Source organism: Callospermophilus lateralis, chromosome 3 (genome assembly GCF_048772815.1).
Source record: "Callospermophilus lateralis isolate mCalLat2 chromosome 3, mCalLat2.hap1, whole genome shotgun sequence".
NCBI classification, from domain to species: Eukaryota; Metazoa; Chordata; class Mammalia; order Rodentia; family Sciuridae; genus Callospermophilus; species Callospermophilus lateralis.
The window spans coordinates 172,899,083-172,954,184 of NC_135307.1; the positions used below are offsets into that span (position 1 = coordinate 172,899,083).

Genomic DNA, 55,102 nt, shown 5'->3' on the forward strand with positions numbered 1-55,102 from the left:
GCCCACCAGGAGCCCCCTCCCGCCTTCCGGGCCAGTTCACGCCCCGTTTGACGTCCCCAGCTCTGCGCTGGCCTGGGAGGGGGCGAGCGGAGGAATTTTAAACAGCCTGGGGGTCAGGAGCCCAGAGCAGGGGGAGAAAGCGAAAGTGGAGGGGGCTGGGAGCCCCCGTGAGGAGGCGCAGACAGGGAAGGAAATCTCCCCATAATAACTCATCGGCTCAGGAAGCAGCCGCGGGCCCGGCTGCGTGTGGGGCTGGCCCCGAGGGACGGGGGCGTGCAGACTCCTCCTCCCCAGCTCAGCCTGGCTGGGGTCACGGTCAGGCGGTGCGGGAGGTGGGAAGCCAGGTGTGGGAACAGTCTCGCAGACCTTGGGTTCTGGGAGTTCAGGGACTCCTCTCCCAGCAACCAGGGAAACCCCCCTTCCCCGCCCTCTGGCCTGGGGCTGGGAGGCGGGGAAGCTCAGCACGACCCAGGGGGAGGCAGCTCCAGGAAGGAGGCTCAGGGGAGACCAAAGCACCTCAAAGCCCCTCCGCGCCCGTCCGCATCCTCTCTCTGCCACACTGGCAGCCACTGCAGCTGAACAGAAAGTTGTTTTCCAAGGCTCAGTACTTGGCTAGTCCCGGGATGGAGCTGGGAGACAGTCTGAGTGACCTAGGGATCCCAGTGGCCATCATCAGCCCAGTTACGCTTCCCAGGAGGGAGTGGGACCGACGGGGCGACCAATCAGAAGTTTCTCCAAGACAGGCACCAGCCTGTGTGTGAGGGGGCGCGGAGGCGGACTCCGAGAGGTGGTGATGCCAGACGGGTTGAGGCTGCCGTCCCGCTCAGCTGCCTGTAGCTAAAGGCCAGCTGCCTTACCTGTGAGTCTGGGTCATGCGACAGCTTCAGCTGGGCACGGTAAAGTACTCAGCGCTGACCCCTGCGTCTTCCCGAAGGCAGAGAGTTTATTTCGTTCAGATCGGAATCCTCTGATCTAAAACCGCGCCTGACACATAGTAGGGCCAACTAATATTTGTTGAACTCATCAATGAAAGAATGAAACTACTGGGATTTGTGTTGTTGATGTTGTTTTCACAAGAGAGTTTTTAAATGCACATCCTTTCATAGTGCAGAGAGACTGATTTGTGTGTTTTGATGTATTTTCTTGTGTGTGTGTGTGTGTGTGTGTGTGTTTAAAAACTGTCGTAGGGGAGGTGATACGGTTGAGTCCTTTTTTGGAAAGGTTGTAGTTTTCCCCAATGTTCCCCGTGGACATCAACACCATTACCAAGGGCTGGTACAAAGTGATATTCCTGCGACGTTCCAGGAATATCCTTGTGACCTGCCGGGTCACAATGCGGGCGATCTGAGAAGTTCGAGTGTCAAAAGTCCCTTCCCCAAATCACACGCACAAGAAAGTTGCCAAACCACTGATTGGAATGTGAGGGCGGGAAGTCGGCGACAATCGCTTTCCGAATGAGGAAACAGGGCAAGAGCGAAGGGACTCGCCCGTGGACTCCCAGCCGCCGAGGCTGAGGACGAGGAGGCCAGAGCTGAGTTCCACTCGGGCCACCCAGAGCCCCAGCATCTGTCCGGTCGCCAGGGGAGACCCAGAGCCTTCGGGGCGGGCCTCTAGCTCCCGGGGAGCTTTCAACCTGGGGAACTGGGGAGACCGGCGCGTCGCCATTGGCCGGGGCACGTCGGGCGCCTCCCCATTGGCCCGGGCGGAGCTCCCCGCCCCCGCCCGGGGCCGCCCCGCGATTGGCCCCTCCCCCGGCTATAAGGCGGCGGCCGGCGAGGCTGTGGGAGCGCGCGGGAGCGCACGGCGGGCGCGGCCGAGGCAGGGACACCGCGCACAGAGGGACGCGGCCGGGCGCCCATGGCGTTCGCGCTGCTGCGCCCCGTCGGCGCGCACGTGCTGTACCCGGACGTGCGGCTGCTGAGCGAGGACGAGGAGAACCGCAGCGAGAGCGACGCGTCCGATCAGTCTTTCGGCTGCTGCGAAGGCCTGGAGGCGGCTCGGCGCGGCCCGGGCCCCGGGGGCGGGCGGCGGGCGGGCGGCAGCGCGGGTCCCGTTGTGGTGGTGCGACAGCGACAGGCGGCCAACGCGAGGGAGCGGGACCGCACGCAGAGCGTGAACACGGCCTTCACCGCGCTGCGCACGCTCATCCCCACCGAGCCCGTGGACCGCAAGCTGTCCAAGATCGAGACGCTGCGCCTGGCGTCCAGCTACATCGCGCACCTGGCCAACGTGCTGCTTCTGGGGGACGCGGCCGACGACGGGCAGCCGTGCTTCCGTGCGGCGGGCAGTACCAAGGGCACTGTCCCCGCAGCCACCGACGGCGGCCGCCAGCCGCGCTCCATCTGCACCTTCTGCCTCAGCAACCAGCGCAAGGGGGTGAGTGCACCGCGCTCCTGAACCGGGCGGCGAGAAGGAGCAGAATTAGTCGGGGATCCAGTCTCTCGGGGAGCGAAAGAGGGGCAGAGTCCCCCTAAGGCGAGGGAGAAGCGATGTGGTGGGCGCGACATGGTGGGCCAGCATCCCAAACCCAGGGCTGGGTGTGGAACTGAGCCACTCAGGGTACCCCCCGCAGAGAAAGCGTTCAGGAGCCCAGAGCCCGGGTCTGGTTTAACTTTGAGACATCCCCACTGCAGCTAAAGGTGTTCTGGGACATCCTCCCTTCCGGGAAGAGGGCAGGAGCAAAGAATAACTAAGACCCTCATTTATTGAGCTTTTGCTCGATGCCAGCATCCGGTGGTGCGCTTTTTTACTTGGACCAGAATCCAGTCTGGCTCGCCCGTTTCCCCTGCTTCATCACTAAGAGGAACCTAAGGCCCAGAATGAGGAAATCGCTTGCCCATATTCACGGGATGCAACCCTGGGTCGATTGGGTATGTGTTGCCCTGAGCTACCGCTTCCTATTAATTGTCCCCCATCCTAAGATCTGACCCAAGAGCAGGAGACTGAAAAGAAATGGAGACACACACCTCCCGCTTGAAGTACCCAGCGGATGAGCAGTTGGAGGAAGAAGGGTGTCCCCTGAGAGCATCCAACCCCCAAAAGAGGATGTAGTGTTGGGAGAAGGGGCCTTCGGGCCAGCTGGACAGAGCTGGGGTTAAGAGGCTTCCCCCAGGGTGTCCAAAGTAAGGCTGGGAACTGGGCTGCAAGGCCTGGGTAGCAGCAGCGGTGGCTGCCAGGGGGCCTCCTGGCTGAAAAGGTGCCCAGGCTCCGAGGAACCCGCTTCATCCCCAGTCCCTCTGTCTTCCTGGCCTTGGCTCCTCCGGCAGTAAGGAGGCTTGTCTGGTGTGACAGTGTGGGGTTTCAGTAGCTGCTGTTTGCATTTAGGGAATCTGAGACTCAGAGAGTCCTGCCTGGCCTTCTATGGCCAATGAAAGGGTCCTCTGACTCTGCCGGAATTTGGTCTTGTAGCTGACATAGGTCCCTTGCTCCATGCTGTGCTGGTGATGAGGCCTCTCTGTTCAGGTCTCAAACCACCAGCTTCTGGTTCATCAGACTCTCAGGCTGGCTATTCACCCCTGGGTGCCTCAGTTTCTCTGAGTCAGTCTTCTTGGCCTCCAAATTGTGCCCCCTCAAGGGTCCCTGCTGCTCCTTGCTGTGGGTTAGGGCCACGGACTGGGCTGGGAACCCAGGGACAGGTCTTCAGGCCCATGCGCCGAGGGGCCGACTGGGCCCTCTGCTATCCCCCTGACCACCGGTCATCTTCATTCAGTCCTGCAACCCTCAAGTACCCAGCAGCTGGCGTGTGTGGGCTCTGAGGGTGTACCCCGAGAAGCAGGCGTGGGTCCCCATCCGGCGGTCAGGGCCAGAGTGGGGAGATGAAGGCGAGGGTGCTGTGGACTGATGGCAGGAGAGGGGGAGCACAAAGGGACTGTCAGAGGAAGCCATCCCTGTGACCAGAGGTGAGGGGCCTCTGTGCTAAATCCTAAAGGGTGCCTGGGGACAGAGACAGGCAAGGAAGGGCAGCACTGGGAAGGGTGTTCTAGAAGCTGGGCTCTGAGAAGCTAGGTCCAAAATCGTGGGCTAGAGAAAGGAGTGGGAAGAAGTGAAAGGTAGTGGGAGGTGGAAGGCACTCAGAGATCGGCCAGTGACGTGACAGCTGTCTTCTGCTAAGCACTGAGTCACCATTTAGGCACCCCACACTGTCCCTGCCCGCCTGCTTAGAGATGCTGCCACCACTTCAGAGACCCACAGCTAGTGAGGGAGTCAGGATTCGAACTCAGGCCTGACTGACTGGGAAGTAGGAGAGGTTCCACTGGAGGGCCCCGCACCTGCAGGCCCTGGGGAAGGTGCGTGTCCTACGCCTACCCCCTGGCAGGCAGGCGGGGGGCTCCTGCCTAGGTCTCTTTGGCCTGTCCTGCAGCTCACAGGACCTTGCCTGGGCCTGGCTGCTTCCCTGGAGTCAGTCTGTGCGACCAAGAACCCAGCCAAATTTGGCTGCAGAAGCCACACTCGACTCCAGAGGCCCCTCTGGGAGTAAGCGAGGAGGGTGATCGTCGCCAGTTCTGGTCCCTCCAAGATGCAGCTGGAAGAAAACTGGTTGTCGTAGGGGTCCCCCATCCTTTCCAAGGTTCCGGACCCTATCCCTTCACCCGGGGTGGCTGGGCTGGGGCTGGGGTGGCTATGGAGACAGTTCCCTGGAGCACCTGTCTAGTTAGGGGCGAGGCGTGTCCCTCTGTAGAAGGGAGGGGTTGTTGGGTATGACCCAGTTACCCTTTTGTTACCTGGGGTGGGAGCTGGACAGGGTGCTCTTGTGAGGCTGCTAATGTGCCCAACTCAGGACGAGGTGGTGGGGAGGCACAGGGGCCAGGAAGTGTCATGGCCAGGTGATGCTGATGATGGCACTTGTGGACATTTACTGAACACTGGCCATGTTCCTGGGCTCTCCCTGTTGGCCTGAGGAGCCTTTGTCAACCTGTACCATCTTACAGAGCAACTCCCCCTCCAGGTGAGGAAACCCGGGCTCGCTGAGCTGAACCACTTAGCCAGGGCCCAACAGGCAGCCCACGGTAGGAATTAAAGACCTGGAGTGTCCCTCTTGAGCCCAGGAGTGTCCCTCTTGGTCACAGCGCTTCCCCTAGACCCTTGGTGCTAAGTTCTCATGGGACACACAGGGCCCAGGAAGGACATCTCACACGGCTCTCTTCACATTTGACTGCGCCCGGGGCAGCAAGGAGAATGATCTGTCCCCCATTTCATAGATAAAGAAACTGAGGTTCAGAGAGGTCCCAATATTCTAAGGGGACCAAGTCTTCGGAAGAGCTTCAGACTTGGGGTGGGAGGTGGCACTCCCCGTCCCTGAGGCTCAAAGGATGTTCCCAACCTCAACACCCTACCTCCCCCCCGCCGCCACTGCCCCTGTCCCTAGCCACCCTTCGCAGCCACTCCTGCCAGACTTTGTCTGAGAAGCCCAAGCCCCAGGCTCTGCTGGGACTATGGCCTCAGCCCTCAAAATAGCCCTGCCTGTGAATGAACATGCTGTCCCTGGGCCAGAGAGCCTCCAGGGAGGCTGGGCTCACATCTGGATGGATCTGCCCCAACCTGGGCCCAGTGAGGGGGGCAGGCGGCAGAGCTCCCAGATGGTCGGTCACTAGTCCTCTAGATGGGCTGAGAGGCGGCCAGGTCCGTCCTCTGGGCGATGAGCATTTACAGGGAGATTTTGTGCAGCCTCGCATCCTGGAGACAGAACCGCTTGTTGGCCACATGGATTTCTAGGCCTGCTCTTACCAACTGACTGGGTGGCTCTGGGCCAGTCGCTCAACGTGGAGGCCTCAAAAGAGGGAGGCCGTGACCTTTCTGGCTATGTGTGTCCACCTGAGAATATGGATGGTCGGGCGGGTAGAGACTGCCCCGGTCAGGCGAGGGACTGGTGGCTTCAGGGGCTCCACCATAGCTCATCTTCCAATGGCGACCACTGCTTCCAAGTCACCCGCTGCTGCTTGCTCTGCGCCAGCCCCTGAGCTAGAAATGGAGCCTCAGAAGGAGGCCTTCTCCTGCCACTCCCAGCACCTCCAGCCAGATGGGGGGGCAAGGGAGACCTGTCTTCCCTTTCTGTGTTTTGCCCTAGTGAATGTCCCCCGCCCCCCCAAAAAAAGGCAGGAAGTACTAAGTGATTCCAAGAGTTAAAAAAAAAAAAAAAATCCCAGGGAGATAAGACCTGAGAGCATATTCCCAGCCAAGGGAGACCAAGAATGGAGGTCATGTTTCAATTTCTTTAAGGCAATAGATCCTGTGGGGAAGGATGGGAAAGGTAAAACACACACACACACACACACACACATACACACACAAAGTGAACAGGCCTCTCCCCTCTCCTGTCTCCTCATCATGAAATCCCCGTCTTCTAAAAACTCCCACTGGCCATTCCCACATGCACTTCTCTCTGGAAACCACAACTTACAGAAATATTTACTCAAGCCGGGCACAGTGGTGCACGCCTGTAATCCCAGCAGCTTGGGAGGCTGAGGCAGGAGGATCACGAGTTCAAAGTCAGCCTCAGCAACAGCAAGGTACTAAACAACTCAGGGAGACTCTGTCTCTAAATACAATACAAAACAGGGCTGGGGATGTGGCTCAGTGGTCGAGTGCCCCTGAGTTCAATCCTGTACCCCCCACAAAAAGAAACTATTCACTCAGTTCCGCCCTTGATTTACCCTTGAACAGTGTCCCTCCACAGCCTTCCCTGACTGTGCATAGGGTTTCTTCTGCTTTTTGCAACAGAGAACTTTCTTTAGTGAGTGGCTGAACTGTGATTTACTGATCCAATCCTCAACTGCTGGACATAGAGGTGAGTTCCAGTGTTCACAGTGGGCCAGCTTGTCTCCTAAGCCTCTCTGTTCCCTCCTACAGGGTGGCCGTCGTGACCTGGGAGGCAGCTGCTTGAAGGTGAGGGGAGTGGCCCCCCTTCGAGGGCCACGGAGATGAGCCAGGGCCCCTGCGGAATTTGCTCCAAACAGGACACCAAAGGAGGCCGGGGGTCAGCCACTGGCTGCACAGGGGAGAAGACCCCAGAAGCCGAACCCACCCCTTTGTGTAGGGACCAGGGACAACGGAAGGGCAGGGCCTTTGGGACGTCTCCACTCCACCCTGGAGAGCTGTGAGGACCCATTCAGCCCACTGAGGCCTGGCGGGTCAGAGACAAGGTGGAACTTTGGGGAAAAGACTGTTGGTGACAGGTGTCTGTGTGTCTGTGTGTGAGTGTGGCATGTGTGAGCGAGAATGGGTAGCTTAAGATAAAAGTATTTTTAAATAAAAGATGTCGTTCCCAGCCGAGGAATGAAGGGCCTGTGGACAGTGGACTCAAGGCGGACCCTCCCTGGGACCCTGGGGGCCGGGCGGGGGCTGGGTTGGGCCGGCGGCCCCTCTCCGGAAGTAGAGATGGCCAGTCCGTCCTCACGACTCCCGTCTCCCAGTGTTGGTGAACAGCCTTCAGGTGTCTGGTGTGCTGCCTACAGAAACCCAAACTTTATTTATTTCTGAATAAGGACTAGATCCATGGTTGAAAATTCAAAAGGTACAAGAGGACATAAAGGTGGAAATTCTCCCTCTCCTGTCCCCGCAGAGGGTGCCCCCGACACCAGTTTTTTGTGACCTCCCCATTCCCTACGAATAATCAAGCAAGTATACAGATCATAGCTACTGTACGACTTTCTGCTTCCTATTTTAAAAGAATTTTCCTTTGACCCATATTGTCCCACTGCCTGGAAGTGGAACACCTGTGAAAACTTAAAATTGAGCCACAATAGCTTAAGGGTAACTTTGAAATAATATTGAAATATTTATTCTGTTTGCAGAATTGAAAACTCGGGACTTATTGGGTTAATGAGGCCTGCTCTCGGCCCACGGGGGGACAGGAAGGGTGTCCTTGTTCCGTTGTTGTTACCTGCTTCACATTCCCTCGTGTCCTTCACCGACTGGGAGGCCAGCAGGTGTGCCATCTTCCACGTGTGCAAATGGGTGTGTTACAGGTGGACATTCTTACCTTGTTTTAGCGGAGATGATTGAGGACCAATGACACCCAAAGGCACATGGTGGGGTGACACGCCACTTTCAAAGCTCAGAGCAGCTCTTGCCCCTGTCTGGATGGAGTGCCAGCCCCCAGGGCCCCGAGCATACACCCAGAAGCCCTGGGAGGTGGGGACCAGGTTTACCATTTTAGAGTCCGTTGAGCCCAGAACTCTTCGCGAGGCCTGTGTCCCTGGGAGACCAAGGTCAAAGGAGGTCAGGAGGCCAGAGGGAGGAGGAGGCAGGGAGAGGCCCGAGCTGCCTTAACCTAGCAAGGTGCATCCACATACCTGGTTTTTATTTTTTATTTTATTTTTTCTTTTCACAAACACCTGTGTGGTTCACGCGAGGCAGTCCTGCTCCACCGTCCACGCCCCTGTTCCCTGCGCCTGGCCACCCCCCTCCTGTGCATCATCTGACCGAGCCTGAATCGGGGCTGCCCATTTTGCAGATCAACAATTTCCCAGCATCCTGTGCACCATTGCTGTACCAATTCGCCACAAGACAGAGCCTGACCCACCTGGTCTTTGTCACTAATGGACTAAAACCCAAGCAGAGCAGAGGAGCGGTCAGAAGTGCCAGTTCTGGTTGCAGCCAGTCCTGAAACCAGCACACCTAACCCCTTTTGCATGTGATGTGGAGGAGGAGGATCCCAGGGGCCTGTCCACCAGAGAGCTTTCTAGCAGCCCTCTACCTCACTTCCCTGGTGTGGCAGGGACCCTGGTCTTGCCCATCCTGTGTCCCCATGGGCTGCACTTTCCCTTGGTAGCATACTGCTCTCACTGCGCCTCCCCTGATCCAGGTACAGACAGCCTCTGGCAAGGCCACAGGAAAAGGACTGTGACCTTGTCAATGGCAGGAAACCTGGGAATGGGGGCAGGGCAGACACTTGGGTGCTCCGGACTGAAGGCCCACTTCTGCCACCAGATTTGCTGGGTGACCCTGGGGTTGTTGCTTGACCCCTCTGAGCCTCCTTGGCCCAATCTCTAGCCAGCAAGAGCAATTACAACAGAAAGAAGAGTGTTTGCTTTGCTTTGTTAAATAGTTTTTAATAGATCATTTATGCACTGAGTAAATAGTTCAAGTTCAAATTGTATCCGATACTAGGCAGTGAAAAGTCCATGACCTCCCTGAGGCCCTTCCCTAAAGGCCGCTGCTGTCAGCAGTTTCCTGTGGGTCCTTCCAGAAAGCTCTACACTGATTACTATTGAAAAGATATTTGTAGGTTTCTCTGCTTAGGTCTTCATTATAAAAAGTTCAGACACGGGGCTGGGAAGGTAGCTCAGTGGCCAAGCACTTGTCTATCATGTGCTAAGGCCCTGGGTTCCACCCCAGCACCACAAGATGGGGAGGGGAGTTCATAGGTTCATATGTTCCAAATCCTAGAAATCACCACAGTGTGGAGCCCATGGGGTTTTCATTATGTGTACACTCTACATCTACAGCATGCTAAGTTAAAACTTTTTATCAGTCAGGGGTGCTGGCACATACCTATACTCCCAGCAGCTCAGGAGGCTGAGGCAGGAGGATCTCGAGTTCAAAGCCAGCCTCAGCAAAAGCGAGGCGCTAAACAACTCAGTGAGACCCTGTCTCTAAATAAAATATTAAAACGGCTGGGGATGCGGCTCAGTGGTCGAGCACCCCTGAGTTCAATCCCTGGTACCCCCTCCCCCCCAAAAAAAACCCCACAACTTTTTATCAAATCATAACCTACATTTGGGAAAGTACACAAATTGCCAAAGCACCGCTCAGTGAATTTCCGCCAACTCAGCGCACCTGTGCGCCCAGCCAGCAGGTCAAGAAATGCAGTTAGCAGCTTCCTGGGGTCCTGGGCCAGCACTCCTGCTTACGCTGGGTTCTTTCAATTCCCTCTCCTTTGACATGGAGGACACACTTGCAGAGCTCAAAATCCAAAAGCCACAAAAGAGAATAAACTGACAAGAAGTCTCCTCTGCTCTCAGCCACTCAGTTTGGGTTCTCAGAGGCAATTACTGTGACACAGGGTCTTAGGAGCTCCTGCAGGGGGATCATCAGTTAGGGAAATCATGTACGTTATATACATTATTCAGATTTTTCACCCAAGGGAAAGCATGTTAGATTCTTTGCTTTATAGTTGGATTTTTTTCTCCTTTACTAATACTTCTTAGAGACCCTTGGTGTTCAAGGAACTGGTCCATACTTTTTCACAGCTGCATAGTGCTCCACGAGGCACTGGAACTGTCTTCCTGGGCAGGGGACAGTTAATGTCCATGAGTGAGCTGAAGGTCAGTTCCATCCATGTGACTTGGGAGAAGCACAGCTGTGGACCAATACCTCTGGGGGTGATTTTCCTAACACTGCCTCTCCCCCACCATCCACACTTTCCCCCTCCAGGATGGACCAGTCCAGTTAAGGTTCTCCAGGCCAACTTGGGGCCAGAGGAGCAACGTTGTCCAGAGAGAAGAAAACCAGGGCGAGGGGACATGGAATAACCAACCCCAGCCAGACCACCTCACACGCACTGCCCCCAAGCACAACGCACTGTTGGGAGGGCTTTCTATAATTAGAGGGTTCACAGAAGCATCAGTTCTGGGAGTTTCATGTTGATACCTTCCTCATCCCACCTTCTCCTCCTGCTGTCTGTCTGACCTCAAGTGGTTCTGATATCCAAAGTCCAGACCTGACAGCTACATGCAACGCATGCCCTTGAACTGGATCCTGTGCTATGGGGTGGGGGATGCTCCAGGGGACATTATTGGTTGACAAAATTAGAATGTGAGCAATAAAATGTTGTATCAAAGGTGAATTTTCTGAATTTGCTAATAGGACCATGGTTATGTAAGAGGATATCCTTGTGCTTAAGAACTAAGGATCCTTCCAGGACACAGGAGCTGAGGTAGGCCACATACTCTCAAAAAAGTCAGGAAAAAGTAAACTGTGGGCAATTAAGAGAAAAGGGATACAGCAACTGTGACCACTGGTAAATGCTGGTGGCCCTGGGGGAGGGCATAAGGGACTTCTCCACGCTGCTTTTGTCTCCTCTGCAGGTTTGTAAATGCACAATGAGGAGTTAGAGAGATGCCAGGGCCTTGGCCCACTCAAGGCGAGGTCTCCCAAGAGGTCCCCTGGCCCTGCTGACCCACCCTTCAGCTAGTCTACCGAGGACAGATAATACTCCCAGGGGACCCAGGCTTCCCTGCTCCTGACTCTCAGGCCTCTGTGGCCCTCAGGAGGCTAAGGTGGTCCCAACCCCCGAGCCTCCTGCCACCATGATTTATGTCCCTGTGAGCCTCAGCAGCTGTGAGCTCAGTCCCACCAGGCGGCCAGCTCGGGTGGGGGCGGGGGGGCAGCCTTTACTTCTCAGCGTGTCTAATCCAGACCAGACTTTCAGACCCCACAGGCCTGGGACTGGGCTCCCAGGGGGCCCAGGGTCACAGGTCAGGCCAGTAGGGCCTGGAAACCCAGGAGGCACTGAGGGTGAACCAGCTGGAAGGCAGGTCTAGCCTGGTCTAGTTTGGCCACTGCTCCTGTGTGTCCCAGAGTGGGTTCTGCCTCTCTCTGGGCCTTGCTTTTCCTTAGCTCAGGCTGCACACGGTGAACCAGAAGGACTTTGTCAACAGGACAGACCCACCTTGAGGGACGGCTGGTAAAATAGGAGTTGGCTTTTTCTGAACACCAGATCCCCCAGGCTTGGGGAAATGCTTGACTTTTTGAGAACCTACTAAGTTTCAGGCCTCAATCTACATATTTGACACAAAAGAATTAATATAGCTTTCAAGTTTGCCAGATTATATACTATTGTTGTTGCATTTTATAGATAAGGAAGTTGAGGGACAAGATTGTTAAAGAACTTGCCCAAGGTCCCGCAGTGGTTGGTAAATAGATTGATTTGAATCAGGTTCTCTGGCTGCTCATCTACACCCTCACCTGGCCAAACAGGTAGGTGCCTCCTCCTGCCATTGACAGGGCTAACTAAGTAGAGGTACTGCCCTGAGTGACTCACACTTATAGCTTCACTTAATCTTGCAGCAATGCACAGAGGTAGGTCCTGTTGTCACCCCCATTTCACAGACTAGAAAACCAAGCCCAAGCTCACTGGGCTAAGCAATGATTGGCAGAGTCAGGAATCAAACCCTAGGGACCAGGCTGAGTCACTGCAAGAGATAAGACTCCCCAGGAGGCACCGGATTGAGTTTAACATCAGGAACAATTTAAGGCAGGCTAAAGCCTGTCATCAGTCAACACACATGCGTGGAACTTCAGGGACCAGCTAGGCTCAGGGGGAGATGCGAGAATGGGACAGATGTGGTGCCCTATCCTGAGGTGGTCACAGCTTATGGAAAAAGCAGACTCTGAGCAAATAATAAAAATGTGGAGGCTGGGGATGTAAATCATGCATAAGGCCCCAGATGGGATCCCCAGCAAAACACCCCACACATACACGCACAAAGTGGGGGGCAGGTTCCAAGGCATAGGGAATATGTGACTGGGAGACCAGAGGTGTCATTTGGGATGGTGCTGCCAAGGCCGAGAAGGCTTGGCAAGTGTGGAAGATTCTGCTGGGTGATCTGGCCACTTGTGCACCTGCATCAATAATGGTGCGTCTGCGGGTCCTTGAGTGTCCCCTGAACAGAACCCAATAATCCCCAACACATCTCCTTGAGCGTCCAGAGCATTGGCCCAGAGCAGCCGGTGGCCATCAAAGTCACCCAAGTCCTCGACAGAGTATAGGACGCTAGCACTCCCAGCACTTCCTCTGTGCCAGGCACTTCTGAGCCCTGGAACTCATTCTGTCACTATTCTTCTGGATCGGCAAAGTCACTGAATGACAGAAGCAGAATCAGGAGGCAGGCTCGCTGGGTCCAGAGCCCTTGCTCTGAGCTCCTTGCTCGCTGCCTCTGTGCTGAACGCAGAGGTTTCCAGGCAGGAGCGAGTCTCTGCAGGCCACAGAGCTGGACCTGGAGCCCACCTTCCGGATGCCACCTCCTGCGGAACCTGCCACCTCCCTCAGTGCCCGCTGGCGGCGGGTGCTTGTGGAGGGTCTGGGTCTCGCTCCGCCTGCACCGCCTGCTGCGAGATGGGCTTGACCCACTTCCCAGAGGTCACAGCCAGGAGTGCGGAGGAAGACCCCGCTTGTCCCATCCGCAGAAGGGCCAGTTTGGAAGATACTGGCAAGGCGCCTCTTGCCAGAGGGGAAGGCAGGGTGGGCCCGCGGTTTGGAGAAGGAGAGGCGCTGCGAGGTCCGTGGGAACGTCTCTGGCCCCCCACCCACCCCGCCCCGGGGCCTCCCCAGGCAGCGGTCAGGGCAGGGGAAGGGTGGGGGCAGGGGCAGGGGGCGGACCCCGGACCCGGGAGCGCGCCGGGCGCGCCCCCGCGGGCAGCGGGCGGAGCCACTCCCGCGCGCCCGGCGGGGCTTCTGCGCCTCTCCCGCCCCCTCCCCGTCGCCCTCCCCGCGGCGCTGGCCCTCCGCCGCCCAGCAAGCCCTGGAAAGGCCGCTTTCCCTGAGACAGGAAGGTGTCCTCAAGTCTCAGGAAGGAAAAACAGTCAAGCTGAACCCAAGACCGTCTCCAAGGGGCCGGGGCTGGCGCCGCGCCAGGACTGACATCACCTGGGAACCGCCACGACCGCAGCTGCAACCCGCCTCCTGGGGGGACGCGCTTTTGCTATTTAAAAAAATAATAATAATACTAAAAAAACTGTTCCAGTCTGGTGTTTTGAAATGTGCTTTTTATAGTGGGCCCTGGGGTGTGGGCGTTGGGCGGCCTCCCTCCTCCCTTCCCTCGCCCTCCTGGATTCTGGCAGCACACGGTGCCGCCTTTGACCAACCACGGCCAGTTAATTCCCGGGCAGTGCGGGTGGGGGCTCCTTCCAGGCCCCTCACCCTCCGACTATCTTTTCTCTATTTGGATATACTCAATTTCAACTTTAAAATATGGTAATAGCGGGGCGCGCTGACGCACACCTGAAATCCCAACCACTCAGGAGGCTGAGGCAGGAGGATCACGAGTTCAAGGACAGTCTAAGCAATTTGGAGAAAAGCAATTTATCGAGAACTTGTCTCAAAATAAAAAATAAAAAGGACTAGGGTAGGGCGGGTGGCTCAGTGGTAGAGCGCACTGGGTTCAATCCCCAACAGAAAAAAAATTAAATAATATTCACCCAAGGTACAAATTCAAAAGGTACATAAGGGTATCAGGTGCAAAGTCTCTCCCTCTACCCCCTAGTCATCTGGTTCCTTCCTTTTATTTTATTCAACAAAATCTTCTTGCTGTGCTTACTGTGTGCCAGGCTTTCTCCTGAGCAATTAGGTAATATGAACTCATTTAACCCTCATAAAAACTCTATGAGGTGGAGTTTCCATTGGTTCTTATCTTGTGAATATTGCCAAAGGTGTTTTACCCATACAGAAGCACATCCAGATCCACAATCTCACCCCTCCCTTTAATTAATCTACTTATTTATTTTTGTGGTACTGGGGATTGAGCCCTGGAAATGTTTTACCACTCAGGTTTTTGTTTTGTTTGGGGAATTGAACCCAGATGTGCATAACCACTGGGCCACATCCCCACCCCTTTTATGTTTTATTTTGAGACAAGGTCTCCCTAAATTGCTGAGTCTGGCCTCCAACTTGTGATCCTCCTGCTGGTATTACAGGCATGCTCCACCACCACAGGTCCTAGCTGTGTAGCAGACCCTTCTGTGGAAGATTATACCATAACATATATACTGCATACACTCTTGGTGGACATTATGGATGTTTTCAAGTTTTTTTTTTCTCTTGTTCATTACACTACAATGAATAACAGGTTGAAACCCAACAGTTCAATACTCAAAAACACTCCCTTCATGCAAAGGGGCAAAAAATTAAAGGTTAGCAAGAACGCCTCTAAGACTGACAAAAAAACAATGGACTTGCTGGGCAGTGACATGCCTGTGTCCCACTGGGACATCCACATTAGAAATGATGAACTTGGGCCGGGGTGTAGCTCTGGGGAAGAGCGCTCACCTAACGTGGAGTTCCTGGGTTCAATCCCTGGTACCTAACAGCAATAGCAAAAGATGATCTTGTCGCACACACATCCATGGGCTGTGTGTGTGAGCTATGGGTATTTGAGCATCTGAGGGGACTGGTCTGGCCTTGCATGCTGATTGGGCTGTGTGACGCAGATGTGCCTTTCCTCTCGCTCTGCCTATGATCCCACACAGCACCTGAGATGGGTGTGACTTGCCAAGATGTCCATCACATGACCTCACCAAGCAAGACTCCACTCTTCAAAACCCTACCCCTTGCCTTATTGGGGTGGAATATCCCATCAAATGTCTTCTCCCCAATAAATAGGGGGATTCTGGGTGAGCCTGCTCTCTCTTGCTCTTTCCAGTGCTGTCCAGCGTGGAGCTGACTCTTGGGGGTCATCGAGCTGTCCTGCTCTCTTCCTTAGAAACTCATGTTTGTGTGCTCCAAGTTCTTCGCTGTTTTCTTAGTTATTGATACAGGCAGCTCCTTTGAACCCAGCTAATCTAGCCAGCCCGGCCAGCTGGCGACCTGATCTCATTTGGGTAGTGGTCATGAAGGTGCAGAAGACAGCAGCAGCCAGGAGAGCTCTCCAGAACCAGAGGTGAGATAACCGCCCCAGTTAAGAGACCCATCAAGTGCACAAGAGGGAAGAGTTGACGAGAAAAGGCCAATTCAAGTCCCTCCTCTGCCCAACACACCAATGACTTTCGGTCACCTTCATAACCCAAGTCCAGAGTCCTGTCCTGGCTTGATAGCCCACCCCCCACCCCTGCCCCCGCCTGTCCTTGGACCACAGTAGGCCCACTCCACCCCCACAGCCTTTGCCCTAGCAGCTCTCTCTGCCTGGAATGTTCTGCTCCCAGGCATCAGCAGGGCTTGCTAAGTCCCTTCATTCAGAAATCTGCTCAAAGTCACCTCTGCAGAGAAGCATCCCTACCACCTTAGCTAAGATAACAACTTTTTTTTTTCTGGAGGGAGGCAATAGTGGAGATGGAAACCAGGAATATTCTCCCACTATCCCTTTTCATTTTCTGAGATGACCTTGAACTTGCAATTCCCCTGTCTCGGGCTTCTGAGCAGCTAGGGATGACAGGAGTGTGCCACTGAGACTGGCTCTCTCTCCACCAAGCCTTATGCCCTTAATGTTCCTTTGTAACAGTTACTGACACTTTGTTACTGTCTTTGTCATGTTTACTGCCTGTGTTCTTCCACTACACTGGAAGCTACCCCAGGACAGGGACTTTGCCTACGTGTTCTTACCAGTCCTAGGACAGTGTCCAGCCCATGGTGCGTGCTTAGTAAATGACTACGGATAAAGTAATCAATGAAGGGCCACCTTCCAGAGAAGGAGGAACACACTGGCTCTCTGCGCTGCTGGGCACCTCCCTCCCCTCCAGTCCCTCCCACCACCCATCCCTCTCTCCCCTTCTCTCCCACCACATTGGATTCTCCACCTCCCTGGAACTTCTACCACCAAGGCTTTGCCCAACCTGTGCCCCCGATTGGAAATACTGTCCCATCACCTTCTCCAGGTATCACAATTTCTCCATTTTTCAAAATCCTACTCAAAATTCACTTCTACCAGGCAGGATTCCCAGAAAACTCCTCACACACTCCCAACCCCTCTCCCTTTCCAACATTTCCCTGACACTGTTTCTGCCTGGAATTAGCCAGGACTTCCTTTGGCTGTGACAGAAATCCTTCTTAAGGTGTCTAATAAAAGATAAGCTGTTGGCTTCTAGAACTAAGTTCAGGGACAGCAATTTCATTGCTGAATCCAGAAGGCAGCCATGCGGTAGCATGAGGACGCCATCGCTGTCTCCGCCTCTCCTGCTTTCCTCTCCCCTTCATTTTCAGAGATCCTCGCCCCTTTAGATGGCAAAGATGGCTGCCAACAAGCGCAGGTGCAATGACCTGCTTAGAGACCCTGGGCAGTGGGTCCTGCAGTAGTTGGAGCAAAAGTCCCAGGGAAGGCCCTCATTGGCCTGCCTCAGGTCACATGCTCAACCCTGGGCCAATCACTGCCACAAGATGGATGACGTGCTCTAATTGGCTGGGGCTGGTCACGTGTCCACCTCTGAAGTGGGTGTGGGGTTTGCGCAGCCAGAACTACAGGAACTAAGAAGGGATCATTTCCCAAACGAAAATGGGAAAATCGCCCCTCAGCTGCCCAAACCGCAGATGTCATTAGAGATGCCTCTGTTGTACCACACTCCCACCAGGAACCTGAGCTATTTTTCAGAAGGTGCCTTCCCTCTCAATCTGTGAATTCCCTAGGGACAAAGTCCAGGACCCCGCCAGGGTCTAGCACGGTCAGTGTCATGTGGCCAGTGCTTGATAAACACCAGATCCTTCCCTCCTCTCCCTTAGGCCCCCAGATCCCTCTGTACTCAGTCCATGACTTGGCCTGCTCTGGGGGACCCTGGCCAGTGGATGGGTGCAGTGGACTGTCCAGAGGGGGTGCACTCCAGTCCTAACTTCTCTTCTATGCCCCTGGCACAGGACATCCCACAAGGGGACCAAGGGGTCAAGTTCTTAGCCTACAACATCAGTGTGACCTTGGAACAGTCTCTTCCCCTCTGAGTCTCACTGGTTCGCTCTGTAAACAGGGGCCGGGCATCCACCCCAGAAGCATCTCCTTCTTTTCAGCCCTTGGCACACATTTTTAATATTTGTTCTCTCCCTGGTACCACCTGTGCTGCCAGTTACATAATATTTTCAAACGCAAATATAGTATTTCAAAAGCAAACTTTAGATCCCTCCATAAATGGAAAACCAGTACCTCATGCCATAAATAGAAGGTAACCATAAAAATAAGCACAATGAAAACAAAACAATGTCATTCAATTCTAACCAAATCCGGTTGCCTGCTCAGGGCTCTGGAGGCCTATTCTCTGTTAAAAAGGGAAGTAAGTATTAAGAGAGGTGTTAAAACACACCGGTGCTCAACAGGGACTTTCTCTTTAAAACAAGTTGAAGGAAAAGTGGAAAGGGAGGAAGGTTCTGCCTCTGGCTTTGATGACCCGTGGTTAGTGTGGCTACTGCCCAGGAACACCGAATTCTATCCAGCCTGTCCCGGGAAGCCCTGGGCCTGGCCATCCCTGCCCATGGAGGGGCTGCCCTCGGCCCTCACAGGCCAGGGGAGGCCAAGCCCCATCCAGGTTGAGCCCGGCCAGCAGATCCAGTTCATGTTTGTGTTCCAGGGTCAGGTGGACAGTCTGCTCCCCTGAGGACCACTGGCTCTCTGTCGTTTGGACTTGAATGTTCCCCAAGGCCCAGGTGTCCAGGGCTCTATGGGCAGCCAGTCCACTGGGAGGTGGGCCTAGGAGAGGGAAGCGAGCTGCCCCCAAAGGACATATTGGGAACAAGTCCCTTTCTGTCTTTTCTTTTCTTCCCAGACAGCCCAAGGAGAGCAGCATTGCTCCCCACAGGCTTCCGGCCATGCTGGCCATGCTGCCCTGACTCACAAGTGATGTGGACTGAAACCCCCAACACCTCCTTGAACCTTCTCTTCTTTTGAAGTTGATTGTCTCGGTGTCGGTGTCAGTTACAGGAATGGACAGCTGATTCACTCAGCTGGGTGGCACAGGCAGCCAGATGAACAACCCAGGGGTGGACACGGCCCCCACAAGGCGCTGCATGTGTGCTCCCAGCTCCCGCCAAGCCCAGGCTGGGGGGTGACAGTGGTTTCTCTCTCTCTCTCTCTCTCTCTCTCTCTCTCTCTCTCTGGTTCCAGGGATTGAACTCAGGGGAGCTTAACCACTGAGCTCCATCCCCAGCCCTTGATAAATATCAAATTTATCTCTAAGTTGCTCAGGGACTTGCTAAATTGCCCAGGCTGGCTTTGAACTCAAGGTCCTCCTACCTCAGCCTCCCAACTCGCTGAGATTACAGCTGTGTGCCACTGTGCCTGGTGTGTCATTTGCATAAATTTATATAAATTTGCATGAAGAACTTCTGGAAAGAAAAAAAAAAAAAGTGGTGATACCAACAGCTCAGCTTGGGAGGCTGAGGAAGGAGGATTGCAAGTTCAAAACCAGCCTCAGCAACTTAGCAAGGCCCTAAGCAACTCAAGGAGACCCTGTCTCTAAATTTAAAAATGCAAAAAAGGACTGGGGATGTGGCTCAGTGATTAAGTGCCCCTCAGTTTAATCCTCAGTACCAAAAAAAAAAAGTGGAAACCAGATAGATGAAAAATGGAATAGGAAATGAGACTCTTCACAGTTACCTCTTTTTTTGTGTGTGTGGGGGGTTTACTGGGGATTGAACTCAGGGGCACTCAACCAGGGAGCCACATCCCCAGCCCTATTTTGTATTTTATTTAGAGACAGGGTCTCACTGAGTTGCTTAGCACCTTGCCATTGCTGAGATTGGCTTTGAACTTGCCATCCTCCTGCCTCAGCCTCCAAAGCCGCTAGGATTACAGGCGTGTGCCACCATATCCAGCCCCTTTTATATTTTTTTGAACCGTATAAATACCTTGCTCGATTTTTATTTATTTGTTCATTTATTTAAGCACTGGGGACCCCATGGACACTCTACCACTTTTTATTTTTGATGTTGAGACAGCATCTCACTAAGTTACCAAGACTGTCGCTTAAAGTTGCGATCCTCCTGCCTCAGTCCCCCAGTCACTGGGATTACAGGTGTGCGCCACGGCTCCCAGTTTCAAGTTTCAAATAATAAAAATAAATATCGGCCTCTGTCAGTAAGCAGACCTGGTTTAGGCGCCGAGGCCGCCGTTCATTTGTTCTCTCCCAACTGATGGCTGAACCAGCATCAGCGCAAGCCAGGCGGGGAGCCCGGGGAAGGCGCGGGGCTCTCTCATTCCATGAGCGCCTTCCGGGGTTCCGTGACCGAGTCCACTTGCGTGGGGTTGGAGCCACGAGAACTCTGGTCTCTCAGGGGTCGCAGTCTAGAAGGGGGGCGGTGCCCTGGCAGGCGAGAGAAATGCCAGACGGTAGGCACAGCCTGGGCGCAGGTGGGGACATCAGAGGAGGTTGACCCTTCCGCATGGGGTGGGGTGGGGTCTTGGATGCTAAGATGAATCCCACACAAATCCTGACCCTGCAGGACCTTGGTTCCCATCGCCCCCAGAGCTCTTAAAGTCACATAGGACCTTCAAGTGCCAACTCCCCGGGTTGTGTCTCCATTGCATCCGTGCTCCACCCCTCGGCAGCATTTGACAGAAGTGGGGCCAAAACTTCTGATCGTCCTCTCCCTCCTCCCTTTTTACTTTAGACAGAATCTAGCCACGTTGCCCAGTCTGGCCTCAAACTTGCGATCCTCCTGCAAAGTAAAAAATCGAGCAATACGTTTATATGGTTCAGAAATATAAATCTTGGTTTCCAGAGTAGCCGGGATTAACACCACCAAGCTGGCATTCCCCAAGAAGTCGGCAGCAGTGCCCCTTCACTTCTTCCTTCTCCCTGCTTACTGGAAAGCAGCTACAAAAACTGCAGCACCAACCGCTATTTTGTATCAAGAGATGACCTTGGTAATAAAAGCCACTCACAGTGGAGCCAGAGCCCAGGTTTCTAAAACCACAGGGTGCCTGACCAGCTGTAAACTGTCTACCTCAGGGATTAATGCATGTGAGAGGGAAATAAACTACTTTTATTAAAAAGGCAATTCTCAAGTTCTAATGTCATTTTTAAAAGGCTTATGCTAATATGTTAAGCAGCTGAATCCAAGACGAAGTCATACAGTTGCCACCCAACAACATTTTCCTCTTTTTCTAAGCTGGCAGATCTTCACTTTGTTCTTGTGTCTACCCCTCTTATCTTCTCTTTCCTTGGAAAAATTCTGATTGTTCTAAATAAACATGGTGATTTAGAGATGGATATATGACCTATTTCTGGCCAATGAGACATGAAAGGGAAGGACTTCTCAGAAGATTTCTTTAAAAAACAAGAAAGATATATGGAAGAAACAGCCCTTCTCTGCATCTGTACATGGCTGGGTGAGGATGTGATGTCTGGATCTGTGGCAGCTACCTTGCAACTATAGGGAGATAGCTGAAAACAGTGGAAAGATGGGGGGAGAAACCTGAGTTGCTGATGATGTTGTTCAATTAACCAAGCCCTGAATGCCCTACATCTGGGTTTCTTCTTATATGATAACAAATTCCCTTTATGTTAAAGTTATTCAGGTTTGTATTAGTACTTGCATGTGGAGATATTTTAACTGATATATTTCCTTTTCAAAACATTCTCTTCTTCTTTCATTAAGAAAAAAAAAAAAAAGCATTTAGAACTGAAAAGCAAATTCAGCAAAGTTGATCTATCTTCAGCCAGGAGGCAGAGAGGGAAGAAGGGAGGAAGGGCTAGGCTTGCACCTTTTACAACAATCCTCAGGAGGATACCTTAAAGCATTTGCAGGGCAAGGACCCAAAGATCCAAGGACCTCCCACTAAGTCCCATCTCCCACTAAGTCCTGCCTCTTAAAGGTCTCACAACCTCTCCCAATCTCCCTGTTCTGGGGACCAAGCCACCAATCATTTGAATCCTTGTAATAACCTGAGCCATATCAAAACCATAGCGATGGTCATGCCTGTTCATTTATATTGCCTATGGCTGCTTTCCCACCATGGGGGCCGAGCTAAGAGTTGTGACAGAGACAGGATGTTTTGCAAAGCCTAAAATATTTACTATCTGACCCTTTACAGGAAATGCTTGCTGACCCCTCATCTAAAGAACTCCTTCCCACTTCTCAAGTTCATTCCCATTGCCAGTCCCCAATCTCATTTCTTACATGGCACTTAAAACAATCTGAAATGTGTGTGTGTGTGTGTGTGTGTGTGTGTGCACACACACGTGTGTGTCTGTCTCTAATTCAGACACAAAAGCATTTGGAAAATGTAATGGTTTAGATATGAATGTCCCCCAAAAGCTCATGGGTGAGATAATGAAAATCCTCTTAGAGATTAAATGATTGGGTGGTAAAAGGTTCAACCTAATCAGTGCATTAGTTCTCCTCATAGGGATTCAGCTGGTGGTAACTGTAGGCAGGTCAGGTGTGGCTGGAGGAGGTGGTTCCCTGAGGGCCAGGCTTTGGATTATATTTTGTCTGTTTTGAGCAGATCCATATCCCCCCCGCCCCGCACTTTGCTTCCTGATCATCATGGGAGCCACTTCCCTCCACCACACTCTTCTGCCGTGATTCAGCCTCACCTCAAGCCCTGAGGAATGGAGCTGGCTGTCCATGGACTGAGACCTCTGAAACCATGAGCCCCCAATAAACTTTTCCTCCTCTAAAATTACTCTTGTCAGGTCTTTTGGTCACAGCAGGAAAGAAAAGCCGACTAAAACAGAAATCTAACATACAAAAGTGTACCTGGAATGCAGTTCCACAAGAGGGTTCAGGTTTCAGAACAGTAAATCACCAAATTAAAAAGTGCATCAGATATTTCAAGGATGAAATAAAAAGTTACCCAGGGGTTCGTCTGTCCAAGACAGAAAAAAGCAGCAATTCTCTCATATGATCGTTCCATCCACAAAGGTAGTCACATATTTTCAGACACAGTATTGCAGAGGTCAGGAATAAAGTTCTTTTTGTTAGGGAGTCAGTAACTTACAGGAAAGGCTCAAAACTTTATTTATTTGGGGATTTAAAACTGGACAGGGTAGCCTTGTTTCCTCCCCACCCCCCACTCAGGGTACAAAGTGCTTTTATAATCTGACTATGAGGCAAAAATGGGAAGGACTTAGTTTGATTCCCCAAAATCATCTGCCCCCAACTCTGCCCACTATTGAATATTAAAATATTCTCCTTGAGGGAGAAATTTTGTCTGATGGTTATAGTCTATTGGCATCCCAATGGAGAGATGCCTCTGTTACCAGTACCTAGCACAGGTCTGACTTGGATCAGGAAAAAACATAAAAGACTTTGGAATGGGCCAGGCTCAGTGATGCATGCCTATAATCCCAGCAGATTGGGAGGCTCATACAGGAGGATCGCAAGTTCAAAGCCAGCCTCAGCAACAGTAAGATGCTAAGCACTCAGTGAAACCCTGTCTCTAAATAAAATACAAAATAGAGCTGCAGATGTGGCTCAGTGGTTGAGTGCCCCTGAGTTCAATCCCCAGTACCAAAAGGAAAAAAAAAAAAAAAAGACCTTGGAATGGAAAAAGAAAAGAACTCAGCTTCCCAAAGATCACTGGATATGCAGATGTCCTGTAGAAGGCCTCCCACCATCTCCACATCATTTCCAGTTAGATGATTCTTTGGTGGTTAATGTCAGGCTGACTAATACAGCTGTGTTCAAATAAAACTTTAATGTCAAAAACAGGTGGGGGGCCAGATGTGGAACATGGGCCATTGTTATTTTTGAGCTGTTGTTTGCATCTGTAAATTGTAACAAGACTGATAACAATATAAATAATTATTGTCATAGAGATGTAAATAAAATCTATCTGCTCACCATGCAATTAGTTCCCCGCAGTCCTTCTGCAAGAAAAGTTTTGCATCTTCAGCAAGTTAATTTCAACATTCCTCATTACTTATCTGTCTTCTCTTTGGATTCTCCTTTGAACTAGTTTTGGACACCTTACTGGCTTCCTCATAAATTAAGTTAAATAAAGTCTTTTCATAAATTTTTTTAGTTGCAGATGGACACAATATTTATTTATTTTTATGTGGTGCTGAGGATCAAACCCAGTGTCTCATGCATGTGAGGCAAGGGCTCTGCCATTGAGCCACAACCCCAGCCCTAGATAAAATCTTTGACATGCCTTCATTTTATATTGAAAAAGAGACAAGACTTTATGCTTCTGTAAAAATTATCTTCTAGCACACATAATCCTTTTTGTTAAATATTTGTTTAATGAATGCTGGAACAAATAATGGCTATTTTCTCATAGCCCCCTGTGTTTCTTTGTGTGTGTGTGTGTCTGTTGTTGGGGATTAAACCCAGGGCCTTGTGCATGTGAGGCAAGCATTCTACCAACTGCGCTGTGTCCCCAACTCCCATCCCATATTTCTATAGTACTAATCGTTGATCACATTGAATCATATAGCTATTTGTCATTTGTGTAATAGCTGTTTTTCTCTCTTTTAAAAAAAAATGTTCTTTTTAGATATATATGACAATTTAGTATATTTTGACATATTTATACAAACATGGAGTGATAGCTGTCTCTCTTGACCATAGCTTCACAAAGGCAAGAATCTTGTCTGCCTTGCTCACGACTGTGGTCCCTGTGACTGGCTGAGCCTCTCCTGTCACACAGCAGGTAATCATATATATGCAGATATATAAGGGTGTGTACATGCTTTTACTGTTATACATACCCTTGGATGTACATGTTTCTATGTGTGTATGTGTGCATACATATATCCTGGTTTAGGATAGCCCCAGACACCTCTTTGAAGCTCACGGTGCAAGACGGAATCTTTTGCCGATGCAGTGGCACACGCCAGTTTACTTGAGAAGTTGAGGCAGAAAGTTCAAGGTCAGCCTGGGCAACTTAGTGAGATCCTGCACCAAAATTTTTCAAAAATTACAATGTCTGGGGGTGGAGCTCAGTGGTAAAGTGCCCAGTTGGTGGGGATGGAATCTTTTAGGGAAGATGGGAGAACAAATGGAATAGAGGAGGGGAGGGGAGGGGAGAGAGAGAGAGAGAGAGAGAGAGAGAGAGAGAGAGAGGGAGGGAGGGAGAGGGAGGAGTCAGAACACCAAGAAGGAAAGAAGGGAAAAAAGAAAAAACAACCCCCTGCCCATTGGCAGGGCTGGCACTGCAGGGACACCCTCCCAATCCCCACTCTGCCCCAGGTGTCATCTGTCCTCACGGCGAAGTCACAGGCCAAGAAGCTCTGTGAGCTGCTGAGCATTCTGTTGGCTGTGGGGAAAACCGAGACTGTGAGCCGAACTGCGTCCTCCTTTCCTGATGCTTCTCTGCCCCTTCACCCAACCCAGTCCTCCTGGTGCAGGTCACCTTCCTGTGTCCCTCCACCGTTGCTGGCTGCCACCCAGACGCCCAGCCTGACCTCTAGCCCTCTCCAGTTTGGTCATTTCCAGGCAAAAAGCCTCTGACCCAATTGTATCTGGTTCTGTCAAATCATCCAGTCTCTATCCAGGGCTCAGGACGTCTTCTTCCTTGAGTCCCAGCTAGAAGCTTCCAGGGACAACAGGGTGATAGGCCGCCCCCCGCCTTCAGGGGGTCTGCAGTCTATGGCAGAGCTGATTTATGTCCCCACGGCACCTCCACACAGTGTAGAATATGGGTGCCCACGCATCTTCTCATCTGTGCCAGAGACCCCCTTTTTATCCACTGTCCCCATCTCCTATAGAAATGAAACCTCTGACCTTTAGCTGGACACTTGGCAACGCAGAATAAAGACTGCACTCCCCGGTCTCCCTTTGCAACAAGTTAGAGCCACGTGAACCTCCAACGCATGGCTGCGCCTTGATGCTCCCTTGCCCAGTGGCTCAGCCACCTGAGATCATGGGGACCAGGGCAACATCCAAGAGATAGCAAAGCTGCCAGACGAAGGCATTCGAGCCCCAGCACCATCAAATCAGTCCCGGGTTATTCACACCCAGTAAATTCTTTCTTCTTTATGCTCTTACTGTGGATGTGTGTTAGGACACGGTCCTACCTGCCCTGTGTTCTCACAGACCATCCATTTGTCTTTGTGACAAAATCTAAGCGAAACCCAATATTTATTTCTTATTATGTGCCAGGTGCTGTCTCAGCATCTGGGGACACAGAGGGACTCTCCATCCAGTATGATGGAACACATGCTTTAGTAAATGCACAATTGTGTCTGAGTCGTCTGCGGCTCTCCTCTTCCTGCTTCCCCTCCTCCTTCCTCATTTGTCCCCCTTAAACAAGTGAGGACATTCAGTAATTAGCATAACCACACACCCTGCCCAAAGAAGGATCCATCAGATCACAGAAGGCAGCAGAGAGGAGCAGGAAGGACGTGTAATGTTTAGTCACATGGACGATGCTTAAATCCTAGCTTAACCTCCAAGACTCGGTTTTCTCATCCATAAAATGGGCACACGAGTAATAATGTTCTCAAGGTTGCTGAAGGTGAAGGATGAGATGATATCATGCATAGAAAACTTAGAGTGTTAAACTAAGTGTTAAACTTCCGCCCAGTAAAACGTGGCTGGCTGCTGAAGTAGCAACGGTCTGAGTGAAGGTAACAGGGAAACACTCTCTTCTGAGCCAACTTAGATTCTAAGAATACAGCACTTCAGAGTCCCTCACCTCAGCTGCTCCCGGCCTCACATCCTCCTTCCCAAGGCCATTATTTTCTACTCTTTGTCAAATCTGCACCGGTTCCTTGGGCTTCTGCTGTCAGCTCTCCTTGAATGGGAAGCTGAGGTCTAAGGAAATCCCCTTCTCCGCCCACCTTCAGCCAGATCCTGCAGCAGCTGCCCTCTTCCCCCACCTTGAGGGGGCGTCCCCTGCATAACTTCACTGTTCCCAGAAGGAAGTGGCCACGGGGCTAGTCAGGAGGCTACTGACCCTGCTGCAAGTCTCTGCCCAGTAAGAGCCCTCAGAACCCACGCTCACTCCCTCCCCTACCAAACACCAGCCCGCTGCTCCTCATCCTCCAAGACCCAGTTCGCCTGCCCCGGTCTTGGTGGCCCCTTCTTTCTTCCCTCTGATGTGGAATTTGTGGCTTTCTCTTCTGTGATCCCCCTGGGCGTGGGAATGGCCTCTTCTCTGGTCCAGCAGCCTTCGTGTTATGGAGACCTGCTTCCTGTCTGTGCATCTTTCTCTGCTGGACTCTGAGCCACTTGAGGACAGCTGGGAGCTTTTTCATCTGTGTTCCTAGTGCACATTACCTGGCGGGTGGGATGGAAAATGGACTAAGAGAATGGATGACTGGACGGGAGGACGTAAAAAGATGACAAGATGATTAGATGAAGTGTAGGCAGTTACACAGATGGCAGGTACAGGGACAATGACATACGTGGATAACAGATGACAGATATTTAATGAAAAAGCAAATGAGGGATGGGTGGTGTATGGAAGAGAAATGGTTGAAGAATAAATTTATGAGTTGATGATTGGCTTGTGGGTGACAGATGCGAAGAATAGATGTTGAATGAATGCACGAGAAATGTATGCAAAAGTGACCAATGGATGGGTGGATGGGTGGGTAGATGGGTAGGGGGATGGATGGGTTAGTGGATGGATAGATGGATGGTTGGGTAGATGGATGGGTGGATGGGTGGGTGAATGGATGGGTTAGTGGATGGGTAGATGGATGGGTTAGTGGATGGGTAGATGGATGGATAGGTAGATGAATGGGTGGATGGGTGAGTGGATGGATGGATGGATGGATGGATGAATGGATGGATGGATGGATGAATGGATGTTGGGAGGATGGGAGGATGGATAGGTGGATGGATGGATGGATGAATGGATGTTGGGAGGATGGGAGGATGGATGGGTGGATGGATGGATGGATGGATGGATGATGGGAGGATGAATGGATGGGTGGGTAGATGGATGTGTGGGTAGATGGTAGGTGGATGGGTAGATGGATGGAAGGATGAATGGAGGATGGGAGAATGGGAAGATGGATGGATGGGTGGATGAATGGATGAGTGGGTAGATGGGTGGGTAGATGGAGGGTGGGTGGATGGGTGGGTGAATGGATGGGTAGATGGGTGGATAATTGAGAAAGAAATGGATAGGCACATGCAGAATGGTTGGATGAGGAACTAATGAATGCATGAGAATGATGAATAGGAAGTGAATGGCCGGTGACTGGTGGATAGATGGCTGATGAATGGAAGGTAAGTGGATTGACAGATGGAAGAATGATGGCTGGCTGGAGATCTGGCTGAGTGGGTGTATGGATGAGAAATAGATTGACGAGGGACGGTGGGTTGATGGATGGTGGGGAAGCCACAATAATGGATCAGGATAGACGGTGAGCGAAGGGTGAATGGGCTGAGTGGGTGATGAATGGGTGGTGAATGGATTGCTATTTGAATGGGGGTATAAAAAATGGATAAATAACAGCTGCACAGATTGATGGATGGTGTGTGAACAGTGCGTGAACAGACGTGAGTGTTAAGGCAGGAAGTCTTCGAGGGTCCTTCTCACCCTGAGATTTTGTGAGCACCCCCCTCTTTGGGGAAAAAAACATGATATTTGATGCGGTGCCAGGAGCCAGGCGCCCTACTGAATGTTTGGCTTTTGTCATCTCCAATAATCATCCACCGACACAGCAAGGGCCACTTCACCCATCAGGAAAGCAAGGCTCAGGAAGAGGAAGTGATTTTCTCTGCCTGGCTCCACCTTGACCGAGGTTTGCTTCCTCACATCCTCCGCCAACCCCTGTACACACCCTGCTCCTTCCATGGCTTGTGTCTCCAAAGCCTCCCCATCCCCTGCTCCTCGGGATGGCTCCTTCCACACCAGAGACCTCCTGGCCCTGACCTTCCCCACCTTTCGTTTGGGGCTCAGCCTGACTCACAATCCGCACCTGAACCATCAGCATGTATTGAGTGACCTACTGTGTACTTGGCACTGAGTTTGTGCTCTGCGTATGTGACCTCATATTATTTCCACGAGAACCTTAGACATAGCTGTTGTGACCCTCCTTTTAAATATGAGGAAACCGAGACCCAGAGAAACAAAGGGACTTGTCCAAGGTCGCTGGCTAGGTGGTAATGAAGACGGGGTTGTCACTATGTTCTGTTCAACTCCAAAGTCTGTGTCCTAGACCTCTGCACTGCACTTCCTCTTGGCTCCTTTGATGTCTGATGAACCACGTTTGTCTGTGTAGGTGCGTGTGTCTGCCCACGGGGTTGTGGTCGGTCCCCCCACAGCATGGACTAGAGACACTTTTAGGGCACTCTCCCTGGCCCTCCACTGCCTCAGTGCGAGAACCAAGGACATGCAAAAGAGCAGCCTTGAACCTGCTGCAGTTCCACCCCTCCACGTAAGGTCCCCAGGGCTCTGAGAAGGGCTGTAAGGACTCAAGGCCACCCAGCAAGTTGGGGGCGGGGCTGGGACCTGAGCCTGGGTTTTTATGCTCAGCAAAAATTTATGATAAAACTCAGCCCCTACTTAGGCTCCTGGGCCGGGCTCCAGGAATAATAATATAATCCTAATAAAAAGTGAAGCAGGTACGATGCTCAGCCTGTCCCCAAGATAAAAAGCCTCCCTCCCAACAGGTATCAGAAGCTCAGTCTTGGTCAATTCTGGGTGTCTTCTTTCACTTCTTCCCCTTTGGGTCACTTCCTGCCCCACCTCTTCAGGGTACAGAAAGGATCCCGCACACCCACGCAGGCCTCAGGCTGGAATGAGGCCCCGGGTCCTGCACTTGGATCCCGCCAGACCACACAGGTTTCCATTGTTTTTTCAAGGTCACACCAATGTCTCCACGCTCCTGTTTCCTGTACCTGACCTCTGTATCACTTGGGATGTGAACTCAGCCACTGCTTTCCCTCTCACTAGCCAGCAGAGGGTAAGGAGTGCAGGCCGGGATGGGTCCTGCGTGGGCTCTCTCTCGTCCAGCGAGATGGTCCACGGAACAGGGTAGAGGAGAGTCGCTAATCAGGACCTCTGGAGACCAAGCAGGAAGCAGGTCTGATTTTATTGTGCAGTTACTATGTGCATATACTCAGGCAGTAGCTAAGCAGATCACAGGCAGCCACCAGTGCAATGTCTGCTAACTGTCCTTGCAGCGACCAATCGAGGAGTGGGCCATGGAGCAAGCACAGGGACTGCAATATAGCCTCACGCCCAGGGCTGTGCCTGCGGGGTTTGCCGCTCACACGCCTAGCACGAGGGAGTGGTTTGCCACTCAGACGCCCATGTATGCAGTACTCCCTGCACTTGTCCCCACAGGGTCCCGGGTGTTCAAGAGCCTAACCCCTTCCACGCTGCTGTCTGGCATTCTTAACGTTCATATCCTCCCATCTTGTGGCCCAGGGTGGCTGCTCCAGCTCCTGACACCATGTCAAATGCCACCTGGCAGAAAGGGAGTTGGGTAGATGCCCCTTCGTTTCCTTCAATGCATGACCCAGAAGTTGCATACACCATTTGGTAACCATCTCCTTTGTGGAAACCTGGATGTGTGGCCACACCTAACTGCCAGGGAGTCTACAAAATGGACAATAATAATTTCTGTGTGTTCATATGAGACAGGGTCTCGCTAAGTTGCAGTGGTTAGCCTCCAACTTGTGATCCTCCTGTCTCAGCCTCCCAAGTCGCTGGGATCATAAGCGTGCACCAGCACACCCAGCAAAACGTGCAGTCTTCTGCTACGTGGCCCTCTGCAGGGTTAGAAGGGAAGTCGGAGAGATTGCATGTCAGACAAGCATCTTTGCTATTCTCCCCTTCTCCCACCACGCAGAGGATCTTGTTTCCTACAGACAGAAACCAATTTTGACTCATCTATTTCTCTCAATCTATGTATGGCATAAGTTGTATGCCCTCAAATTACTCAGGGTTGTGACTAAACATCCCTTGCTCTGATAAGCCAAAAGCCGTGGCCTTTGGGAGTCAAAAGGAATTTCTTCCATTTCTGCCTTATTGTCTCCTTCCCAAGGTGACAGAGGGTAGGCCATTAACAAACAGGTGAAAGAAGAAGGTTATAAAGACATGCAGGAGATGCTTCCAAGGCTACAAAATGCTTTATAGCTGTAAGCATCACCTGCTAAAAATTTTAGAGGTTTCCCCTGACCTTGAACTTGAGTTGAATGATAACGACTGAAACTTTCTGTGCCCACTCGATTTGCTTCCTTCATAGCAGGCATCGCAATATGTTTGTTATAAATATATTCGCATCATTTGGCTCATACATGACATGAGCAATTAGACCACATCTGCTTTTTTAATCTGTGTGTTTGGCACAATGCCAGTACACAGTAGCTGCTCAGCAAAAATATATATGATGGAATCACAATTTTGTATACCAGAGTCCCAAGAGATACCAAAAATGATGAAATATTTTACCAGATGACTGAAAATTAAGGGACTGTGATTTCTTATGGTTAGTGCCCCAAGAGGAACAAGGTCAAAATATCAGCAGGGGCAGGGCTTTCCCCAATGAATGCCAACAGGGCAGAGGCATGTTGGAGACCAGAGGTGCTGGAATATCTTGAGAAATTTGAGTCACGGATGACCCTCTTCTCAATAATGACAAGCTACCTCTATCCATCTAGGACTTAAGTCAACCCAGAAATACAAGGAAGGAGAGGACTGAGTACTCGATCTAGTTCAAATTAGAAATAACTGGTTTTGTCTAGATTTTATTGCATTTTGCACTTTCTGGCATCAGGTTAAAAAAATATAGAAGCTCTAGAAAATAAAAATTCAGTTATAGCCAGGCACAATGGCACACGCCTGTAATCCCAGTGATTTGGGAGGCTGAGGCAGGAGGATCTAGAGTTCAAAGCCAGCCTTAGCAATTTAGTGAGGTCCTAAGCAATTCAGTGCAATCCTGTCTCTAAATAAAATATAAAATGGGTGGGGATGTGGCTCTATGGTTAAATGCTCCTGGGTTCAATCCCTGGTACAAAAAAAAAAAATCAGTTATAGAGAACAGAGTGTTACATTGCCTGTGTGTGTGGTCAGTGGGTGTATTTTGACCACCTTTAGAGCAACATCCATCTAGAATTAGAGATGAGTTAACTTATGAAAATTTGTAATCATACAGTTAAAGTCTCTAAATCTTAGAATCACATAAAGTTAGATTCAAAAACTGTACTCAGAACAGTGGGGCCTGACTCTGTTCTGGGTTCTTCTGAAAGCAGAGCCTGAGACTAGGATTTGGAGCCTGTAGCCCAAGAAGCCAGAGAGATCTGGGAGAGCAAGACAGGGAGAGGAAGCCAATTAACAAAAGGGGAGTTGCTGAGCCAGTTTCCAAAACGGGCAGCACCGACCAGCGAAGGGGACTGAAGCTCAGAAGTTTAAGGAGGAGGGCTCAGACCCAGCAACTCCCATCTGCCAGTGATCAAGGGTCCTCCTGGGACCTTGCTCGTCCCAAGTCCTGGCTGAGAGAGTTCCCAAGGCTCCAGAGAAGCAGAATGACAGCTGAGCACTTGAACTGAAATGCAGTGTGACCTGGGAACCGCGGACGTGGGTACAGCTAATCAGAGGTGGACGGATCCGATTTCCCTCCAGAAAAGCTCTGGATGGGGGCGTCTATAGGCTGCATCAGTCTGGCGGATCCAGGATGTTTGCATAGCACCATGTTGAGCTGTCTGGGTGGGCAGGAGGATCCCAAGTTCAAGGCCAGCCTCAGCAACTCAGTGATGAGCAACTTAGTGACACCTTGTCCCAAAACTTTAAAATAATAATAATAACAATAAGGGCTGATGGTGTCGCTCAGTGGTAGAACACCCCTGGGTTTAATCTCCAGTAATTAATTAAAGAAAATTAAAAGGGCTGCGGGGGGGGGGGGGGGTACAGCTCCGTGGTAGAGTGCTTACCTAGCATAGACAAGGCCCTGGGCTCAGTCCCCAATACTGGGGAGAAAAAAGAAAAAAACAAGAATAACACCATATCGAAGTAAAACCTGAATCTAAAAGCCTTTGGAAGATACATGTAGTCACACTTTGCCATATGCCCCACCACTCCCAGTTGCTTGCCCGCCTTCAGATTTCTGTCACCTGCCTGGCCCTGAGGCATTTGACTGGGAATCTCCTGCTCAGGATCCCCAAGGACAAGATCCCTGTCCCCCTCCCATGGAATCTCCAGTTGAGGAGATTCACGCAGGCCAGGCCCTCGGCGCAGGCAGCCTCCCTGGCCGTGCCCCTGCCCGGTGGCAGCCGCCCCCCGCCCCGCCCCCAGGCGTTCCCAGCGGGGACTGGGGGTGAAACTCACTGCTGGGGTGAGCAGCAGGTTAATTTCCTCCTGGAGCTTCCCTCGGCAAACAATGAGACAATGGCGAGCCGGAGGTGGCCTGCGTAAGACAGCCAGGAGGGGAAGTTGTAATCTGTGCGTGAAGCCAGCGGGTGGGCAAAGGGGCGAGGAAGGCAGCCCCGCCAGACCGGGCCCTCCGCCCAGCAGGCCCTAGGGACCCAGCGGGCCCCAACTTGAAGGTCACCTGAGTCGCCCTTGAGGAAAACAGCCACAAATCGCCATCCGCGCGTGGAGAAAACAAGGATGGGTGGGGCTCCGTCCAGATGGTCCTAGCTCCTCCCCAGATAACCCCAACTGCCCACCCTCTGGGCCCAGTTTACAGGGAGACACCCCCAGCAGAGACCTTCTGATTCTGACTGTGACTGTGTGACCTGGAGACAGGTCACCTGCCTTCTCTGTGCCTTTGGTTCCTCATCTGTAAAGGAGGATCACAAAAGCATTTATTGAGCATGTACTAGGTGCAGGCACTGCGCTGGATGTTGGGATACAGCTGTGAGGGAGAAAACATCTCTGCCCTCATGGGACACACAGTCCTGACATGGAGGGAGTCAGCAACCTGGTCGTGGCAGTGAGACACCACGTGAAATCACAAGTGACACGTGTCACCAGGAGAGGAGGTGGCAGCAGAGAGGGGATGTGTAGCATGAGACCCAACCCAGCCTGCAGGTCAGGGTGGGCATCCACTGGCAAAAGGACTTTGATGGAGCTGAGCAGAGAGATTCCTTGGCCAAGGGGAAAGTGTCCCAGGAGCCACTCAAATGCCCTGAGTCCGGAACAAAGTTGGGGGTACTGAGGTGGGTCCAGGAGGCCGTTCTTAAGGACACAGAGAGCAGGGACGCTGGGAGGCTTATGAGGTGGGCGGAGCCAGACCTCACGGCCACCTCCACTCACCCCCGCAGGAGTCTGTTCTTTAACTGGAGAGCAAAGGGAAGCCACCACGGTTCAGTCCAGTGGAGTGGCCGGATGGCACCTGCTGTCAGCTAATACTTGGAGGCCCTTAGCCCAGTGCCTGGGCAGGCGGGGCCCTCCTTCGGGAAGACAGGGTTCTGTCCGAGCATATCCTGCATGACAAACCTCCACAAACCTCCCTGTCCAGCAGGGTGAGGGCCTGCTTGCCCACCTGACAGATGAGGAAACTGAGGCTTTGTACAGGGGAAAGAGAAAAGGAGAACCAGCTCCAAACTGGGTGGTCCCCAGCCACCTCTGGGGAAGGCAGGGTGATTGGCAGGGCATTTTGAGACCTCAGAGAAACTCAACACCCTGGTCTCCTTCTACCCTGTCCCTTGTCTCGCCCAAGGGGTTCCCTAAAATCGATCTATGAGCCCAGAAAGGAAAGAGGGCTGCAGACAATTCAGGGATAGCTCCACTGCAGGTCATGGCCTCTGATGTCATGCAAATCTTCGCAGCCACTGGCCTAATGTGGGCTGAAGACTAGCTTTTGACTGCCCCAGAAAGTGGCTCCACTCCTAGGAGGGTCTAGAGAGAGTGGCTCCCAGCTGGGCTCAGTGCAGTGCACGCCTGTCACCCCAGCAGGGTAGGAAGCTGAGGCAGGAAGATCTAGGGTTCAAAGCCAGCCTCAGCAACTTGGCGCGGCCCTAAACATCTTAACGAGACCCTGTCTCAAAAATAAATAAATAAAAAGGGCTGGGCATGTGGCTCAGTGGTTAAGTGTCTCTAGGTTCAATCCCCAGTACCAAAAAGAAAAGCAAGAGCGACTCCCACTCATGGAGGGCTGTGGCGCGCCCTTTCTATCAATCACCAAAGTGCCATGAGCACACTTATTATTTATTTATCTGGTTCTAGAGATTGGCTGAGGAGCACTCGACCACTCAGCTACATCCCCCACAATTTCATTTTTTGAGACAGAGTCTGGCCAAGTTGCTTGCGATCCTCCTGCCTCAGCCTTCAGAGTCCCTGGAACATCAGGTGTGATTCACCAAGTTCCAGCTATGAGCTCACTTGACCAAGAGGGAAACTGAGGCTCAAGGACACAAGGCCTCACATCCCATCTATAGACCTGAGGAGGAGCAGCATCCAGGTGCCAAGCTGACCTCAAAGCCCTGCTCCACAGGTCCACCACCCATGGGTCTCCCCGCCCCCCACAGCAGGTTATGCTATAGCTGTATCAGAGCTGGCTCAAGAGCCCTTGGGCCTCCCATCAATGGAGCCAGAGCCCCTGTGTAGCCCCAGAGTCCCCAGCCCTTTCCTTCCCCGCCTTTCTTTATTTGGGGGGCCACTGGGAATTAAACTCAGGAGCACTGAACCACTGAGCCACATCCACAGCCTTATTTTGTACTTTTCTTAGAGACAGGGTCTCACTGAGTTGCTTAAGGTCTTGCTAAGTTGCTGAGGCTGGCTTTGAACTCTCAATCCTCCTGCCTCAGCCTCCTGAGCTGCTGAGATTACAGGCCTGCACCACTGCACCCAGCCCTTTCCCCACCTTGGACTGCTCCCTCTGTCACCGCCCAGAGGCCTCCCCAGCACCTCAGGTCCACTACCCTGCCCCTGGTTTCTCTTTCCTTGGAGTACTGCCCACAGAAGGGCTTTGTGTGTTTGCATCTGTGAACTCCTGGGGGCACAATATAGTGATCCAACAAATATTTGTCGCATGAATGAAGGAAGGAAGAAAGTTTTTAGTCCTGTCCCCAAGGCGTCCCAAAACAGGCATCCCCAGCTGCCCCCGGTCTGGGAAGGGCCATGCACCCTCATGGCCTCGCTGGACCGTCCCACCAGCCTTAGCAAACCCTGTCCATGGTTCTCAGCTCTTGGGAGCTTAGAGGGCCCCGGAGCTGAGATTCTCCAGGGGCGCAATCACTGGTCTGCAAGCAGAGGGCCCGGTGGAATGGAAACGTGGGGACTTGTCCCCTTCTCCAGCGAGGCCCAGCGATGTTGGGAGGGGGTCGCCCGGCTGCCAGTGGCTTCCCTCCTCCCGTCACGGGACTCCAGCTCCATGTGTTCCAGGAAATCCAGGCCACATTTCCCTCCCCGGAGCCGCCGCCCAGAGGGATCCTCTGGGGAAAGACACAGCATTTTTGAGGAAAAGGGGTGGGAGGGGTGTGGGAGAAAAAGTCATCAAAAAAAAAAAAAAAAAAAAAAAACAGTGGCTGGGCCAGGAATGTGCCGGGGTGAACCGGAGCCAAAGGTCCTGTCACATCCACAGCTGTGCAACCAGGGCGGGGCCGGGTCACTCCTGGGACAGGACACCAGCTGCCAACCTGCTCCTGGCTGGCCAGTGAGCTCAGCTCCCTGCCACTGGGCTGGTCGGGAGAGCCGGGGAATAACCCAGCCGGGAGTGGGCATGAGTCTCAGCCACCCGCAGGGCAGGATGATCCAAGTCCACTGTCAGGCTTCCCCAGCTGCACCAAGACTTGGGGAAATGCTGACATTGGGTGACTTCTCCATGACAGACTGGTTGAATTCAGAGAGGGACAGTGCACGCCTGTCATCCCAGCGGCTCACCAAGGCTGAGGCAGGAGGATTGCAAGTTCAGAGCCAGCCTCAGCAACTTAGTGAGGCCCTAAGCAACTCAGCAAGACCCTGTCTCTAAATAAAATATGGAAAAAAGGACTGGGGATGTGACTCAGTGGTTAAGCCCCCCTGGGTTCAATCCCAGTATCCCCCCCCCAATAAATACATCAATAAAAGAGGGAGGGACTGACACATTTTTCAGCATGGGTTCTTGAACTCAGGGACTCTATGAAGTTGGAAGGGGGGAAAAATAATAACTTTGTTTTTATTTAATTTTATTTTCTTGGTCACTGGGGTTTGAGCCCAGGGGTGCTTAACCACAGAGCCACATCCCCAGTCTTTTAAAAATTTTTTTATTTTGAGACAGGGTCTCACTAAGTTGTTGAGGCTGGCCTCAAACTTGTGATCCTCCTGCCTCAGCCTCCTTACTTGTTGGGATTACAGATGTGTGCCACACACCTGGAAAAAACATTATATTCACTAGCTTCTCACTGAAATCTAGCACTTCCTTCAATATGAATGTGAACCACGTGAGTCACAACAAGGTTAGCAGTGCCTCTGTCAGAAGCCAAGATACTTCAGTTCCACAACACAGGGGTGGGAGACCCTCCACATCCTACTGCTGAGGGCCTCTTCCTTTCCATATGCTGATTAAGAAGCTCCTGTAGCCAAAGGCTCTCCTGTAATCCCAGAGAGGAGGGAGGCTGAGGCAGGTGGATTGCAACTTCAAGGGCAGCCTGAGCAACTTAGCAAGACCCTGTCTTAAAGTGGAACATAAAAAGGGCTGGGGATGTGACTCCGTGGGAAAGCACCTGCAGGTTCAACCCTCAATACTGGAGGAAAAAAAAAATGAAGACGCTCACGTAACCCGGCGTAGCGCACCTCAGTTAATATTACAGCAATCAGGGCTGCGGATGTAGCTCAGTGGAGAGCACATGCTTAACAGGTGGAGGGCCTTGGATTCCCTCCCTAGCACCAAAAAGTAAAGTAAAATAAAAACAATATTGTAGTAATAGCATTTCAGCACTGTTGGCTTCCTTCAGAACGGTATGCACTGTATTCTATGCGTTTAAAATACTGTGATAATAGGAAGTCCATGCTTTCACCCGGGGGCACAGAAGTTCCCAGGACAAAAAGCAAAACATCCCACTGTACGAACAGCCATTTTTATTTTTAAATGGGAAAGTACTAGGTACATTGATCTGGAAAATAGTCGCGCACTCTGTTAAAGCAATACAAAAAGCAAGACGCAAAGCAGTGCGTACAGCCAACTGTTCTTTGTGTAAGAACGGGGCTGGGTCCTGAGTTTGCTAGATACACATGAAATGCATCAAGGAGCCCAAACTGCACCGAGGTCATCTCTGGGCTCCAAGGGGAACCATCACTGGACTCCTGAGTGCTGACGTTTTTCATGTGCATATATTTTGGGAAAGGGACGAGGTTCTGGGGAGTATGGCAGGGGCTGTGGTATAAAACAGGTTTTGTATCTTTCCAAGTCCCCACGTAAGAACTTGCAAAGCAACAAGGTGGCAAAACCGAAGTCCCAAGAACAAGATTGACAACAAACCTAGGTGACAAGTATCCCCATAAGCCCCCCAAAAAATATGAGCGGTAGAGACAAACTTGCAAGTTCTTAAGATTTGTGTGGGAAAATACATTTGTTAGTCCTTGTTTGGGGGAGACAGAAATTAATAATAGGGCTGGGGATGTGGCTCAAGCGGTAGCGCGCTCGCCTGGCATGCATGCGGCCCGGGTTCGATCCTCAGCACCACGTACAAACAAAGATGTTGTGTACGCCGAGACTAAAAAATAAATATTAAAAAAAAATTCTCTCTCTCTCCCTCTCTCTCTCTCTCTCTCTCTCACTCTCTCTTTAAAAAAAAAAAAAGAAGAAAGAAATTAATAATAACGCTAGTCTTCATCCCCGCTCTAGAACCCACAATAAATGGGGAATACAGAGAATCACCTGGACACATGTAAAACTGCAACTGTGACCACAGAAAAGTAATTCTACAGCTTCAAGATTCTGATAAAAAGAATCCACATGTGTAATAGGGTCAGAGTTTAAAAGAAAAGAACAAAGGAAGAGAGAGAAAGAGGCTGGGAGACAGACAGGTCCCAGGGCAAGCTCCTTCCCAAGGCCCAACCCCTGGGCCATCTGAGACCAGCTGGTCATCTGCAAAGGCCGCAAGGGCCCTGCCCAGCCCCCAGCCCAGGCCTCAACACCTACTGCCCTGCGTCTTCCTTCGTGATGAATCATGTGTTTGTGGACTGAAAGGCAGAGTTACCCCAGCCAGGAAGTCCTTGGAGTCATCAGATGGTGGCAGCCCCTTGAAGCGGAAAAAACACAGCCCTGAGAGGCTGGAGACACGGGTTCGGGCCCCAACCTGGCCTCACGATCCTCAGGAGAGCTTGCAGATCTGAGGACGGGGAACAGGTACCTGTCCCAGCAGACCTGCAGAGGGGCCCCTCCAGCTCCCCTGTGGGGGAACTGGGGATCCTGGGCACCCACCCTAGTTAGGAGGAAGGTAAAGTTATGTTACACCCTCTGTTTGGTTCTTGGGGTGCTCAGGCAGCACCCACCAGGAGCAGGACAAGAACAGAGCCCTCCGCAGCTAGGTAGCCTTGTCGCCACTTCACAGCTGAGGAAGTTGAGGCTCCAGGAGGAAAATATCGAGGCCTATGGTCACACAGCCCTCACACGCTTTGACCCTGGTCACTTGGAGGGGACACCTTGGTCCCAGGGCAGTTCTGTCCTGGCAACCCCAACCCCACGCCCAGTGCTCAGGGGTGGGGCTGGCTCCCTGTGAACAGGACTATTTTTAGAGTGGACAGCAGGGGCCAGGGGCCGCAGCCAGGAGTGACAATGGGGGGAAGGGGGTGGGGCTGCTGGCGGCCGCCCCCGCACCCAGCAGCCGCCCCATTTCCTCGAGGAACCAGGCTGCGCACAATACAAGGAAAGCCGAATGGGGAGCGGCTGGGGGCTCCTGTTGTGGGGGCTGACCTGGCCCATCAGGGCAGGTGGGGGCCCGGCGGAGGCCCGTGGACCAGGGGAAATGGACCATTAGTCCAGATGCCTGGCTGAGCGCAGGGAACTCCGGCTCCACACGCACGCACAGCCTCACACGTTCCTCCCGGCCTCGCCCTCGGCCTCGCTCTCTCCCACCCCGAGCGCACGTTCCACTGATGCCTGGGCAGGGGCATGGCCCCATCTCCAGTCTCCAGGATAGAGAACTGGGCCCCGGGGACCCAGAGAGTTGACTCAAACAGAAATGGATTTAGGGGACCCGGTGGGAGCACCCAGACACCCTGTCTAGGTCCTGATCTGCCAGAAGGCATGTCCCATCTGGAGAAGGTGCTGGCCTGAGGCTGGAGTGCCGTCCAGGGGGCCTGTGACTTCAGCCAGAAGGGGGTGTCCTTGGCCTTCCCAGCCCCTCTACAAAAGGGTCTCCAGTTGTGACGTCTGTAATCCTAAAGGCTCTGGGAGGCTGAGACTGGAGGACTCCAAGGTCAAGGTCAGCCTCAGCAACTTAGTGAGATCCTGTCCAAATAAATAACAGTGGGGGCTGGGGATGAGGCTCAGTGGTTAAGTGCCCCTGGGTTCAGTCCTCGGTACCAATAAAAACCTTATGAAAAGTACATTTAAAACAGAAAAAAAATGGGTGCCTTTGATTTGATGTTAGTTATATCCTGACACAGTTGATCTTTAAAAGCTGGCGCCGTCTTTCCAACTTGAGAATCCTATGACTGCCTTCTTTCTGGTGCCACAGTGTACATACCTCATCCCAGCTGACTTGTGAGGCCCAACAACCAAGGTTGCATTTAACTATCTGGTTAAATTTTTCTCCAGGGGTGGGAGGGGAGCTACAAGGGGGAGGCAGGGAGCTGGTTACTGAGTTCCTCCACCGCAGCGCTGAGCTTTACGCACGTTCTCCCGACATCCAATGAGGAGGGTGTACTTCTTATTTCAACCTGACAGAAAAGGGAAAAGGTGGGAGAAGGGAGGTCTAGCCCAGGATAGTGCAGCCAGCAGGTGGGAGAAAGGAACTGGATCCAACAGCCTGGTTCCAGACCCCCATCCCTACCCCATGCCACCTTGGAGAAAGATGCTGGGGTCCTAGTGCAGCCTTCTTCCCTGCCCCCCAAGTTGGGACCAGGAATTGAACCCAAGGGCAGTTTTTCACTGAGCCACATCCCCAGCCCTTTTTATTTTATTTTTTTTATTTTGCTAAGTTGCCCCGCTGGCCTTGAACTTGCAGTCCTCCTGCCTCAGCCTCCCACATTGCTGGGATTCCAGGTGTGCACCACCACACCACCATGCCTGGCCCGCAACACAGCCCGCTTGATGGTTTCTTTTCTCTGGCCTCCAGTGTCCCACACCCTTCCATAAAACAGGAACCCAGCAAACGATGCAGACCTCCCCTCCCTAGACGACAGCTCCGTGGAGCTATCTGGGGGTCCCAGAAAGGGGCTCAAACCCATCCTTGACAACTTGTCCACATGTCCCTGCCAACCCCCATGGCTGGCTTGTACCATTTCCTGGCTGTGTGACCTGGGACATGTGACTTCTTGGCCTTGCCTCTGCTTATTCATCTGTAAAATGCAGATAAAAATACTATCTACCCTTAACGGATACGGAGTTTTCTTTGGGGGTGAGGAAAAGGTTTTGGAGCTAGATGGAGAGGTGGCTCCCCAGTCTTGAGGATTTATTAAATGCCACTGAATCTTACATTATAAAGGGGCTGATTTGTGGGACGTGAATTTCACCTCAATTTTTAAAAGACGGTGGGATACAAATAGACACAGATACACAATTTTTAAATCTACCTAAAAGCTGTATTGAGGATTAAAAGAATATTAAATATCAAGTTCTTAAAATAGTGCCGACCCATAGCAAGCAGGCGATATAGAAGTGTTTTTGTTTCTGCTGGAATTTAACACCCCAGATTGTTGACCAAGCTGCCGCCCCCACTGGCCAGCTGCACCAGCTTCTCTGCCTCGCTCCCCGCTGCCACCCTGGCCAGTCCCATTCTCCAGAGGCAGCCAGGGAATTAGAGTGATCCTGAGAAGACCCAATCTCTCTAGCACATTCCTCTGCTCAAAAGCCTCTGGTGTCGGTGGCTTGTGAGAAACAGCTGAAGTCTCTGCAGTAGACTTTGAGACCCCACAGGATCTGCTCCCCTGACCCCCATCCCGTCTCCTCTCTCTTCATCACCTTCCTCTCACCAGCCACCGGCCTCACTGGTCTCCCCACCCTGTCCTCTCCCTACTCCCTGCCAGGCCTACTTAATGCCGCAGGGCCTTTGCACTTGCTGTTTCCTCTGCCAGAAACCCTCTTCCCCCAGGCTCACATAGCTGCCACCTCACCTCTTACTAGATCTCTGCTCCAATGTCGCCTTCTCAGATAGACCCTCCATGGCCATCTTCGAAACCAGCTCCGCTCCAGCCAGTCACATCCCCTGCCCAGCTTTCCAACCCCGAGTGACACAGAACGTTGATTCACTTTCCAGTGTTTGTCCACCTCTCCCATGAGACTGCAGGCTCCTTGGAGAAGGAGTGAGCCCCTCTTCAAGGGACTTCGTTTCCTGTCGGGTACCCAAATGGCAAGTTGAGAGCTCGCCACGGATTGTGTTGGATGCATGGATGAGTGAATGTCCCACACTGTGCTGTGGCTCACCTGCTCATTCAGCTGGACCCCGAGGATCAGAAGCCTGGCTCGGCGCAGTGGCCCCTGCGTGGACGAGGGAAGCCCCCTGCCCAGTGCAGGGTCCTGCCACCTGCTGAAGCTGGGGAGGCTGGGGCCTGGGACACAGAGCCCCAGCCCACCCTACCCCACCCCGGCCTCTCCCTGGGGACTCGGGACTCTTCCTCCCTGTGCAGCTGTTCCTTCCGCCCGCGGCCTCTTCCCTTCCTCCCCATCTTGGCCCCGCTACGTCTCCCCAGGCCTTTATCTCTGCCCTCAGCTGCTCCAGGGAGGAGCGGGTGTTCCGTTCCCCTCTCCTCCCTGCCTTCCGGGCCTGGCCCTGGCCTCCCTCGGGCTCAGCACCCATCCCACCTCTCCCCGGACCCCTCAGCCACTTCCCAGAGGGCTGGGAGGAACAGGGGTCACGCAGGAGTGGCCAGGGGAGCCCAGGGTCCCTTTTCCCAGCCTCCAACTTGCTGTGTGACCATGGCTTCACTCAGAGGCCAGCCTGGGAGGAGGCCGTTAGAGCTCCAGACCCAGCTCTGGCCCCGGCTGGCTGCGAAGTCTTCAGCAAGTCCCATGACCTCTCTGAACCTCAGTTTCCTCATCTGAGAACGAAGGTCAAGGCCACACCCACGTGGAAGGGTCCTGAAGGAATGAAAGAAAGCAGAGAACCTGTCTTAACACGGGGACGCAAGGCCACGAGGTGGGAGGACTTGGAAACTGCCAAGTCCTGGGCCACCCTTGGCAGCGTCTCTGTGCCACGTTCCTGACACAGCGAGCCTGGAATCTGAGGGGTGCCTAAGCTGACTCGGACATTACCTGCCGTCACCATCCTTAACATGACACGATCGTTAACGTCCTCAGGGTCCAGAAAGGCCAGTGGGGGTCAGCTCCGGGAAGCACTCTGGAATGGCACCCCTCCAGCTGGGCCCACTGCCCCCAGGGGCCGCAGGATAAGCTAAACACAGAGTTGTCATCGTTCCGTTTCCCACCTCTGGAAGCTGGAGCCCAAAGAGCTTCAGGTGGCCTGACTCCAAAGCCAAAGCTCCGTCCCTGTCCCTGGCCGACAGACCGCAGTCCCTCTCCTGCCTTCCACACCTGCTCCCACGGGGGCACACGTGGGAACGCCTTTGCCCCCCCTCCTGCTGAGCAACTCCCTCCCCGTGTTTCCCGGGCACTTGCTCCTCGTCCCAGGACCACCTGGTCCAGGCCTCTTTCCCTCCTGACTGCAGAACGGAAGAGGCAAGGGAGAGGCTCGGGCCCCTCTTCATGGGCATCACCAGCAGCTACTGAGCGGGAGGGGCTCTTACCCCCACTTAAGCTCCGCCCAGGGCCTCCGAGCTAGGGTGTCCCCTGAGCTAGAGGGGAGACCAAGGTCTGCCCAACTCCAAAATTTGTGACTTCGACCTTGGAATAGGTGGGTGACATGGGGCAGATATTTCTCAGCTCCATCGTCTCTTCTCTAAAATGGAGATAGTAATAGTTCATGGAAATCGCGGGGATTAAATTGAATAAGTTTAAAAAGTGCACAGAGCCAGGCTCCCTGGAGCACTCCCAGGAGGCTGGGTCAGGAGGATCGCAAGTCTGAGGCAGAATACCCTGAGTTCTGTCTCCAGTACTGAAAAGAAAAAAAAAAAACCAACTATGTGTATAGATATACGTGTGTGTGTGCATAAAGATTATATATATACCCCCCAAGAGCTCCAGGTGTGGTGGCTCACGCCTGTAAGCTCAGTGCCTAGGGAGGCTGAGGCAGGGGGATCCCAATTTCAAAGCCAGCCTCAGCAACTTAGCCAGGCGCTAAGCAACTCGGCAAGAACCTGCCTCAAAATAAAACATGAAAAGGGCTGGGGTGTGGCTCGCCAGTGGTTAAGTGCCCTGGGGTCAATCCCTGGTACCCAAAATAGTCCACAGAGCTGCCTTGGGCACATGGGCGTGATACCACTGAGACATGGGGGGCTCTGGGGTCCGGCAGATCTGGGTCAAGTGCCAGCTGTACCCTTTGGCAATTGGAGAAATGATTCTCCTTCTCTGAGCTTCATTAGACCCATTGAAAAACAGGAATAATTATCCAACCTCGCTAAGATGGCCCTAGAGCCAGCAATTTTTTTGTGGGGGGGCGTTTACTGGGGATTGAACCCAGGGACCAGGGGTACTTAACCACTGAGGCACATCCTCAGTCCAATATATATATATATATATATATATTTTTTTTTTTTTCTTTCTTTTTTAATTCTAGAGGCAGGGTCTTGCTGAGTTGTTCAGAGCCTCTCTGAGGTGCTGAGGCTGACCTTGAACTCGTGACTCTCCAGCCTTAGCCTCCCGAGCCGCTGGGATTACAGGAATGCGCCCCCGCATCTGGCTTCAATGCATCATTTTTTGAAATTTAAAAATATGATCCTCCCACAAATAAAAAGTGAACACAAGCTGAGCTCACATGCACGGCATCGGCAGGGCGGTGAAGCTGCTTCAAGAAGCAGAGAAGGGGCTGGGGATGTGGCTCAAGCGGTAGCGCACTCGCCTGGCATGCGTGCGGCCCGGGTTCGATCCTCAGCACCACATACAAACAAAGATGTTGTGTCCGCCAAAAACTAAAAAGTAAATATTAAAATATTAAAAAAAATTCTCTCTCTCTCTCTCTTAAAAAAAAAAAAAAAAAGTTAAAAATTAAAAAAAAAAAAAAAGAAGCAGAGAAGGCCAGGCCGGGGCCCAGTGGTAGAGCGCTGGCCTGGCCCGCACGAGGCCCTGGGTTCGATCCTCAGCACCGCATGTAAATAAATAAATAAAAGATCCACTGACAACTGAAAAATAAATAAAGAGAATCTGAAATGTTAATAGACGGTGAAAGAAAGAGTGCTAAAACAAGACCACGAGACCAGGTGATGTCCCGCAGAACACAAAACGGCAGCTCAGATAGACAGCTGGACTTCTTCAAGTGAGGCCCTGATAAAGACGTGAGTGATAAGTCAACACAAGATCTATTCAGTGCTAGTCGATCCCCAGGGAGCTCAGTAGCCCTGGGCGACCCTGGGACAAGGCTCCCACCTGCTACTGAAATGACACCAGCCCTTCTTTTGCACTATTTTCAAGTTTGGGACTTATTTTTCTCTTTTATTTTTCTTTTAATATATTTTTTAGTTGTAGTTGGTTGGACATAATATCTTTATTTAATTTATTTTTTTATGTGGTGCTGAGGATTGAACCCAGTGCCTCACCCATGCTAGGTGAGCACTGGACCACTGAGCCACCTCCCCAGCCCTATTCCGTATTTTATTTAGAGACAGGGTCTCACTGCGTTGCTTAGCCCCTCGCTCTTGCTGAGGCTGGCTTTGAACTCGCGATCCTCCTGCCTCAGCCTCCCTAGGTGCTGGGATTACAGGTGTGGGCCACTGCGCCCAGCCGGGACTAGTTTTTTCTTAACCTGAGAATGCAGTAGTGGAGGGCGAAGGGATTTATAAATTTTAAAGTACTGAATCGCCTTTGCTTAGTTGTTGATGCAGGGTTTCTTTCTGTCCACTAACTCCAGGACTCTGAGGGAGTCCCACTGTCCAAATGAGGTGGCAGTGACCTAGGAAGCCTCACTGGATATAAAGGGTTTGCAGACATGGTCTCACCTTGATTTCCTCTGGACCCCTCTGGGCCCCTGGGCTGGGCATGGGTGAAGGGATGCTGAGCGTCACGTGGTCTGTGGGCACCTTGTCCATGGAGTCCTTTCTCACTCTCCGGCTCTCTGGGAGAACCTGGGAAAGTCTTTATTTTTCATATGCAACCAGTATTTCCTGGGGTCCTGCTTGATGCCAGGCACTGTCCTGGCATTTAGGGTGAAGCAGAAAATAAGACAGACTGGGTCCCTGCCCTCAAGGGTTAAGAATCCAGACAGTAGTCAGGCAATTAACCAAGATAGGAAATAAATAATTACAGACTGCCATAAGCCACTATAAGGAAAAGGGCAGTGATTAACAGGAGGGAGAGCTTCCCAGAGGGTTGCCAGGGAAGCCTCTTTGATGAGGAGACACTGAAGTTGAAATTTGAGGAGCAAGAGGAGAGGGCCAATGGAAAAGTTGGGGGAAAGCCATCCCAGGCAGGACACATCATGTGCAAAGGTCCTGGGACAGAAAAGGCTTCAAGGAACAGAGAAAGTCCATAGACATTGTTTAGACAGTGGAAGAAGATAAGGTGGGAGAAGATGTCAGGACTGTATTGTGATGGGTGCGGACAGACGACCTGGTAAGAGACCTGGGTTTCATTTTGAATGTAACTGGCAGGATAATAGTATAATGTTTGTGTCAGATACCTCCAATATGGTGACATGAGAAGGTTGTCCTGGTTTCCACCTCAGGGTTCCAAGCAGAGAGTCTCAAAGTGGGGTGCCTGAAACAGAAGCATGGCCTTGCCTGGTACTTGTTAGAAATGCAAATTCTTGGACCACCCCAGAGCTACCCATCAGATGCTCTAGACCTGGGGCCCAGTCTTAAGGAGACCTGCAGGAATTAATCCACGAGTTGGAAACATGACCCAGAGTCTCCACCTGGTGGTAGTTCATGAGCACTACCGCATAGTCAGTGGGTTCCCTGCTAACCTTGTGGGTAAGTAGGACACTTGCTGATCAAACTATTGCAGACCCCAATCATGCACACAGCAGGGCAGCTTTGGAACGTGCCCAGCCTCTTCACTCACTTGCAAACGCACTCAGCATAGCAGGGCTTCCACTCTGAATGACGCCCAAATGCCTTACACAATCTGGCCTTTCCTAATCTCTCTGTCCTCACTGCCTCCTCTTTCTCTCTTCCTACTAGCCACATGGGCCTCCACACTACTTCCCCTTTTAAAAACAAATTTTGAGGGCTGGGGCTGTAGCTCAGTGGCAGAGCGCTTGCTCGCATGCATGAGGCACGGGGTTCAATCTTCAGCACCACATGAAAATAAACAAATAAAGGCATTCTGTCCATCTACAACTACAAAAGGTATTTTAAAAAAAAATTTTTTTTTTTTTTTTGATACTGGGGATTGAACCCAGGGGTGCTTTACCACTAAGCCACATCCCCAGCCCTTTAAGGTTTTTGTTTTTGTTTTGAGACAAGGGCTAGCTAAATTGCTTAGGGCCTCGCTAATTTGCTGAGGCTGGCTTTGAAGCTTGGGATCCTTCTGCCTCAGCCTCCCGAGTTGCTGGGATGATAGGCCTGAGCCCCCGGCTCCTGGTCTGACATTAACTTACACAGATGATTTTTGTCTTCCTTATGAAACTATGAGCTCAAATGAGGCAGAGACGTTTGTCTGTCCCCCCCACCCCACCCCGCACTGTTGTATCCCCAGTACAAACACAGGTGAGGCAGGCGGTAACACCCTTCCTCCACCAATGGGGAGAATGACGCTTGGCAAAGTCACGTGACTCACTCAGGGTCACCTGGTGCCTAGATGGCCGGGATCTAGATTGGAGGTGGGATTTCTGGAAACAAGTGTGAACTGTGTCCTTGGTGGCACCTTGAGATTCCTGAGGCTGGGGGGACTTTTCAATCAGGACTTGGAGTCTCCAACACTAAAGATCAGCAGGTCAGTGGCTGAGGGTTCTTAAGAATGTTCCTCATGCTTAGAGGGACAGAGCGCGAAGACAGACATCCTCCTGGGCGGCACCCCTGGCAGTGTGGGGTGGTCCCCAGAGACGGGGGCACCCTGGGCATTCAGCAGGAGTCCTGCCTCCACCATGGTCAAGTCCTCCCCTTGGTTCACGCAGGTGACAACCCGGTTTTTAAGGGTTGGAGCCTCAGACCAATGTTTATTTTCCGTGTAAACACAATGTGCAGGAATTTGGTTTCATTTTTGAGGCTTTGGGGGTGTTTCGTTTTGCCTTGTTGGAGACAGGGTCTCGCTGTGTTGCCCAGGGTGACTCGCCTGGACCTTCCAATCCTCCTGCCTCAGGATCCCAAGAAGCCTCAGGTGTGCATCACCCCATGTTTTTTTTTTTTCCACTTTTAGTTACAATGCCTTCATTTTATTTATTTATTTGTATGTGGTGCTGAGAATCGAGCCCAGGGCCTCACACATGCCAGGCGAGTGCTTCACGACTGAGCCACCACCCCAGCCCAACGACATGTTTTGTTTCCAATCTGTAATTGACTTTATCTTGTAAAGAAGTTTTAGATTTACAGAAAAATGGCACAGACACTAGCAGAGCGTTCCCTTAAACCTTCTCTCCCCTGTATGCGATTTCTCCTACTGTTGACATCTTGCCTGTGTGTGGCCACTTGATCCACTGGATGAGCCAGCACCTCTGTGTCGTTGACTCACACCCACAGTTTCCATCCGGGTTGACTCTTCGGGTCGTACGGTCCCGTGGGTTTTGATGAACGCGTAATATCCCGTGTCTACCATTACGGAATCAGATGGAAGAAGGTCACTGCCCTAAAAGTGCCCCGTGCTCCCCTCGTCCTCCCCTCCCCCACTCTGCCTGAGCTCTGGCAACCGCTGATCTTCTCGTTATCTGAAGCACTGCCCTCTCCAGCACCATGTGTCTTGGCTCGGTTTTAATACACAGTGACTCTGCCAGGACAGCGACCTGTGCATAAATTGGTGTCTTAGTCCACTCAGGTTGCTGTAAGAAACTACCTCAGGCTGGGCGCAGTGGCACACGCCTGTCATCCCAGTGGCTCGGGAGGCTGACACAGGAGGATTGTAAGATCAAAGCCAGCCACAGCAATTTAGTGAGACCCTAAGCAACTCGGTGAGACCCTGTCTCTAAACAAAATACTCAATAGGGCTGGGATGTGGCTCAGTGGTTGAGTGCCCCTGAGTTCAATCCCTGGTACCCGCCCCCCAAATAAGGAAATAGATTTCCTAGACAAGGTGGCCTACAAAGTGCAGATCTGGAGGCTGGAAGTCCAAGTGTCGGCTTCCGGATTCACAGGTGGCTTCTCTGTGTCCTCACATGGTGGAAGGGGCGGGGAAGCTCTCCGGGGCCTCTTTCATATGAGTATAAATCCCATTCAAAAGGCCCCCACCCTTGCCACCAGTCACCTCCCACAGGTACCCCTCCTAATACCAGCCCCTGGGGGATGCATCTGGGGGAGACAGGAACATTCAGTCAACAGCATTTGGGAACAAACAAGGCTTGCATGTGGCTCAGGACTTTACCTAGAACCGCTCCCATCTTGGACCACCGCAGGCCCACGGTCACAGTGCTTGGGTTGCCACGGTGGCACTCCAGAGCCACACCCTCTGCACCATTTAGTGCTGTTTTTTACAGATGCGCCAGAACACTTACTTATACATTAATTTATTCTGAACTACTCCCGTTTCCTTTTCTCCTGAATCACAGTCAAGGCGCTGTTTATGTGGAGGACACGCGTGTCAGCAGGTCATGTTGCTCACAAATCTCATTTTAGAAAAGCAAAGAAGCATTGCAGCCACCATTACAGGAAGCGCTGGGTCTGTGGGGTTTCAGCCCGCAGTCAGATGGTGTGACCACACGACGGGAGGCAGGCGCTCACAGGATCAGTAAGTGACTTGCAGGAGTCAGTGCCACGTGGGGCCAGACACCAAAGACAGCCCCAAGGGGAGGAAGCCACTGGGGGGAAAGTGGAAGGCAGAGGAGATCCCTGATGGGATCCATTCACCAGCCGAGGCCACCTGCGCCAGTCACCCGGCTACATGCTGGGGACAGCCAGTGGATGTCAGGCTGGCCAGAGGACAAGCTTTGAGCCACCCCACACCCACCCCCCCAGCCCCGGGCTCAGAGCCCAACTCTATACCCTAGCTGTGCAAGCTTCTGTAAGCCACTAAACCTCTCTGAATGTCTCTTCCTCCCCACTTCCAGCCTTGAGAATTAAAGCCATTTTTTTCCTGGACACACTGGGGACTCCTTCTCCTCTCGGGCTGAAACTCACTGGTTGATGCCTGCGCTCTGTGCTTGTCCCCCAGCAGTGGCACATGGCTGGAGGAAAACACCACCATGTGGCCGGGTCTCACTTCATGTACAGGAAGGCTGGCCTCGAGGGGTCTTTAGTGCTGCCTGGCAGTCACCTGAGGCTCCTCTGGTCTCTCCATTTTCCCCAAGCCGTTCCTTCCCGTCTTCTCACACCTCCTTCACCTTCTCCGCTGTCCTGCGCCCAGCTGAAGAGCTGCTTGTTCCTGGGGGAGCTGTGGCAGCCGAGAGCCTATCTCCCAGCTCCGCCACACGGCACCCACCCTCCACGTTGCACCCGATCCTCTGCCCTCCTTTCTGAGACCACGATGAACCACCTGCACTCCAAGGTCGACCTCCCACAACACGATTACTCTAGGGCCCCTCCTCTCCCCGGGGGACGTCTTTCTAGCCACTCTCTCTTTCTCTCTTTTGCGCCATCAATTTCCTAATCTGCTGAATCATTCTCATCAGCACAAAAAGGCACTAATATTTCTAAATTTAAAAAATGACTCTGGGGTTGTGGCTCAGAGGTAGAGCGCTCGCCTAGTGCATGTGAGACCCTGGGCTCGATCCTCAGCACCACATTAAAAAATAAATAAAAAATTAAAGGTATTGACAACTACAACTGAAAAAATAAAAAATGAATATTAGAAAAAACTACTCTTGGGCCGGTTGCAGTGGTGCACGCCTATAATCCCAGCAGCTCAGGAGGTTGAGGCTGGAGGATCGCAAGTTCAAAGCCAGCCTCAGCAACTCAGCAAGACCCTGTCTCTAAATAAAAAAAATAAAAAGGGCCAGGGACGTGGCTCCGTGGTTAAGCACCCCGGGGTTCAATCCTCAGAATAAAAGCAAGAAGCAGAAAACTTCTCCTGGCCGCACTTTGCTCTCCATGTGCCAGGCCACCCTCCGTCCTGCCACAAAATCCCTCAAAATCTTCTCTGAACTCACTGCCCCATTGTCTCAACTCCCAGCCCTTCCATTCTTTGTAGACTTGACTTTGACAGAAGTTCATCCACAGAAAAGTTATGAAATGGTACAAAGAATACTCAAATACCCACGATTTGTTGTTTCCCCCTAACTTGAACTTTCTACAGTAAGGGGCAAATATAATGTCCTATTATCCCTAAAAACCAATGGTTATTTCCTAAAATCAAGGTCATTCCCTTATAGTAACCCAAACCAGGAAGTTTTATATTGATGCAAAACTATTATCTATCTAACCAGTAGACCCTATTCGAATTTCACCAGTTGTCTCATTAACATCTTTTATAACAAGTGGGAGTGATATTGAAAGACCCACCGATTCCCTGTCCAAGAAAGACGCACGAGGCACTGGCTGCAAACGCAAGAGGTTTATTCAGACACAGACGCCTGCGGGTGCTCAGCAAAACCTCAGCTGGAGCTTTGGTGAACTGGCACACCGGGCTTTGAGGTACAGGTCTTTTATAGGATAATGGGGCAGTTTTCGCACGCGCGGTAAGCAACAGGTTTCTTATTGGTTATTTTGAACCCAGCATATAGATTACCTAAAGGGCAAAATTGTTCTTCACTTTATGTTCCTGGATAAACCTCATGACAGTTACATATTAACACTCTGGTTTTTCTGTTCCTGCTTATCATTATCAGTTCCTGTTTGTTCAGGCATGCCTTGGGATCTGCTTTTCTGTTCTTCCTCAACCATCCTGTCCTCTCACAATAGACTACCCTTAACTGATTAACAGATAGACCTCTCTTTACGTGGGTTAGCAACACGCCCTGATGGTTTCACAATGGGGCCTGGGGTTTCTGGGCTGGGGTCTTTCAATATTTTTTACTGGTGTACAGCCTTACATTAGTTGTTTCTCTTTAGTCTCCTTAATAGAACTGTCCCTTAGTCTTTGTATTTCATGAGTTCAGTATCTCTGTGTGTGTGTTTGTGTGTGTGTGTGTGTGTGTGTGTGTGTTAGTACTGGGGATTGAACCCAGGGGTGCTTAACCATTGAGCTACATCCCCAGCCATTTTTTTTTTTAAATTTTTAATTTTGAGACAGGGTCTCATTAAGTTACTGAAGCTGGCCTCAAACTCATGATCCTCCTGCCTCAGCCTCCTGAGTCACTGGGATTACAGGTGTGCACCACGGTGTCCAGTGAGCTCAATATTTTTAAAGAGCACAGGCCAGTGATTTTGCAGAAACATTCGCCACTTACGGTTGGTCTAATGCTTCCTCATGAGTCACTTAGACATTTTCCACAGAAACACTGACGTGATGGCAAGTCCCTCTCAGTGAGCACCTCATCCCAGGGGACATGCCATGTGGATTTGCCCCACTCTTGGTGGTGTCCACTATGGCCACTTGGGTGCTGTGACTGCTGGGCTTCTCCCTGTCAAGTTACTATTTTAACCCTTGTGACGAGTAAGTGTCTTGGGGAGAGATGCTCTAAGACTCTGCAGACGTCCTGTCCTGTTTCTCATCAAACTTTAATCCCCTCTGCAGCATCCATTAGTGAATCTCTTCTGAAACAATTAGTACCGTGGTGGTTGCCAAGCGGTAATTGTATAACTCCTTCTCTTCTGCATTTTGTATTTCACTTTCTATTCTTTAAAAAAGAGTCTTTCCTGCCTTTCTCTCCTTTCTTCCATGCTTTAATATTTTGTCTGCCCTCACTTTTTTTGTGTGTGTGTGTGTATGTGTGTGTGTGTGTGTGTGTGTGTGCGCGCGCGCAGTACTGGGGATTGAAGCCAGGTTGCTCTTCCACGGAGTCACATCCTCAGCCCTTTTTATGTTTCTATTTTGAGACAGGATCTCGATATGGTGTTGTAGCTTATCAAGATGTAGCAGTGATCCTCCTGCCTCAGCCTCCTGAGTCACTGAAATTACAGATGTGTGATACTGCCCCCACCTCCATTTCTTACTCTCTTAATTCAATCGCAATCAGATTTTACTCCCGCCAGTCCACACACACCCTTTCCTGTCGAGGTAGCAGTGCGTGTACTTTGCTACATCAATTCTCGGTTCTCATCTTCCTCCACCTTTCAGCAGCATCTGACACAGGGGACCTGTCCCTGCTCCTGGAGATGCTTTCTCTACTGGTTCCAGGACATGTGCTGGCTGCTCCTTCTCAGGCGCATTCGCTTCTGCCTTGTCTCCTAATGGTGCTGCCCCAGGGCTGGCCCACTCAACTCTGCCTGGACTCGCGCCCTCGCTGGTCTCACGCAATCTCCTGGCTTTAAAAGCCGTCTCTACGTTGATGACCCTTCATTAGCTGCTCTGGCTGCTGTAGCAACATGCCATAGACCGAGGGGCTTAGACATCAGAAATTAATTTTCTCACAGGTCTAGAGAGTTCAAGAACAAGGTGCAGGGCAGGCTCATAGAGAGGCCTCTCTTCTCAGCCTCTGAATAGCTCCCTGCCCCCAAGCTGTCTTCACCAGCTTTTCCCTGGCTTGCACGAGGGCAGAAAGTGAGTCCCAGTGGATTAGCACCCCACACTATAACTTCATTGAACTTTCTATCTCCCTGTCTCCAAATACAGTCACATTGGGGGTTAAAACCACAACATACGAATGGGCGGTGGGCATGATCCAGTATGTGACAATGTCCAAAGTCAGGTCTCTGGCCTGGGCCTCTCTCCTGGGCTGTCATACATCTAACTTTTGTCCAGGGCCAGCACCTGGCAAGTCTGATGGTCACCTCAAATTTAACAAGTCCCAGGTAGAAGTGCTAAGTCTTCTCCCCGACTTGTGACCTGGAACCTTCTCTTCCTATAGTTCCCATCACTTATTGGCAAATTCCTTCTGCCAGGTCCTCAGGCCAAAAACTTTGGAGCAATTCTAAATTCTTTTCTGCTCTCAAATACCTTATGCCCGACCTCTAGCAAATCCTCCTGGCTTTACTTCTGATATAACCCTAGAGTCTAACTTGGGTTAAAACCTTCACCATCCCTTGTCCAGATTACGGCAGTAGCCTCTTTCCTGGTCTCCCTGCTTTTGTCCTCCTCCCCAACCATATATTCTACCTTCAGTCCCTGGATAGATCGTATAAAAATGCAAACAAACAAACAAACAAACAAATGGGCCCTGCCCTGCCCCTGGTCAAAACCCTCCCAGCCGCCCAGATCTTTCCATCTCACTCAGGACAGAAGCCAGAAACTCTACAATGGCTACAGGCTGTGAACGAGCCAGCCCCTAAGCGTCTTGGGGACATTGCCTTCTTCTTGCTCATTTAGTCAGCCACCTTCTCTTCAGTTGTTCCTTAAACCCCTCAGGCGTGGCCCACTTCCTGTCTTTGCCCATCCTCTGTCCCCCTGCCTGGGACAATCTTCTCCCACAGACCCCCACGGCTCCCTGCCTCCCTCTCCCAGACCTTTGTTCACGCTCCTCCCGCCCAGTGAGGCTTCACTACTGACCCCTGGAAGCTGCGGGAGCACACACCTCCCCATACACCTCTGCTCCATTTCCCCCTGGTGCTCACCAGCGCCTGAGATCCAAGAGGACTGGGGTTTTGTGTGCCCACAGTTGTGCCCCCACTAATAACAACAACTCTCTTGGAGCGTACCTTTGCTGTGTGCCAGAATATTTTAAAGGGATTTACTGTGTTCATTCATCAATCCTGACGAAAGCACTAAGAGGTGAGAGTAGCATTTAGTTATTGATACAACCAATAGTTATTGCTATTGCATATCTGCACCCCCCGCCAAAAAAAAAAAAAAAAAAACAGCTCTGTGACTTGCAGAGGCAAATGTTGATCTCTCCCCATCCCACCTCTGTCCTTTGGGTTTGGCTCTGCCAGGGTTAGCTCCAACTCAGGTCTCTTCCCTGTGTTTTGTATTCTTCTTGGACAAGCCTACCTAATGCTCGGGGGGTAGACAGAAGTCACTGCTTCCTGAAACTGAGAGGGAGCGTTCTCTCCCTACCTGTTTAGTTTCCTGCCATTTAAAAGAGATGAAATTCAAGAAAAACTACAGCTTATATTTTAATACAGACCACACACTAAAATACAAAGCTACAAGACTCTTATCTCAGACCTGCCCACAGCACCTTCGATTGGTCCTGTTTCAAAAGATATGGCGCCCCAAGGATGGACCCCTTCACGGCAAAGGAGGAGATTCCGAGGATAGCAACTGGAAACATGAGAGGCTAGGCTGGGACTTAAACATGGCCACTTCCACCTACATTCTGCTGGCCAGAGGGACTCACACGGCCAAGCCTAATATCAATGGGCAGGGA

At 51.8% G+C, this 55,102-nt stretch overlaps 1 protein-coding gene across 3 annotated transcripts; it reads left to right on the top strand.

Annotated features, from left to right (window-relative positions):
- Window positions 1-1,778: 1,778 nt before the first annotated feature.
- Window positions 1,779-10,324, top strand: Tcf15 (transcription factor 15). Of its 3 annotated transcripts, none has more exons than XR_013090803.2 (3): window positions 1,779-2,376; window positions 6,847-7,925; window positions 8,356-10,324. XR_013090803.2 is itself a non-coding variant. In XM_076851650.2 (2 exons), the coding sequence occupies exons 1-2, from the start codon at window positions 1,858-1,860 to the stop codon at window positions 6,919-6,921; spliced, it is 594 nt and encodes a 197-aa protein (XP_076707765.1). In that variant the 5' UTR covers window positions 1,779-1,857; the 3' UTR covers window positions 6,922-10,324. The 3 variants fall into 3 exon arrangements, 1 of the variants encoding a protein (XP_076707765.1); XR_013090804.2 differs by lacking the exon at window positions 8,356-10,324 and adding an exon at window positions 2,634-2,870 and having other exon boundaries at window positions 6,847-6,914; XM_076851650.2 differs by having other exon boundaries at window positions 6,847-10,324.
- The last annotated feature ends 44,778 nt before the right edge of the window (window positions 10,325-55,102 follow it).

Bases quoted from the DNA above. Each gene is read 5' to 3' on its own strand.
- Tcf15 (XM_076851650.2), top strand. From the start codon at position 1,858: ATGGCGTTCGCGCTGCTGCGCCCCGTCGGCGCGCACGTGCTGTACCCG. The intron at 2,377-6,846 runs GTGAGTGCACCG...TCCCTCCTACAG, and splicing joins TCAGCAACCAGCGCAAGGGG to GGTGGCCGTCGTGACCTGGG.